Below are 72,089 nucleotides of genomic sequence, written 5' to 3'. Positions count from 1 at the left end.
TTTTGGAACAAAGCAGCATATTGTGGTTTAGTGTTCAAACTGGCACAGAGAACAGAGAGCCTATGGGTAAAGTGGTCTTGGGAACAAAATATTAAGCACAACCAGTTCTGGACTATGAAAATACCTAAGGACTGCTCCTGGGTTTGGCGAGGGATATTGAAACAGTGGGAACTCTCATGGACGTTTGTGAGGTATAGCATTGCAACTGGAAACGAAACGAGCTTTTGGCATGATCCCTAGTGCTCAGGACCTCTCTTTTTAAATTCTCAAGCCAGAAGTCTGCTAGCCCAATCTGTACCTCAAGAAGCAAAAGTGGCCGAAGTGATAACGAATGGGTGTTGGTCGCGAACCATTTTTGACTTACCAGAGTCTGAAGTGAAGAAGTGGATCTTGGATACTAAGATAAATTCTTATCTTGCTGAAGATAGAGTTATTTGGACTCCGACGAGTTTAGGAGAATTCACTATTTCATCGGCCTATGCTGCTATTAGAAATGTGCGAAGTAAGGTAAAGTGGTTCAAACTTGTTTGGGGAAAGCTCTATGTTCCCAAGCACTCCTTCATAATGTGGCAATTATTCTCTAGAGCTCTGCCTACACAAAATCGGTTAATGGCAAAAAAGGCGATCAGCCAATCTCACTGTTGTCTCTGTGATTCCTTTGAGGAAAGTTCGGCACATCTTTTTTTTACTGCTCCTATTCGAAGATAGTGTGGCAAGGTGTAAAAAAAAGCTATCGGACTATCAGAACAGGTTCGTGCATCCCATGATGAATGGTATAGGCTTATGCGCATGTGCAAACCAAATTTTATGGCGTCTGAAGTAATGAGGGCTCTTATATGTGTGGATGTTCAAGCCATCTGGAATGAACAAAACTAGAGGATTAAAAACAAACGATTCACACTTGCTGAAGTGGTAAGCCCCCAAGCCCTCAATAGAATGAAACTCTATCTAGGTAAGATGCTGGAAACAGTACACGAGGATGTGGGGTTGCGTCTGCTTCTGGAAAAGTTTGGAATAAGAGCAAGGTTCAAGCAAAGGGTGGAACAATGGGTTCGGTGGCAGGCAGCACCACCTAACACCTTTACTCTAAATGTGGATGGGTCAATGAAAGATGAGAGCACTGGTTTCGGTGGCGTTTTAAGAGATAGTAACAGTGAGGTTATTCTCGTGTATAGTGGATCTTCTCCTAGACGATCTGTACTGCACCAGGAGCTGCTAGGGGTAAAAAAAGGGTTGGAAGGTGGCATAGCAGTGTGCATACGGAAACTACAAGTTCAATCAGATTCTATGAGACTGGTCCGGATTATGAATAACAATGAAGATCTACCGTGGCACTGCCGAAACTTAGTCTCCCAGATTAAAAGTTTGGCTACACAGTTTGAAGATATCGAGTTTAAGCATGTGTATCGAGAAGGTAACCAAGTGGCAGATTACCTTTCTAAAGTCAATAGCTCCTTATGTAATGAGTCTATGTTCTATATCCCCCCTATGGATCAAAAACTTGATAAGTTGATTAAAGGGGATAAGGATGGAAAAATGTACTTGCGTCTTTTGGCTTAATAAAGGTTGGGGTATCCTTAACCCCTAGTTACTTCAAAAAAAAAAAAAATAATGGGAAAGAATCTAAGAAATAAAAAATAAGTATATAGAGTTATGCCTTAGTCCTTTTTATATAGGAGATGGCTAGGTTTACAATTTCATGCATGGGCTTTGGAGCTATGTTTTGGGCTATTAAATCAAGCCTAAAACCTAATTACTTAAGTCCAAAAAGGGTTTCTCTGCTGAAAATAACTGCAATAGCCTTTTCGTCTACTTTTACTCCTCTGATTGGCTCAGGGATTAGACCATTAGAAAGCTCTTTCCGTGCCGGTCGTTTTGACATATAGTAGGTCTAATTCCGAGGTCTGAGTCCAAAGATACGATTTGCGGAAGTTCTGTTGACTTTTCTGCTCTATTTCTGCACGCGTTGACTTTGACTTTTCAACTTTGACTGAGATTTAAAAGGGCTTTTTCTCCTTGAAACTTGGGCTTTAACCATAGAACTTCTTAGTAACCAACATTTGCTCCTTTCTCTTGCAAAAGTGAAATATTTCTTCACATATTTGACTCCAATACCTGAAATACACAAAAACACGTAAACAGTACTAACTCTTATTTATTATACACATAATTAGTCTAAATGTAATATTATTAAGGGGTTAAAACTACAGTTTTGGGCTCTTATTAGTAAGTACCAGAGAGACTCTTTATTGTTCCCTTTTTCACTAAAACTTTAGTTCTAGATTGTGAGACTCCTCTTGATAAAGCAACTTAGAGTTGGTTGTGGGAGAAAACATGATCGGACAAATATACCCCAACATTTGGAATGGTTTGACCCTGTGATTTGTTTATCATAAGAGCAAAACTTAGCTTGACAAGAAAAAATTTCCTAGTCATTTTGAATGGCAACCTTGCATCCTGAGAAGGACATAATTGAATGCGTGGATGGAAAACTCGATCACCAAAGGAATTTCCAGTTACAATTTCTACATCAATTACATGCATGTTAAATCCTCTACATATTAGTCTTGTTCCATTACATAGGACATTTATAGGATTTAAATTTCTCGTTAGTGTAACGGGAGCTCCCAACTTTAGTTTCAATTTGTGAGGAGGTATACCACTGACAAGCTTCTTTCTGTGTATATGAGATGGTATATGGATGATGTAGATAGATGGTGGTCGTTTAACAAAATAGAAGCGTATCAAAACCTAATTATCCCTCAATAAATAAATGATGAGTAGGATATTGTTCCACTTTTAAGTGGAATTCAAGAGATTAGAATCCACCAAAACTTTTGATTCAATGACTTTTTGCTTTATGGTTGTTCTCACAAATAAACTACAATTAGGCAATCGAGCAAGTGTCAGTGCCCTCTTGGATGAAACATCGTTAACAAATAACTCTACTTAAGGCTGTTCCTATGTTTATGTTATTAATATCTTCTTTCCTTTTATGTGAGCTTGGGCAGCTATTCAATGAATCACCATCTAAGGCAAACACAATGAATACTTTCCTTACTCTAAAATACTACACAACTAGAAGAAAAGTAGAGAATAATAGTATAATATTCAATTACAATAAATAAAACCCTATTCTAGCATTATATTCAATTACAATAAATCAAAGCGTGTCACTAGCAAATATTCAATTGCAATAAATAAAACCCTAAACTAGCATGACATTTGATTGCAATAAATAAAAACCTTAATCTATACTTATATCCCCTGGTCTGGGCAATGGAACTAATAACTAAAAACATAAAGAACTAACCTGATAGGAAAACACCATGAACCAGAAGAATCATCAAACCCTAAGCACCGGCTTCATCTCCTCCCTTGAAGGAGAAGATTAGCCTTCCATAAAGAAGGAAGAACACGAAGAACGAGAAGAAGAAGAGTCGAAGAACATAAGACTAGAAAGACTAATTTATTAAGACTCGACTAGTTAAAACCAAATATTTTATTATTAATCTCTCTCTGCCTCAAGTTCTGGAGACAACAGTATAAGTCAATTGGCAATTTAAATAAGGCACTTAGATCCTCTATTTATATGGGTTACAATGAGTTCTAGAAGCATTCCAAATTGCCATTTGTTTTCTAATACAAATCAACTTTTTTCAGAGTCCAACTTCGTCTCCAAAATTGAGAAGGAAGTGGTTACAATGTCGTTTCATGCGTCTGGACGCACGATCCTTGCGTCTCAGACACGAGCATTGCGTCTAGATGCATGATCCTTGCGTTCCAGACGCGAAAGTCTATTTTCCCTCTTTTGCTCTATCCTTCTATCCTCTTTTGCGGGCTTTGGTCCAAGCAATGAATCCTTTGTCCTTGAGCTTCCAAATAGGCTTTAAAATAGGTCCAAGTCGCATCTTTAATAGCTTCAATTCCTTGGCCTTCTCCATGATTGTCCATGGGCCTCCCATGTGATCTTTAATGCTCTGAATTGCTCCATTTTACCCCTTTTTCTCTAATATTCCACAAAACTCTCTCTTTCACCTGTAGAATCATAAAATATAACTTACAAATACTATTAGTCTACTAAGATGGCTAAACAAGATGCATAATTGATGGTTAAATTGCACTTTTTGAGCACTTATCACAACTCCCAACTAGCCTTTTGCTAGTCTCTTAGCAAATAAGATAAAAAAAAATAGATAAGTGATATCACATAAAATGAATAAGCTTACCTACGAAATGAACGATGAAACTCAAAACGTAAGTAAACTAAAACTAGCTTATGATGCTTATATGCTTATCAAAGATTTCTACTCTCAATCCTATGAGATATAGTGGAGTAGAGTGATTCATTCCACTCCTAGTCCTTCCGCATGTTGTGTTATCACGTGTAATTACTCTACTTAAGGTCTAATGAGAGATTTACGAAAAGGCAACTAGACTACGATGCAACTACCCACAAGATGCAACTAGCCGGTTATCAAAATAACTAAGGGAATGCTACGTTTATTCGATGATAAGGAGTTAGAGGGGGATTGATTCCACCTTAACTCGACGTAATCCTATTAACGACGAATCGTCGTAATCCGAATTAAACGCTTGAAACAATTGGTTCTTCCTAATCCCTAATTACACATGGCATTCCTACAAATTCATAACTAGCATGTGAACGATTAAACCCATTCTCATGGTGAACTAATCGTTTCTAGAGTGGAAAGGAAATTACGACGATTCTACGATAGTCGGAATCAAGCTTTCATCAAGGCTTCTCAACCCCCTCTAATGGAGGTTTAGCCGATAATCATTACGCAATCATTTCCGATTAAAGTTAAACTAAACATGATATAAAGAATTGAAATTTACTAATCTAAATTAAACAATAATTAAAATCTAATTAATAACTAAGAATTGAATAACAAGTAGTAAATGAATCAGATCTAACACAAATATAAATGACAAGAATCAAAATTTAACAACTATCTATTTTATTAATCAAACTAATTAAGAGTAATGATTCTAATAGTTTAATCTAAAACAAGAATTGGATTTGAAATTAAACTTAATTAAAACAATTAAATCTAGATCTAGAAGCTATTCTAATGGCTACTTTCTATTCTAAGCTATCTACCATTAACTATCTACCATTAACAAAGAGCTAAGCTTTTGTTTTTATACTTTCAGATCCAAAAATCGTGCATGGGCTTGGAGCCATGTTTTGGGCCAGAGAATCAGGCCCAAAACCAAATTCTTTCAGTCCAAAAAGGCCTCTTCAGCTGCAGTTGGCTTCAATAGACTTTTCGTCCACTTCTGCTCCTCTAATTGGATCACGGCTTAGACCATTGGAAAGCTCTTTCTGAGCCGGTCGTTTTGACATAAGGTAGGCCCCATTCCGAGGTCTGAGTCCAAAGATATGGTCTTGGGAAGTTCTCACGACTTTGTGTCTTTTTTTTACGCCCAGCGTCGACTTTTCAGCTTTTGGACGGGCTTTAGAAAGGCTTTGTCTTCTTGAATCTTGGCCTTTAATCACGGAACTCCTTAGTAACCGACCTTTGCTCCTTTATCTCACTAAAGTGGCACATTTCTGCACATAATGGACTTTGAAGCCCTGAAATGCATAAAACACGTGTCGTGTTAACTCTTAATTATTACTCACATAATTGGTCTAAAAAGTATATGCATTCTGAGGGTTAAAATTACAGTTTTGGGCTCTTATCAAACCACCCCCAAACAGCATTTTGCTTGTCCTCAAGCAAAGATGAGAAATTAGAATAAGTGACCAAAAATGGAGTTCTAACTACTCTCGTTTCGCTGAGTGCGATTGCATTGACCATATCTGACAAGGCGCTTTAAACCACTAGGAATTCCCTAGTGGATGAGTTATAGCCTCATGAGATTTTTCCAGTGAAGGTACTCACAAACTTCATCTATACTACAACGACTAAGAAATAAAACTATTGTTTCCTTATTCATGCTCCAAATTATCTATACCTCTCATTAGCAATGTATATAGAGTAATCAAGTCGAAACCTAAGCTAATATATGCATAATAATCAATCATCTACAACAAACATATATACAATGAGTAATACTATGAAATGCAATAGCAGGTCCATTTCTGAAACTCGGAATAGCGTCCTTAAGTAGGTTCTCACAATAATAGTCAAGATACAACACTCTGATTTTTCCACTCAAGTTTATTTACTCTAGTCTTGTGATGGGCACACTTTACCTTACAATCTCAATCTCAATGACAACAAGGAAGCGGTCGATCAAACACATCTGCCACTTACTATCACACTAACCTATTCCTAATTGAGCTAGAAGTCTTTATTAGGTGTTGCGGGGATTAGGAGATGTTTTAAGAAGGAAGGAAATGGATATTCAAAAGGACAAGTCTGAGATAATAGAGTCTTCATATTATGTAACTTAGAGAAAACCTTGTTATTTTCTTTTGCTTCTATACTTTGTTTCCATCCTTAGCCATATTTTTTTTTTTCTTTTTTTTTTTTTTTTTTTTTTCTTTGGGTTTTGACTCCTTTTATTCTATATATTTTTTTTTTTTTGGTCTTTATTTATTTCTATTTTTATTTTTCTTTTCTTTGGATGGAAACTTCTTTTCTTTATTTCTTGAAGCAACTAACTAATTTTTGTTTACACAGGTTTTTCTCTTCTTCTTTCTTCCTCATTCTATTTTCAGACTTATCTAAATTGGGTAGGTTGAATTTTTTATTTTGTTTTGTTTTGTAATAGGGTAAAGGATTTGTGGTTTATGAAAGGCTAAAGAAAGGCTCAGAGGGGCGACTAGCGGAAAATAATTCATAGGTTTGAATTTCTGGCTATATCGATCCAAAGAGGGCCTAAATTCTCGCTTAGGATATGGTTTAGTGATCAAGCAAGTGGACGTGTGATATCTCTATCCGGATTTTACTTCTCCCTTGTGTCATTTCTCAAATGTTTCGCTCATATAAGGCTTTAGGCTATATTCTCACAGGATTTGTAGAATAAGTACTCTAGCCTAGATTTCGAAAACTTCTTGCTAACAATCATCGATACTCATGTAATATATTTATAAATAGATGCAAAGATTATTACCTACATATTAACCTATATTTCTAAAAATTATTACGATGCAAAAGCTACATTGAGATTTCTAGATTGTTAAGAGCATAGAGAAGGAAAACAATACCACTATTCCTAAGTGTATAGCATGAACTTATTTATTTATATTTTTGAATTTTTAAAATTTTAACTAGAAAACAAATGCATATTAACTCTATCTATATCCTATCAGATGCCTTAATTACACGTGTTTCTATGCCCCCAAACAAGAAGCATGTGTTGTCCTCAAAGCATTTAAATAAAGAGGGTAGGAAAATACCATTGAAACGCGTGAAATTCAGGGATATCTGCAAGACAAAGTTAGAACGTACTAATATAGGAAATAAAAATTGACACAACTCTATACGAGTTCTACCCATTATGGGGTTAACAAGAATGAAATTGCTTGGGACATAAGCAGACACTAACTAGAATGAAAACTTACCTTATCTCCCGCATTACTCATCATCTTACTCATCCTCTTCTTCCATAAAGAAGTGAGGTTCCTTTGCGTCCTGCCATGCCATGATAATTTGCCAGGCTTCCCGCCATTTATCATCTATTATTGCTAACCTATTAAGAGCCACTTGGTCTGATGGGGTGTAGGGTGCAACCTGATGAGGTTGTATCCTCCACCCTTGCCAAGTCATTGCACGGAAAGATCGAATAATACTATTGGTGGGTCGTACCGTGTCGACCATAATCCAATCCGTGAAACGTGTACAAAAAATAGGAAAGAAACATAGCATAATATGGGAAACTAGAACGGGCATAAGAAGGAACTTATGCCTCATGTTATGGGATCGAGCTAAACTAGACATCAAGGTTCGGGGAAGGTCATGACACATACGTCCCGTGGCTAAAGCAAGGAAAACGCTGCAAGTGGCATCATTCACAGAAGAAAAACGTCATTCCCCTAAAATGTTTAGCATGATCCAAAACATAACAGTTCCTATGTTCATGGACAGGCTACCAAAAGCGACGTTATAGTCCCCTTGGTCCTCGATACGGAAAATGCCCTCGCCGCATGCGACTCATGCAAGAACTTCGTAAGTGTAGACATACATATTATCTACCCAATAGCACCATGGGTCTTGTATTTCAGCGGGCATAGCAAGTCTAAGAACAAATGCTAGCAAGAACACGGTAATTTCCATTGGTTCATTATCAATGTTGATGGAGAACACTTGTTCTCCATCCGGTCTTTCAAAGAAAATGCGGTTATCGTAAAAAATAAGATGCTAGTGTTGGAGAATAAAGTGCATCGGTCTTACCATAAAAGCGGCTCCCACCAACGTATGTGATCGCTCATGAAACCAAGCACCATAAGTAGTGCTTTGGAATAAATCTTCGAAAGACTGTTCGGTATCAATGTTGGAGATGTCATCTCAAACTTACGCTCTGGAATAGCTGCGAATGATCCCGATACTTCCCGCAGAAAACCGGAAATTTTTCGTCCCGCGGAAGTCGGTCGCCGAAAGTCGCTCTGAATAGTTGGAATTTCCGGTGTTTGGCGCCGGTCGTCGCTCGGCTTGCTGCGAAGTCGCTCTCGACAAAAATTCAGAAAAAAATATCAGCGGAGCGAGTGTGCTCATGTAGAAGCCTTGAGTCTTTCGAGTTCTTGAAACTTCGGAAAATGAGCGAAACGTGGGAATCGTGGGAGTGAAAGGTGAGTGATGGAGTTTAGGTGTAGTGTGAGTTGTGAGTGTAGAATGTATGAAGTTTATATAGGTTTTAAGTTGCTAAAAGGATCGGAAGTTGCCAAAACTAATTCACGGCAATTTCAGGAAATCCTAAAATTTCCAAACCCAAAACGGAAACAACTCATTATCTTGATTCTAATTCAAACCTAGTATCTTTTAGGTTGAATTTATGATAGAATCTACCTATTTAATCTAGATTTCATCCTACCCTTATACTTATTCTGGATATGCCTAAACGGCCATATTTTCACCTTGACTCATGATAAATTCTAACACGAGGGTTATATAAAAATCATCTTTGGAATAGATAAAACCACCCCCAAAATAATTTGGGAAGGTGGGATCAATATGAGACAACCAGGCATAATAAAAATAACCGCATTATATTAAAATTTTCATTCGGAGTACATTTCACTACAAAATTCAAATTACGGAAATAAAACTTACATTAAAATAAATAACAATAATGAAACTACAAATAAACATAAAAACATCAAACGATGTTATCCCTAACTACTCCGGTACTGGTGGCGGAGGGCACACGGTCCGAAGACTGCTCCTGGGCTCCTGATGGGCCAACACCATTAGATCCTTCCGGCGACGGCGCTCGTGCCTCGATGGTGTGTCCTCGGAAGAGAGTCCCGTGAGGTGGGAATCGTGTAAGCATCTCTTCCGGGCCGGCCGAGCTTCTAGCTCGCCCTCATTGTTCCCACCTCTCATCCTCTCTCTGTGTACGGATCTCGAAGTTATGATGCATCGTTGCCTGTCGAGTCCGGAGGTCTTCGCAGATGGTGTTGAGCGAACGCATGCCACGATGAATCACAGCCATGCATTCTACGTCTGACCAACACCTCTCCAAGGCATCCGCATCAAAACAAGTCAAATCCTCCTCATCCTCCGAGGCATTCTGATTTCCCCCAGCCTCCTCGGCATTCCCATCTCCACCATCCTCTTCTTCTTCTTCTCTTTCCTCAGCCAACCTCCACACTCGTTGGACACATTCCTTATAGATGCGAGGGTTTCGGTGTAGGGTGATGTGAGTCCTATCAGTCGCCTGAGCTGCTCTCAACTTCAGCATGATCTTGGTTATCAACACAGGGAGAGGTGCAACAGACTTCCCTACTCCCCTAATCATGCTAAGTAAAAACTCCAAGATGCAGAACTCATACTTCCGCTCCTGGAGTATCCATAAGATGTGGAGGCAGTTCGGTGATGATGTTTTTGACCTTCTCCTTCCCGGGGCGTTCCGACCAATCCACCGAAATGCGGCCGGTTGGTTGGTCCTAAGGAAGCTTGTCGACACAATGCGACCTCGCATTGTAGTCCCCTCCAATAACTCGTCTCGTTCATCAATGGCTCTACCCCATTATGTTGGGACTCCTGCAACGCGTGACATCCGATGGATTCTAGGTGGAATGCCTAGAATCTCAGCCAACAACCCAGTCGTCACTTCCTTCCTCCTCTTCGCCACCACAACAAAAATCCTAGTCCCTTCCAACTCCCTCGTATTGTAGAACAGTCGGACTAAGTCCTCGTGGTAATAGGCTTCAGTCGAGTACCACAAGCTATTCCAGTCTCGACTGCTCATTTCGTCACCATAAAATGGCGCGAAGTGGTCGCCAGTAAAAGCTTGCTCCGACAAAATTCGGCGTTGTTGAGCCATTGGTGTTTGGAATGTAGTGGGGGCTTAAATGGGATGTGGTGGTGGGATTTTAATCGACCGACTGAAGCAAACAGTGGTGGTGGTGGAGTGGTGGCGCAGCAGCACCGAAATTCAGAATTTTTGGTGGTTTTTGGTGATGTAAATCGGTGGAGGTTGTGGGGCGGTGCAGTTGGAGTCGATTTGGGTTGGGTATTGATTGTGGGCGTGGGTAAATTTAGTTTTCTTTTTAATTTGATTTTGTTTTAGGTTTTTGGAGCTTTTAGGCATTAATGGCGGTTTGTGGAAGATGAAGTACTGTTGGGTTAAGGTAAGGGCGCGGGTGCGCTGCCTGTAGGCGCGGGTTGGGCCCAAGCCCAAATCGAAATTTTTGATTTTTTTCGATTTTTTGCGAAACTTCTAATCAAAATTGCCGCTTCGTTACCGGTCCGATTTTTGCGAATGAGATATGAAAATGATCAGGAGCGAATTTCCAATCCAATGATCTATAAAACACTCTATTCCGACCGTGGATGACATATAAGATATTGTAAAATGCCTCAAAGTGCGTGCATGACATACGTTATGCGAACAATTGGACTCTAAAATTATGGATTATGTCAACCCAAATCGTAATACAATTAAACGCCCTAAGCAACTATAATGGGACATAAACGTTCCAGGACGGAAACACGAACACCCCACCCCCAAACAATTTTTTTACAACGGAGCTTAGAAAATTTGTTTTTAGCAGTGGGTCTTTTAAAGTCAGATTCCCGAGACTTCCTAAATTACTATGTTTATTCTTTAATATATATATCTATATATATTTTTTGACTTTTAAAAAGAAAAACAATAAACAAGAAAGACATAATTCACCGCATAGAGAAACATGACTCAAAAATCCGAGAAAACATGCAAGAGTGGAAAACGTGAATTATGTCAAACGTGGACTTAGGATCCAATACTTACATCCACACACTCCATAGGGAGGGCCCAGTTACCTTAATGGTGTACTCACTAATATATGGAAATGAAAGGAAATGCACCAAAAACAAAAGTTGAGTCGTTTATAGTCAGATACTCGAGACTTTATCTAAACATATGTATGAACATGCAGTTTATCATATATCAACAACCGAAATAGTTGTGGATCATTCCATAAATAAATATCACAGAAAACATATCCAAACACAATTAAGCACCAAGATTTCCTATGACTCAACCTAGTGAAATAAAAGCGAAAGTCGGATAACCCTATTACTTAACCTAGCACCGTGCACCTTTTTTTTTTTTCATTTGAACGAGAGGGTGTCCTAGTGAATAAGTGTGGAAAGAGTGAATGGTTGTGGAGAATATGGTGGATATGGGTAAGTTGTAGAAGGAAAGCATGGAAAAATGAGGATGTGGGTTTAGCACAAAACTCATTCATAGTGTAGGTAGGGGGCTGTCTCAAGTCTGAAAATGAAGGTGTCACACGCTTTTGTCTTACGAAGTATTTGTTTACTAGGTGAATTTAAAAATTATGAAGCCTGAAGAAACAACGGGATCGAGTGCAAACTTCGAGATTCCTTTGAAAAAGTGGAAGGAGGGAGATGAGGTGGATGTTGTGGAAAGTAGTTCTTGATAGGGTGAATTATCACCTGCTTTAAGAAACTCATCAAATTGCTCATCTAGATTGGTCATATCCTCGTTACTATAATAGTCCTCTACATCTTTGAGAAAGTCATCTATCTCATCCTCATCCGTAATATGTGTATCGACTAGTGTAAGGATGGAAATGTTGGAGTCTGAACTTCCAAAGGAAAGAAATTTAGGCATATGATTATTCGGGAACGTGTTGTTGAAATAATCTCGAGCAAAGCTCTCGATCATGCTAACCTCTCCATCCATAGGCGAATCGGATGGGTAACCGTGTCTTTGTTTTAAAACATTGACTTCAACAACAAGATGGCCAAAAGACATGGACATTGAACCATCGCGGCAATTAATGAGCGCGTTGGCGGTTGCCGGGAAGGGCATAAAGATGATCGGGGACCAGTGGTTAATCGACTTCCGTGGTCGAGGATGACAAAATCAATGGGATAGTAAAAATCCTGAATTTTTACAAGAACATTTTCGACGACACCCTTAGGATACTTAGTAGACCGATCGACTAATTGCAACGTCATTTTAGTGGGTTGCATCTCGTCTAGACCTATTTGTCTATACAAATAAAAAAGCGGGGAGTAAGTTACGCTAGCCCCCAAGTCTAATAACGCCGATTAGTCGTATAAGAATCTCCTAAGGTGCATTGTCTGCGATGGGGACGACTAGGGTCCTTGTACTTAACAATTCCATTATGTTCGATAGAGTTGGGAATTGTTACGTTAAAAAGGCGTCTTTTGGTATATTGGTCTTACGCCTAGTAGTACACAATTCCTTAAAAACTTAGCATGGTGTGGTAGCTTTTTATAGCTTCAAGGAAGGGAAGGTTTATAGTTAGATTCTTGAAAACATCCCTAATCTCCTCATAATTTGTATCCCTAGTTAACACGGCTAATTTTTGTAGAAACGGCGGTTTCTGTTTATATTTAGCAATGTTATCACCGGATGTTTAACCGTGGCTTTCTGTTTCTTAGGTTGTGTTAACCGGCAATACCTCTACGGTGGTAGGCTCTTGGGTTTCTATTTCGTATCTAGTAAAATAGCGGGTGTAGGGGTGGTAGGGTAACTATAGGCATAGTTACTTTGTTATCAACCACTCTGCCAGAACGGAGAGTGGTGATGGCCTTTAGCTCACCTACATTTTCATATTCATTACTAGTATTATCGGTTACCTCAAAGGCTGTATTTGTTGTTTTAGTATTAGGTATTGCGTGACATGGAAACACACCTTTGGGTTGGGCTTTATCTTAAGCCAACTGTTGGGTTAAATTATTAACGGATTGTAGAAGCTGTTGGTTAGATTGAGCCATGGTTTGGAAAAGTTTTTTGCTCACTTGTATGAAGGTGTCAAGGCGATCCGTTGTGTGGGTGTAGTAGTCACGGGTGGTGTATTTGGAACTATTTCCGTGAATTATTTATGGGTGGATTTTGATAGTTATTATTTACCGGAACGATACCTCTATTAGCATTATAATTATTATAACTACCTTGACTTTGTGCTTGACCTTGTCGAGGTTGCACTTGGTTGTTATAATTATTGAAATTCCCCGACCACATCCTTGTCGTAGTGGGGCTTGGTTAAAGCCGTATGTAGGCCTAACATATTGATTATTGTACCCTTGAGGTGTGGCGTGTTGGTTATTTCTCCAACCGAAGTTGGGATTTTGTCTCAAGGGGCGTTAGGTTCACTATTAATAGAACAAGCTGTTCATAGGCTATAGGGCCGATGGGAGTCGGGATGCTTTCGGGGCTCTAACAGAAACTACATGGATTTGAATTTACATTCATGACGGGATAGGCTTTTGTTGAGCGAAATGGCCTCTACCTTTTTAGTGAGTGATTCGATTAGAGTTTTAAGCTCGAGAATCGTGTTTAATTTCAAACATACCGGGCGCCTTAATCGTATTAGAAGAACTAGCGGGCGGTGGATATCATCACTACCCCCGTTGTTATTTAAGCTTAGTTTGATCCTCTAAAATTTATAAGCCTCAGGGCTCCTTTGCTTAAGAAACTACCCCATTCATTATGTCTAGGACTTCTTTATGGTGGTGTAGAAGTCCTTTGAAAAAGGCCGCGAGCCAACGGTGTCTTTAAGCTAAGTTATGATGTGGACACTCTATAAGGAGATCGGTGAAACGATTCCAAGCCTCTGAAAATGATTCAAGAGGGATTTTGTCGAAAAGAAATGAATCTTGGAAAGCATCTCTAGCGTCCGTCTTTAGGGGTGGGTAAAAATGTTCCATAAACAAATTTGAACAAGTTTAGCCCACGAGTCCACAGAATTAGGGCGTTTGGGCAGTTAACCAAGGCGCGCCTTATCGGCTAAGGTGAAAGGGAATACCACGAGTTTAATTTGTTCCGCACCAACCATAGGATGGTGGAATGTTGTTAGGACTTGTTCAATCCCTACGCGTGTCTTGATAAGGTTTTCATGGTCTAATCCATGAAAAACAAAAACAAATTAAAATATTTGGGGGATTCGAAATCCCCAACCGGTCCGCTGCTAGAGCGATGCAAGATTTGGGGCTATCGCTCAAGGCTTTGTAGAAGTCGAGAGAGGAGTCTCTTCTTCATCGGGCATTGTGTCGGTGATGTGTGTGAAATAGTAGCTAGAGGTGTAGTGGGTGGTATACTAGATAGACTTGTTTGTTGGCGTTGTTGTGTAATTACGTTACGTGTTTTGTTCGGCCGGACCTTAATCTCATACAAGGCTAAAACCAAATTTAGCTAAACACATCAACACTCCAAACAATTACGATATACTAGTATAAACCTCTAACGGAGATCGCGAGGTGTGGAAGAAAGGAATACCTGATTGCGTCCTTGCCTTAAACTTATGAATAAGCGTCTTGTTTACGGCGTGTTCGGTGTATATAACGAGTTTAAAACACTGAAAATTTTGAAAAATCAAAGTTCGAGTCAAAACTGTAGAATTCCGGAAAAATTAACAAAGGCTGCGGGCGCCAAGCGCCAGAAGCGCGATGGTCGCTCGGGTAATTTTCAAATTACGGTGTTTTTAGGGTGGTCTTCGCTCGATTGTTCGGAGCTATAGAGCGCGAGCTATGCGCTTCGGTTAATTTCTCGCTGAAATTTTTCAACGATGAAACGGAAAGCCACAGTATGAATCAAACACGGGTGGGTGGGTGAAATGGGACTTTTAAGAAAAGTACTTACACTACGAAAACAATGTGAAAGTGCAACTAAGATGGCAGCGGTGCCATTTGATATCAGGTAAAATAAATAAGCTTACCTCCGAAATAAAGCGATGAAACTCAAAACGTAAGTAAACTAAAACTAGCTTATGATGCTTATATGCTTATCAAAGATTTCTACTCTCAATCCTATGAGATATAGTGGAGTAGAGTGATTCGTTCCACTCCTATCCTTTCGCATGCTGTGTTATCACGTGTAATTACTCTACTTAAGGTTTAATGAGAGATTTACGAAAAGGCAACTAGACTACGATGCAACTACCCACAAGATACAACTAGCCGGTTATCAAAATAACTAAGGGAATGCTACGTTTATTCGATGATAAGGAGTTAGAGGGGGATTGATTCCACCTTAACTCGACGTAATCCTATTAACGACGAATCGTCATAATTCGAATTGAATCGCCGCCAGCGGAACAATTGGTTCTTCCTAATCCCTAATTACACATGGCATTCCTACCAATTCATAACTAGCATGTGAATGATTAAACCCATTCTCATGGTGAACTAATCGTTTCTAGAGTGGAAAGGAAATTACGACGATTCTACGATAATCGGAATCAAGCTTTCATCAAGGCTTCTCAACCCCTCTAATGGAGGTTTAGCCGAGAATCATTACGCTAATCATTTCGATTAAAGTTAAACTAAACATGATATAAAGAATTGAAATTTACTAATCTAAATTAAACAATAATTAAAATATAATTAATAACTAAGAATTGAATAACAAGTAGTAAATGAATTAGATCTAACACAAATGTAAATGACAAGAATCGAAATTTAACAACTAGCTATTTTATTAATCAAACTAATTAAGAGTAATGATTCTAATAGTTTAATCTAAAACAAGAATTGGATTTGAAATTAAACTTAATTAAAACAATTAAATCTAGATCTAGAAGCTATTCTAATGGCTACTTTCTATTCTAAGCTATCTACCATTAACTATCTACCATTAACAAAGAGCTAAGCTTTTGTTTTTATACTTTCAGATCCAAAAATCGTGCATGGGCTTGGAGCCATGTTTTGGGCCAGAGAATCAGGCCCAAAACCCAATTCTTTAAGTCCAAAAAGGCCTCTTCAGCTGCAGTTGGCTTCAACAGACTTTTCGTCCACTTATGCTCCTCTGATTGGATCACGTCTTAGACTATTGGAAATCTCTTTCCGAGTCGGTCGTTTTGACTTAAGGTAGGCCCCATTCCGAGGTCTGAGTCCAAAGATATGGCCTTCCCGGAGTTCTGACTTTTTGTGTCTTTGTTTACGCCGCGTCGACTTTTCACTTTTTGACGGGCTTTAGAAAACTTTGTCTTCTTGAATCTTGGCCTTTAATCACGGAACTCCTTAGTAACCGACCTTTGCTCTTTTATCTTGCTAAAGTGGCACATTTCTGCACATAATGGACTTTGAAGCCTGAAATGCATAAAAACACGTAATCAGTGTTAACTCTTAATTATTACTCACATAATTGGTCTAAAAGTATGTCTGTTACAGGGTTAAAACTACAGTTTTAGGCTCTTATCAATAAGTGGTCAAAATCACATCCTAATAACAAAAATAAAATCCTAACTCACTTTCGCAGGCATCGCGATTGCATTTACCATATGGGACAAGGCTTTAAACCTTTAAGTTCCCCAAAAAGGATGAGTTATAGTCTCGTGAGGGTTTTCGGTGATATACCCACAAAATCAATCAATAGCATGTTCAAGAATGATAGTATTTTTTCAGAGAGAGAAATTCCTTACCCACTTAGTGCTTACTCCAACAGACGGTCTCCATTGCTAACTACATTACTGCAAAGACTCATAGATTATGATGGGAGATAGTAAAAATTGACAAAATTCTCAATCAAGGCTTATGTGTGTACTTAGTCAATCTCTTATACTCTCCTATCCAATAAACGAAATCCCTAGTTTACCTTTAGACAGATAATCTCGACTTTCAATCCTCAGTGGTCATACCCTCAGAAAAGAATCTCTCGGAAGATGGTCTACTATTTTACCTTATGTATGTGGGGAAAAGAATAATGAATACGAACATCCCACATACTACCTTGAAAAATGGACTTCTAGATGACAGTAGTCTCATGAAAAGAATGTCAATCACATATGAAGTGTCAGGTCCTTCACTTTAGCATTCTCTCACCTATTCTAGACTTTATACCATACTGTATTGATAAGTCATGGGTTGTAACTTGTCTTAGTATTGGTTTATGAAGGAAAGGTAAAAAGGATTCAAAGGTTGAATCTGAAACACTAAGGGTTTTGCTTCATTCTTTGGAAGATTTCTTCAAATTCTGTATTGTAGAGAAAATTCTTCCTTTGTCTTAGCTTTTCCATCCATTCTGTTTAATTTCTTCTTTTTTTTTTTTTTTTTTTTTTTTTTTTTTTAGCACAGCGGTATATCCTTGATTAGTACTGGATATGCTTGTTTTCCACTAGCTTCTTTCACTTAGAACAGAATGATGGTCTTCATTGTATCTCTCTGATATTTCCTTGTAATATTCCTTTTGTGCTCTTTCTTCCTCCTTGTGCCCCTCGTATACTCAGAAACATATGGGTATGGTTGATAAAGATTTTGGGTTCTACTCCTTGTCTAGAGTTGGGTAAAGGATAAAGGGTTTTTGGAAGAAATGACTTGATGTAAGGCTCAAAAAGATTTAACATGATGGTCCTACTAGGTGGGATAAAGGCTGAATGGGTTCACTACTTGACTTATCAGTATGATACTCTGTTTCGAATAGACTACAAGACCTAATAGCTATCTCCCCAGTTGATGTCACTTCGTGATTAACCAAATCAATGAATAATGAGACTATATTACAATGACATAAAGAACTGAAAGATGTTGAGTCACTAAGACTCGGATTTTTCGTAAGAACTCTTCAAAGAATGGGTATAAATCTCAAGTCTCATGGACTAAGTCTAACAAAAATCTGCTTCCAGTTTACTAGGGATTAAATCTCTCTTCTAACAAACGTACACAAAACTGACCAAGTACTATGGTGGTGCCTTGATAATGAATTCTATCAACAAGAACTATGTCCGAGCATAATAAATAGTCTAAGCGGTAATGAAATCAATAATATCAACTATCTATCAAACTCAACACTAAGCATCATTTAAATTTATTTTTCTCATGCTGCTGATATAGAAACAAAAATATTTTTATTTTTGAAAACTAATTTTCAAAATTCATTTCTCAAGTACACCCTCCCCCAACTTAACATATGCATTGTCCTCAATGTATAGAAATTAAGTAAATAAAATGAATGAGAAAAAGGGAAGATGTCACCATTGATGCCGAATATCAAAATTAATCTAAAACATAAGAACATTTCATTTTACCAAGATTTTTTTTTTGTTAGGTCTTTTTAAGTCAGATCCTTAAAACTATATATCATGCATTATCAATTTGGAGTGAGGAGATCAGATTTTTCTTATCCAAATCTGACGAATGTTTGGAGGACGAGGAGGTCTTACCTTGTGGGTTGTCAAAAATACTCTTTGATATGCTAGAAAGATTGCTGGTGAAGTTGCTTCTCTACCTTGAACTATTTCAGGTCTGATGATTGTGTGATAGGCCTTGTGGTTCCTCTGTGTAAAAGATTGACGAAAATCTTTCTTTCTAACAGGACAATAGTATCTGATATGCCCTTTACCACCACAGTAATGATAATGGATGTCTAGCTGACTGCACTCAAGTTGGGCGGTAGGCTGGTTCACATACTTCTCTCGTTCAGACAATGATGGTGTCAAGAAGTTTCAACATTGCAATTCTTCTTATCAATATGGTCCACTTTCTGTTTCAGAAGACTCATTTCAGTTTCTAGATTCTGTTGTTTTTCCAAAACTTCTTTAAGCTGATTCTCTAGCAACTGATTTTTCTGGGCAGAAGTCTGTTGTCCATCCTGAAATGTGAGTTCATCTTCTCAAGGTATGATACTCTCTCTGCCAATTTTCCATTATGCTCACTTAAATCCTAAATTTTCTGTAGAGATTCCAAGAACATGGCTAGCAATGCCTCTGTGGTGGGGTTCTCAGGTTCATCACAATTTTCTATAGATTAAGCACTCTCAATTGTATCTTCGAATGGGAAGGATTCTTGTATCATGCTATCAAGGAAGTACACCTCTTCACCTTCGGTGTCATCACAATCCTTATGCAACAGGTGAAAGATATTTATGTCCATGGACATCTTACATACCAAAGTTGATCTTCATTTCACCGTTGTGACAATTTATCAAAGCTTTTGCGGTAGCGAGGAAAGGTCAGCCTAGAATAATTGGAATTTTATCAAAGGCCTCCTTGGTGTCTATTGATAAAATGCTCTTTACACACGTTTGTTTATTGGTTTTCAGTTACTTATTTTCTTAAGTCTGAGGTCCACAGTCCAAAGTCCGAAGTCCACAGTCCAAAGTCCAAATTCCAACGTCCGTATAGTCGTACGTTTTAGTCAAGTTACCTTACTCACGTGGGTTTTGGTAGGATAGGTCGAGTAAGGGATCGTCCAACCTTAGGGCTCGGATAGGTTCACAACCGGAAATTACAACTTTAAGTGAGTAGGATTTTTAGGTTTCTTTTTAGTTGGTTTTTAATTAAAATAACGGTAATGCAAATAAAATAAATTACTACGGCGATTATATATAGGTAAACAAAATGTAGAGAAACAGGGAGAGAGTTAATCATGCTCATGCAAGAATCATTTTTCAACGGTTTTATTACTAAATCACTACATCTCTAATTCATCTCGTTTCGGAGACGACGTCGAGTATTGATCCCTAGTGCATGCCCACATCTCTAGGTCGCATTTCACTAGCATAAGGAGTTTCGATAATACCTCATCTCTGGTATATTATTTCAGCTCCTGGCACAAGTTCACATCACCGGGGCCGAATTGGAGAGTCAGAGACACTCGACACCGTAGAACATTTTGGCAGCGACCGTTTCGGAGCATCGGCCTCCAACTTTGTATGCGATCGGTCATTTTTTGGGACCGGATGTTAATTCTATGCCTACTTCCTAAGTAGTGATTCTAGAATATTAACGAGTCAATCCGGATTTTCACACGAGCAGCATAACCCTCCCCGGGGGGATTAGCTCATCATCATAGAAGGAATAATAAAACTTCTTTGTATATACATTAAGTAAATAAATGCGGGGAATGAAATTAAACAAGAAAAGAAATAACCGTTATTAAGGGTAAAATAACTACTACGTATTAAAGGCTTTGAAATAAAAATGGCGGAAGGTAAGTCTTGAAGAAAGAAAACTAAATGTAGCTAAAGCATTAATATCTTTGAAGGCCTCATAATGAAGGCGACCCCTTCATATTTATAGGCATCATGGGATGACCATCCGTGAATGATTTTAATTTGCTTTTGGCCTAGTAGCTGATTTATTTGTTCAAAACTTTGAGAATCAAAGTTTTGTTTTGATATGTTTATCTTTTAGTCTTTTAGCTGTTTTTAAGTTTAGTTTGTTAGCTAATTTCAATTCAAACCACGGTTTGAATTGATGCGATCTTCTTTCTTTCTTGCCGGTGGTATCAATTTGAAACCTTCATTTGCCACCTGCCTATCTTTGACTCATCATGCCTTACGGGCCCGGAGGTGTCCACCATTATAGTGTGTCGATTAATATGCGGCGCCGATTTTGGCGTTTTTACGACTTTTGTCCTTATACTTGAGTTAAATTAAGCAAATTACTATGGCGACTTCACTAGCCAACGTCGGCACCTAGATTTATCGATTTGAGCTTCGGAAGTTTCTGCTTCTTTATATGTGGGCCGTTTCGCTTGGTTACGTTCTTTTGGGAACTTTCCGCTCTAGTCGGGCTTTGTTGGGCTTCCGCGGAGATTGAGTGGGAATTCCAAATATTCCGTATTCCTGTACTTGGCAACTTCACTAGCCAACGTCGGCATCTAGATTTATCCGATTTGAGCTTCGGAAATTTGTTGCTTCTTCATATGTGGGCCGTTCCGCGACTGGTTCTATTCTTTTGGAAACTTGACTTCCGCGAGGTCGAGTGGGAAACTCAAATATTCCCCGTATTCACGTACTTGATGCATGTTTTATCACTATATTCATTTTAATTGCGAAACCTGCAAAAATGCGAAAATATAATTATTACATGATTATTAAACACATAATCAACCAAAATGCTATGTCTCGGGGTTTAATATTACAGTTTTTGGGTGCTTATCACACCACCCCCAAACGACACTTTGCTTGTCCTCGAGCAAAGAAGAGACATTAAAGCGATAAGTGATCAAAAATGTGTTGTCTAAGCTAAATCTCATTTTAGCGAGTCGCGGTTGCATTGACCAGTATGCAACAAGGCCTTGAACCACTAGGAATTCCCTAGTGGGCCGAGTTATAACCTCGTGAGAGTTTTCGGAAGAAGATACTCACAAACTTCATTTATACTACTGACGACTTCGATAAACAAAGGCTTGTTTCCTTAATTAATCTCGGTATCTAGACATCTCACTAGCAAGGGAAACAAGGATTTTATTCTTTTCAAATTCAAGTTAATATACATACAATAATCGAAACATCTACGTATGAGCATGCATGTAGTGATCTAATAATAAAATGTCTGAAAGGGGGGCCGTTTGGATCCTTTGGATAACGCCCCTTAAAGTAGGTTCTCCGCGGTATGTGTCGAAACACAATTTCTCTCTTATTTTTCCACTCGAAGCTTTGCTATCTCGGTTAATGCGGTGGGCACCGCGTTTCCTCACATACTCAATGACGGTCGGAGGGCGAGTTAGAAGTCCTGACTACTACTTATTATCACACTATCCTATCCCTAATTGAGCTAGAGGTCTTTATTAGGTGTTATGGGGCTTAGGTGGTAGTGTAGAAGAAAATGGAATGGAAAATTCAAAAAAAAAACGATAAGTATGAGAGAATAAGGTCTTCGAGATATTTATACTAGAGAATCCTTATTTTTCTTCCTGCTTTTAACATGGTTTCCACACTTGGATTTTTCAAGCTTTTGTATTCCCTTTTGATTTGATCTTTGGGGGGAATTCTAACCTTGATATTTCTTTTGATTTTTGGAAACATATTTCTATTTTCTTTTTCTTTTCTTCTAGCACAGGTAACTGATTTTGATTTGTGACAAGGTTTTTCTCTTCATTTTTCTGCACTTCATCCTATTTCTCATACTCATAATCTAGGTAGGCTTATTTAATTGTGGTTACTAGATGGGTAATGATTTTTTTTGTGAAGTAGAAAGGATTAATGAAAGGTTCAGTGGGGTGACTAGCGGTAAAAAAAAAATTTACAAATGCGAATTGTTGGCTATATCGATCCAAAGAAGGCCTAAATTCTCGCCTAGGATTTGGGTAGTGATCAAGTAAGTAGACGTGTGAACTTCTCTATTCGGAAGAACTACTCCTCTGTGTCATTACTCATATATCATACATTTTGAGGCTTTTGGTTAGATTCTTACAGGATATGGAAACTAAGTTGTCTAACCGTGGGTCCCAGAAACTTACTCTTTGTGTACATTTAATGATAGTCGGTTGCATGAATGCTCATGAAAAGATGTAAAAACTATTGCATACGTTATTAAATTAAGTTTCTAAGGACAAATCCACCTTCTGATGCTAGGGGAGATTTCTAAATATTTTTCATCATAGAAAGGGAAAGCGAGAATTTGTCACTAAATCGTTTATTTAGACATTAAGTAAACTATATACAACTATGCATGCCTAATTTTTTGCAAAAGGTTCTCTCCACCCCAAACAATCGGGACCTTTGTGTCCTCAAAGTGTTAAGAGGAAGAAAGAGTATACGAGAGGCTTTGAGCAAAATAAAGTGGCATCTTCCATAGAAATTTATTGTAACACACTATATATTATACATCATAAAAGTAGAAGCACTGCTTGTTAGAGTAGCACACTTTGTTAGGTCATTTATTTATTTCACATCAAAACATAAAACAAATATGTACATGCATCAACTCACATTGCCCCAACCTTGAATTGGGGGATAGTCCTTCCTTGCCTCGTCCCTATAGAAATGTCATTCCTTCGCATCCCGCCAATCTATCATAGCTTTCCAGACTTCACTCCACTTCCTTTTCTTTGCATTGTCTAGATGAGCTATCATTTTATCATCATTAGGGAAAGAACGAACTTTCTTAAGATACCTTGCGGGGCGTGTCCATGTCGAAATCGCAAGGAACGAATTATCTTGTTTGTTGGACACATAGAGTCGACCTTTACCCGTCTTTGAAAGGTGGCTGCAAACTCATGGAAATATGTCCTCACTATTCTGCATCTTTATGGCGGCGGTGATATAGTCTTGCGAAAAGACCGAGCCTTCTTAAGATTCTCAATTACTAGTTACGTAATGTCGAAGGTGAATGCGTTCTTTGGGCCATGCATGGAATGTCTTACACGCTGCCTTTGATGCGTGGAAAAATGCCAATCTCCCATGATGTTGAAAGAATAAATAACATGGCGGTTCCAACATTCATGGTCATCTTGGCTAGTGGAATAGTGAATTCGGCCATCGGCCCGGCCGACACGTTCTTCTTTGGCGTGGGCAAGGCCATCGCCATAGCGGGCGACAAAATCTTCCCTAGAGTAGTCATTAAGGTCATTCTCTATCATGTATTGGATGGGGAGATCTGGCTGAAGAGGAGGAAGGTCTAGAGCCATAGCCACTTTTTAGCTCATAAAAGGCGTGTCGGGTGTTACCAATACGTAGTGTAAACCCATTCAAAGGGAAACCACGGGCCGGTTGTAGATCTTCCATGTTATTATAAAAATAAGTTGCCAAACCTAGGGGTATGTCTGCTCTCGGGTGTAGAATGAGAGAGTTCCATCCAACTTGAGTGATGTAGTCTCTAAAAAGATGTCCATATCTTGGGAGAATTCAGCAAAGAATGGAAAGATTGTTGGGAATCATCTTTGGAGCTTCCATTGTGTGAAAAAAAATGTGACTGTTTAGACAAGGATAAACAAATATTAGAGCATGATGAGAATAATTAAGTAAAAACAAATTACCATCGAAAAAATTAAAAACTAGAAAGAAGATGATAAATAATATAAAATTGCAAAATTTAAATGGTTTTATTGGCCCAAGTAACGGTGAGGATCCTTTTGTGGGAGGGATCCGTTTATAAGATTTTCTATGCCGTCAATCCTTGCAACAGCCTGTTGCAATATTTTGCTTTCTGTCTGGTAAATCTCAGCGTGGTTCTCCATTATGAGAGTGTGATTTGCCAAAAATTGGTTGTGGTATGCAAGAATTGTGCTTGTTCCTCTTAGTTTATTGTCCCGGTCCACGAAAATTCAAGAAGGCTGGTGATAATAATGTTACGGCGTTTGAATAATGTCATCGAGTCCTTGTTGAATTAAGCGAAGCCCTTCCATGGGATTAAATACGTTGCATAATGCATTTTCATGAAAGATGTTGTCGGTGGAACAATCTTCGTTGGTTCCTGCACCGACATGGTTCTTTGCAACGTCGGGGTTCCAGAATCCGTTCCTACATACTGAGTGAATGGTAAGAATGTTAGCTGTTCGAATAGGTGTATGAGGAGAAGTACTAGAAAAACCCCAATGTATCATGATAAGTGTCACAATGGTTGGTAAAGGGGCTGCCTTTTTCCTGGCACGTGCGATCGCATTCAAAGAAATTTTATAATGCAAAAATCATTGCGGTTAGTCTGCAATACCGAGTAAATGGAGGAGTGGTTTGGTTATTTGGAAGTCTTAGATGTGCCTAGGACATTATGAGCTACCCATTGGATCCGCAGATAATTGGTTCTTTTGTAAAGATCGGCTGATAAACAATACGGTTTTCGGTTGTATTAAGTCAAGGATAGTTGCAAACATCGGATGCGGACATTATCGAAAAGGTGAATCTGAAGGTGTACTCCTTGGTTTGTAATAGGAATTTGAAGTACCTCGAGAGATGATTTCCATAGTCAATTCATGCTCGCTTCCGTTAGCCGCGGACAAAAGAATTGTCCGTTTTGGAAATAACCGCTTTTATAAAATAACAAGACCAATTCTCTAGAATAAAATGTTTGCTTATGGTGTAAAAGAGGGTACCATCCTCGGCGTAATATTTCATTAATAAAAAAAAGGATGAAAAAGACCATTTTGAAAATTTTCCATAAAATTTTGCTCGAAATGAAAACTTCGAAAGTGAGGGCCATTAAAGATGGAGTGGTGAAAAATTATTTTGGAAAAAGGGAAGTTAAATTTTTGAGGTGTCTATCCTTGGTATAAATAGGCACCCATCCGAAAATGTAAAGATCGTTTGAGGTGTCCGCGGGGTAGTTTAGACCACGTGTATCTTCTAAGATATCGCAAAAAGTGGATGAAGTGTGGATGAGAAGAATAGGGCATGTGACAAAGGAGTGCCCTTTTTGTTTTGTTTTTTTTTTTTTTTTTTTTTTTTTTTTTTTTTAAGTAGAAGGACAAGGAAAATGTAGATATACTATCACAATAGGATGTAAGAACGTACAATGGTATGGAAACACAACATAATGATACGATGACTTAACTACAAACCTAAATATTAGATAGAATTATATGCCACATTAACAACATGACTATAATAAAACAACCGAGCATGAAAACTTGAGTAGCATATTCAAGCTGCTGCTGCTCAAACTTTTCTAGTGCATCCATGAGTCTTGAACTTGGAGTGATCTAAAAACGTTTTTTAGAATAAGAAATGTAGAGGGAAGAATATGAAATGAGTGAATATGGAGGAAGAGTTTAACTTATTTATAGAAAGAAAATTGCCGTTTTCTGACCGTTTCCTGACCGTTTTCTAGATGTGGTCATGATCGTTTTCTGACCGTTTTTTAGTTGTGGTTCCGACGATTTTCGACCGTTTTTGATCGTTACCATTATCGGTTTCTGAGCGTGTTAGTTCGTTAAAATTTGTTGTTTAAGTATGACATATGAAATATATTTATATATATATATATATATATATATATATATATATATATGTATATAATATAATTTATTATTAGCAATATATGTTCCTACCTATATACTATAATATTAGATATAGCTAATATAAAACTATTTAGGAACCATCTACTATTAAACTAGAAAGTGAAAACAAGTAAATAAAATGTCGATATAATATTATACAAGACCGGAAAAAATAAATCTAGCTCTTGATGATCCTCCTGCAGTCTTTGTAGCGAGAATCCTCGGGGCTGCGAGAAGAAGAACCGGGGAGTCTGCGCGACGTCGTGCGATCTGAGCTCCCGTGGAGGCTAACTGCTCTGGATATCACCAAGAGTATCCATCACGAGCTGGCCCGATCTTTGGCTCGCCATGAACATTATTTGGCCGGTTACGGCGAGTAAGCATCTTGTCTGAAAATCACGATCATGGAGGCTCTCATTTCTGCTGGAATTCACCCATCTTTGTCACATCATTGACTTCGTGGCGAGTGGTCATATCTGTCCTTAACTTCGCCCAAAGTGCGTCTCATCGATACCGGGCGAGTGTACATGTCTCTCGGACCAACGTTCACTTCCGCGTAGGGCCTCTATGGGTTGGGTGATCTTACTCATGGCGGTCTCATCAAAGTATGGTAGGTGAGAGGATCCTACGCTAAGCGTGCTTTCGGCAGCCCTACAGGTCTTTGTGGGTTCCCAAGGGTCTTGTATGCATTTCTTAAACACCGGCATATTCTCATATTGTGGTATAGGGAGTAGAGGGGGGCGGACGAAAGCCAGTTAATCATGACTTGCGTTACTAGAGCGGCAAGGGGGCTGACCTAAGAGTGGCATGTGTGATAATATCAAAAAGAAAGGTAACGATGCGAGAGTTACCCTTTAAGCCCTAGAGGATCAAAGAAGGTGGAGGAAGGTCTTGTTGATGTCGGAAGGGAAGGCTTGAGGTGCCAATGGCGTTCATCCGACCATTGAGTTCTTGCTAGCTGGTTCCGTCCGCAATACCGATACGCCAGCGCATTTCCGTCGATGTTGTACTCTCCCTCGATAAAGCGTGTCGAGCATTGGGTCGTAAGTCCGTGGGTACCGCGGACTGCTGCTGAAATCGATCGCGTGGTCGACCCGATGGAATGCCCGTGATCGGGAGAGCAACACGGTGTGACTTAAAATTCGCACACCCTCGGCGGTGACCCAAAATGGTGGCCATTAAAGCTTCCATTGTCGTAGAATTTCATCACCAAATCCTTAGAATAAAGCCCTCCATTGGCATATAACAAACTCTCCCATCCTCTAGACTGAATTTAAGTGATCAAAGAATGGAGCAAACATCCGTTTTCAAACAAATTCCCAAAAAATTTTCCACACAAATCCGTCTGTTTCCGACCATTCTTTGATCTAAGAGGGAGGATGGCTATAGATTATTGATGAGGGGAGAATTGGGATGATCGTGAAAGAAAATTTTGATCGGACTGTGAGGGTCTCGCGCGAGACCTGGTTTTAGTGTGGGCTGTCTCGCGAGGCGAGGTCGATTCGAGGGGCAAGATCCGGTTTTAGGAAGGCGAATCGTGTAATAGTGGCCGCGTGTTATCGGGTTGTTTGGGTTTAAATGGGCCGAGAAATCGATATTTGGGTTGGGCCAAAAAATTTCTCGAAGCCCAAATCAAGCCTAAAGCCTGATTTAAACCTAAAAATCTAAATGCGTACCCATGACTCGTTTGGACTCGAATTGGACCGAATGAGATATCGAAGCGATCGGCACAAAAAATTCTATCAATTGTATGAGTCATTCTTGAAAGTCACAATTTTTTTTTTTAAAGGGTTTTATTTACATACAAAGGAGATATCGTGAAAAACACTTGGATGTCGAGGAGTCACCATCTTAAATCATAGACAACCTGTCATGTCGGCTCTGGAGCGAACCCAATCCAGCCCGGTTGTGGCTTCACCTCTATGTATTATGGGGTTAGGGCGGGGCCGGTACCATCTGGACCGTCGCGGCGCTCTGGTCTAATAAAATTGCCCTTTTTTATCACGGCTATCCTCAAACCGCCCCAGGGACTCAAAGTAACCAATTATAGGGTTGGTCCGGTGGAATCCATTGCCCGTTTGTGTTCCAAGTATGCAACATCTGAGGTTTGACCACGAATCCCTTGTGCAAAACTTAATGCAAAGGGAAAAGGTAACAAAATAAACATATTTACAAGGTGAGTCTTTTAACGTCGGATCCCAGGCGAATCGAGTCTTTTAACGTCGATTCTCAAGGCGAATCCCATCCCGTGGGAAACGGTAGCGACAACGAAGATTATCTGCGGCGGTGGTGTTAGACAAAAGTATACCTTAAAAGCGGCTAGTATCGGATAGGAAGTCGGGCCTAGGCGAAAGGGTGTTTGGCAATGCATACACCAGCCCATCATTCACGCGCCGTCGTTTCACGAGCAAAAAGAACTACGACCATTTCCTATTAAGTGATGAGTGAGACTTACACCAAATGATTAGCTGAAGTTCGCGAGGTAGAGAGTAGAAAAGGGAAGAGAAGGAAGGAGGTGAAATTTTAGGTACCCATCGTTTACCGAAAAACACGTTTGCTGGATGTTCTGAGAATACATTTATACTCCGTTTACGTAAAAAGAGTTTTCGTGGACTAAGGTTTAATAACTTGCAACCACACACTTCAAAGAACTTTGGAGATCATAAGATAGAAGATGGCCGGCTACCAAAATGGCATACCCTCTATAGAAACAGGGATCGAAAGCACGCCAAACTAAACATCTAGTCGGTGTATCTTGGATTCACGAAGAAGAGTCCGTTCAACATCGGTGGCGTAATTAGTGGTAATGTTTTAGAAGCGTTGTCTATTGACTTGAAATTATTTGTTATCTTTTGGATTAAGCAAAGAGATTGCCCCATAATGTTTCACAAATGACCTGATGAAAGGACCGGACCATCGTGTTTTCAATTTACCGGGGAAAGATGTGTAATCTAGAGTTGTGCAATAAAACTTTTGGCCAATTTTGAAATCCTTCACGCATAAAATGTGCTTGTCGTGCACTCTTTCCATATTAGCTTTGTAGGATTTCGAGATCATAAGCATCACTCGAATCTCCTCCATTTCATTTAATTGCGGTTTTGCTTCACCGCCTCGATGATATTGTAATTGAGGCTTTTGATGGCCCAAAAGGCACGATGCTCAAGTTCAACCGGCGGATGACAAGGTTTTCCAAAAACAATGCGGTAAGGAGACGTCCCTATAGGTGTCTTAAATCTTTGTTCGGTATGCCCACAAGGCATCCGATATAAGCGGAGAGACCGATCCTTTCTTGATGGGTTGACGGTTTTCTCGAATAGACTTTATCTCTCATTGGAGACTTCCACTTGGCCACTCGTTTGTGGGTGGTATGGAGTAGCAACCTTGTGAGTAACTCCATATTTCTTCATTAAAACCCAAAAATTTTGTTACAAAAATGTGTACCCCCCATCATCGATGATAGCTTTGGGAACACCAAAGCGAGAAAAATGTTTTCTCATTACAAATCTTACGGCAGTCTTATGGTCATTTGAGCGACATCGCGAGTGCCTCAATCCATTTGGACACATAGTCTACAAAGAACTAAAATGTATAGAAAACCTTGAGAAATAGGGAAGGGTCCCATAAAATCAATGCCCCAAACATAAAAATTTCCACAATCAATATAGGATGTAGGGGCATCATATTTCGTTTGGTAATTGACCTAGGTGTTGACAAACGAATGCAAGCTACGCAATGTTAGGTGTGCATCGCGCGAAAAATGGTAGGCCAATAAAACCACATTGTAACACCTTGGCAGAGTTTTCTTTCCACTGAAATGACCTCCGCAAAGATTGTTCATGGCAAAAGGATAATACGTCGGTGTGTTCCCAGTCGGGAATGCAGCGACGAATGAGTTGGTCGGAACAATACTTAAAGAGGTAGGGTTCATCCCAGAAATAATATTTTACAGTGGATAAGAACTTTTTATGATCAGGGCGTGACCATAAGATGTATACGATGCGGCGTTGTGGTTCTCGTGATGTCTTTGTGCCGTCATCAAGATGTATACGATGCGTGCATATGCTAGGGTCTATTCCCTTGATATCATCTAAGGACCATCCGATAGCGAAGCGGTGTTCATGAATGACATGAATCAAACGTGTCTCTTCGTCTGTAGTCAAGTGAGCAGAAATTATTATAGGGTGACTACCATCGGGATCGAGATGTACGTACTTCAAATCGGGGGGTAGAGGTTTTAAATCCGAGTTGGAGGATTGGGGATCAAGGATTCGTGAGGGATCATATCTTCAATGGAAAGAGCGAATCCGGCTCTTACGAATCGGTTTGCACGAAGCATTAGGGTCAAATAGTGGTGCCGACTCTAATAACGCATGGACATCCCTTATGTAATGAGTCATCGTCAAACTCCGGATTATCAAAAGAAAGAAATTGGTGTATCTCGTGCGGGGAAAAGAGTTTGTGAAATAATCATGTTCCGGACTATCAACCAAGCTAATCTAGCCCTCCATTATAGGATCGGAACCTGTTTCATTAATTTGAACCGTTAAGTTCGAGAAAAAGGTTCGAAAAACAATGTCATTGAACCGAATCCCGGCAATTTATGAGAAGCGTTGGCAATTGCAAGGAAAGGGCGTCCCAAGATGATAGGGATGGAGTCACGGGCCACTTCCGATATCTAGAATGACAAAATCAATTGGATAGTAAAAATCTTGGACTTTTACTATAACGTTCTCTACTATGCCTTTTGGGTACTTAATGGAGCGATCCGCGAGTTGCAAAGTCATATTGGTAGGTTTCAATTCATGAAGACCTAACTGCTTAAATAAGTAGTAAGGAAGTAGGTTAACACTAGCACCTAGGTCTAAAAGTGCAAGATGGCGGTATATTTTGTTAAGCCCTAACGTGCATGGTACAGGTTAATCGACACAGGTCCTTGTACTTTACCACACCATTGGTAGTGGTAATCGAAAAAACTACCGATGAGGAACGCTTGTTGAGGTACATTCGTGCGTCGTTTGGTGGTGCACATGTCTTTCAAAAACTTGGCATGCTTGGGCAAATGCTTTAGCGCATCTAGGAAAGGTAAGTTTATGGTCAAATTTTTGAAGGTTTCCGCGGATCTCATCAAAATGTTAAGTCATGTTTGTTCTTTACCAAGCGGGCGGGGAACGGAGCTTTTGGACCGAATCGCGCGTACAAGGATCAATGGTATCTTTTCTAGGGGCGTAGGTGTAGATTTTGGTGGCACCACTTCATCCGTTATAGGTTGTGAGGTAGGAGTTGGAAGGACGTTAGTCGTGGCTTCGTCGATTCCTCGTCGGCATCGTATATTATTGTCGATGGTTCGGCCGAGCGAATAGTGGTAATGGCATTTACCTCACCCCGGCTTGGATTACTAGGTCACGGTGCATTGTTGAGTTCAAAGGCGGTGTTTGTAGGCTTAGGGTTTGGAACTGCTTGGCGGGGAACCGCCCTTTTGACTTTATCTGAGCTAACAGTGAAGAGACTGTTGGATAGAAGCTAGGATTTGATTACGTGATTCATGTATGTCGGGGAAAGTTTCACCGTTTTATCGGTATGGATTATACCAAGGGAGCGGCGGGAACTAGTTCCACGGTTATTATTCACGGGTTGATTTTGGTAGCCATATCCTTGGTTAAGCGGGAACAAGGTTCGCGGTTGTTTTGGTATCCCATATTTGCGTTATTGGGAAAATTACTTTGCCCTTGCTGAAATTGTGGAGGATTTCCTTGGCGATAGGAATTGTAGTTCGCGGGTGGTCGTGCGAGAACGTTGTTGCCACCGAGGGAGCTTGTTGTTGGGCGGGGGTGCCCAAGCTAAATTCGGATGTTGTCGCCAAGGTGCATTAGGGATGTTGAAAGCACAAACCTCTTGGAAGGTTGGGGAGCACACTTTCGTATACCAAAGGACAATAAGAATCGGCGTGCTTTCGGGACTTAAGCAAAGAGGGCATGGGGAAGCATTGGCGACCCATGACTGTTTTGGGTTTTGTTCATTTACTTGTCTTGAAAGAGCATCAACCTTTTGTTTAGGGACTCGATTAAAGTTTTTAATTCGGATCGGGTTTGACCTCAAACATAGGCGTAACTTTGGTAGGAGTGTCTTTAGAAGATCTAGAAGAATCGGTGTTTCCCCGATGGGTGCCGTGAGGCCTGTTTCTCAAGAAAAGTGTATGCTTCGATGGCGCCCTTGTCCATGAAACAACCGCCGTTCATGATATCTAATGTTTCCTTTTGATGGTCGGAGAGACCATTAAAGAATGAAACGGACTAATACTGCGATGTCGAGTTGATGATGGGGACATTCGAGAAGTAGATCGATAAAATCTGCTCCACGCTTCCGAAAAGGATTCACAGGGGTCTTTGGCGAAAAGAATTGAATCTTTTGAAGCATTTCTGTAGTTTTTCTTACGAGTATAGAACTTTATCATGAATGCTTGAACAAGTTTGGCCCATGTGTCAATGGATTGCGGCGCTTGTCCGTGAACCAAACCGAAGCTTTATCGGCTAAAGTGAAGGGAAACAACCTAAGCAAGACTTGTTAGTTGGTAACGGTCCGGATGGCGGAAAGTGGTGACTACTTGTTGCATCCGGCGAAGATGATTGTCACGGTTTTCATGGTCTAAACCATGGTAAGCAGTAACAAATCGAAAATGTTTGGCGGAATCTGAAAATCACCTACAATCGCGATCGAGTTTAATGCGAGGGAAGCGGAGTCCTTCCCGTAGGGCGATATAGAAATCGAAAGGGTTTCTCCATTTGTGATTTTCTTCAGCCATAATTAAAGGAGATAATGGAAACGGAGATGTTTGTGAGGTTGATTTCTGAGGAGGAGGAACTATGCCTAGGAGATAACATAAGCAGTTGTTTCTTGTATTTTCGGCGATGATATGTAAGTTCTAATTCCTTATGTTTACGGACCGTAGTCTCATACAAATATGAATTTTAATTTAGTGCTCATAAGGAGCGAATAATGACCGAGTTTTTAGAAGTTAGGAAGGAGGGAGTTGAAGCCGCGTCTTCTGGTATTGCTAACTTCGGCGGGGAAGCTAGGATAGCGTGTGAATATTCCGGCAGCCGGGTTACGAGAGAATTGAGGGAGGTTGTTACGTGCTAGCGTTCCTTTAATTAGGCAACCTCAATTTTTTTCTCAAAGTTTCCTAGGCAGCGATGGAATAGGATGATGATTTATGATGGTGTATTATGCGGGGTGTTATTAAGATGATTTAGATGAAATTTTTAATTACTATGATTTTTTTTTTTTTTTATTTATGTAATTAGTGTATTATGGAGGCGTGATTACGAAATATGCAATTAAAAGCGATAGATGTTAAAATAGAAACTAACTAACATATACTAGTTCATTAGAAAGTCTACCCATGCAAATCTATATTACCTATCGTGCAAACTATGTGTAAGTTATCGTGAGCTAGGGAATGTCGAGAACGAACTCATGCAATTGAATACCGCGTCGTGAATTGATGTAACATACACATACAAAAATATTCTAAGCGGTGGTTTGGCCGCCACGTATATCAAAATATATTCAATCATATTAATTGTGTTACGTGAATATGTGATGACGAACCACCTTTACATGCCGAGAGTTCTCATGCCAACATACAAATATCACGAGGTAAAACGGGTTATAGCAAATAATATCCTCGACAAAGTTTGAGGAGTTTAAGAGTTTGAAACACAGGCCCCCAGCGATTCCTCGTATAGCGATCGACTACTCCCAAGCTTATGCTTACTAGAAAAAAACGGGACTAAAGTGCCCAAAAGAGTCTTGAAAAGGAAAGTGGCACAGTACACGAAAACCGGAGTGTTGATACTCGAGGTTAGTTTCTCTTGATTACTAATTCAGGTCGTCGAGACTCTTTTGTCTGTTTAGTACTTCAAATTCCTCACGAGTACTTAGACTGTGCTAATGAAAATAAACAAACTTGGCTCCACGGTTATTTGTTAGTAGAAAAATTACGGTAAAGAGTTAGTATTATAATGAAATGAAAATTAAAAATGATGAGATAAAGGGAGGGTTTTATGGATGTATTCCAGTTATTACGTTAAGTCGAGTCCTTCCCGGCGGCGGCGCCATTTGATAAAACGCTCTTTACACACGTTTGTTTATTGGTTTTGATTACTTATTTTCTTAAGTCCGAGGTCCACAAATCAAAGTCCGAAGTCCACATCAAAGTCCAAATTCCAACGTCCGTATATAGTCGTGCGTTTTAGTCAAGTTACCTTACTCCGTGGGTTTTGGTAGGATAGGTCGAGTAAGGGATCGTCCAAACCTTAGGGCTCGGATAGGTTCACAACCGAAATTACAACTTTAAGTGAGTAGGATTTTTAGGTTTCTTTTTAGTTGGTTTTAATTAAAATAACGGTAATGCAAATAAAATAAATTACTCTGGCGATTATATATAGGTAAACAAAATGTAGAAACGAGGAGAGAGTTAATCATGCTCATGCAAGAATCATTTTTCAACAGTTTTATTACTAAATCACTACATCTCTCTAATTAGCCTCGTTTAGGAGACGGCGTCGAAATATTGATCCTAGTGCATGCCCACATCTCTAGGTCGCATTTCACTAGCATAAGGAGTTTCGATAATACCTCCTCTCTCGGTATATTATTTCAGCTCCCGGTACAAGTTCACATCACCGATGACCCGAATTGGAGGTCGGGCGACACACTGGAGAGTCGTCTTGCGAGACATTTTTTTGATCGCGAAGCTGATTCTTCGAGCATCGGCCTCAACTTTGTACAATCTCGATCATTTTGGGGACGGATGTTAATTTTATGCCTACTTCCTAAGTAGTGATTCTAGAATATTAATGAGTCAATCCGTTTTCACACGAAAGCAAAGATAACCACCCCCGAGGGGGATAACTTCATCATCATAGAAGGAATAATAAAACTTGCTATATACATTAAGTAAATAAATGCGGGGACATAAATTAAACAAGAAAAGAAATAAGCTGTTATTAAGGGTAAAATAACTTACGTATTAAAATTGCTTTGAAATAAAAATGGTGGAAGGTAAGTCTTGAAGAAAGAAAACTAAACGTAGCTAAAGCATTAATATGCTGAAGGCCTCATAATGAAGGCGACCCCTTCATATTTATAGGCATCATAGGATGACCATCCGTGAATGATTTTAATTTGCTTTTGGCCGGTAGCTGATTTATTTGTTCAAAACTTTGAGAATCAAAGTTTTGTTTTGATATGTTTATCTTTTAGCCTTTTAGCTGTTTTAAGTTTCGTTTGTTAGCTAATTTCAATTCAAATCCACGGTTTGAATTAGTGCGTATCTTCTTTCTTGCCAGGTGGTATCAATTTGAAACCATCATTTGCCACCTGCCAACGCTGACTCATCATGCCTTCTGGGCCTGCAGGGTGTGTCCACTTAGTGTGTCCAGTGGCGGCGCCGATTTTGGCGTTTTTACGACTTTTTGTCCTTTTGCGAGTTAAGTTCGCCGAATTATTTATGGCAGCTTCACTAGCCAACGTCGGCACCTAGATTTATCCGATTTGAGCTTCGAAGTTTCCTTCTTTATATATATGTGGGGCCCGTTACGCGACCGGTTCTCGTTCTTTTGGGAACTTCGCTCTAGTCGGGCTTTGTTGGGCTTCACGGGGATTGAGTGGGAATTCCAAATATTCCCGTATTTCTGTGATTAGCAGCTTTCACTAGCCAACGTCGGCATCTAGATTTATCCGATTTGAGCTTGGAAATTTCTTTGCTTCTTCATATATGTGGGCCCGTTCCGCGACCGGTTCTCATTCTTTTGGAAACTTCGACTTCACGGGTCGAGTGGGAAACTCAAATATTCCCGTATTCACGTGCCGATGCATGTTTTATCACTATATTCATTTTAATTGCGGAAACCTGCAAAAGTACGAAAATATAATTATTACATGATTATTAAACACATAATCGACCAAAATGCTATGTCTCTCGGGGTTTAATATTACAGTTTTGGATGCTTATCATCTATCACAATGAAATCCACTGGATAGTAGAAATCGGCTACTTGAACAAGAACATCCTCAACTATGTCTCTGGGAATTTTGGTAGAACGGTCAGCTAACTTCAATTTGACTTTTGTAGGCTTTAGGTTCTCCAGGCCCAACGCTTGGTACACATGATATGGCAAGAGATTAACACTAGCACCAAGGTCTAAAAGAGTATTATCTGTGAATTTTTCTCTTATCTTGCATGATATTGTAGGACTTCCTGGATCTTTGAGCTTGACTGGAGCTTGCTGATGGATAACAGATGTTGTTTGTCCAGCTAGAATTGCTCGCTTTGGAACATGAGTAATGTTGCATGCTTCCTTCAAGAATTTGGCATATGATGGCAACTGCTTGATCGCTTTGAGAAAGGGGATATTGATGTTATCTTTCTCAAATGCCTCCTTCATCTCTAAAAATTGCTTGTCCTTTTTGCTTTGAGCAAAAAACATAGGAAAATGTGTCTTTGGTACAAACACATCAGCATGTGTTTGCTCTTCTTTCTCTTTGGCATTCTTGCATATCTTGTCTTGGTTATCTTGACAAATGGGAGTTGAAAGGATTTCTCCCACTTCCTTTTGAACTTCATTTGAAATCTTGACCGATTGCTCTGTAGCAATGTCATCATGAGAAGGTAAGTCAACCTTGTTGTTTATCTTCAATCCTGATCTGAGAGTAGTAACTGAGCTGACATGATCATGGAGATGATCAGTACTAGAAGTTGTCCTAATGTGGCACACATCTTCACTCCTCAATATTGGTTCTAATAAGCTAGGTTGAGTGGCTTGTGTCTTTACAGACAAGCAGTGGTGAGTTGGTCGACCTTAGCTTCTAGAGACTCCATTCTAGAATATTGACTTGCCTGAGATTGTTGGAGATTGAGCTAAGACTGTGCAATAAGCTCTAGAACACATTCAAACTTCTGATTTTTCTATGATAGCAAAGTAATAGCATTCTCCAGGTTGGCAGGTGTGGCATAATTTCTCCTAGGATCAGTCACTAACTCTTCATTTGTATTGAAATTTTGTTGAGAGTATAATTATTGTTGAGGAACCAACTGTGAAGCTTAACTTGTCTGTGGAATATAACTTTGATCTTGGGAACCTGGGGGTCCAGTATTCTGTCTCCAATAATTGCCTTGAAAGTTATTACCACCTTGGTTGGGCCTCTGAAATGAGTTTATATTGTACTCTCCAACTGATGCATGTTGATAGTAACCAGGACAGTCTAGAGTTACATGGGAAGTGTCCGAACAGACTTCGTAGTATCGGCTAGCTTGCATGATTGGGAGAGATTTAGCTTGAGACTATCTTGGAGGGATTCATGGAGAACTAGTTGAATTCCTTACTCAGAGTTTCAATGTTGGTGGCTAGACTTGCCAATGTAGACTTCCGTTCTTGATCTGATTGTTCATGTGCTTGGTAATGAAATTGCTTTGGCTCCCCCTCCATTCTAGCTACATCCTTGTTGCTAGTAGTCCATTATTGTGTTTCTTCAGCTAAATTCTTGAGAAAGTTGTAAGCTTCCTCTCCATCTATTGATGTAAACTTGCCTTTGTGCATTGACTGTATCATCTGCTTGTTCATCATCGAGAGTCCTTGATAGAAAAAATGGGCCAGTGTGCTCTTGTCGTATCCATGATGTGGACATGAGACTAGCAGATTGTTGAATCGGTCCCAACTACAATGATATTCTTCAGTCGCCTTTCCTTTGAAATTGATGATAGCTTCCTGCATGGCATCAGTCTTCTGGGGTGGGTAAAACTTGTTCATAAAATTCATTCTCAACTTCTCTCAGTTGTCTATTGAATTGATCGGATGTGCAGTTAACCATTCGGAGGCTTTACCTTCGAGTGAGAGAGGAAAAATAATCAACTTGATACTCTTATCTTTGATATTCTGGTTCTTGAAAGTTCTGAAGACTGATAGAAATATGTTCATGTGATTATATGGTTGAACATTGTCTGAACCATTGAACTTTGGAAGCATAGAGATTACTGATGCTCTAAGTTCAAACTGGTTAGGTTCTGTCTCTGGAAAAACAATACTGTTGGGTGGGTCTCCAATGATTGGCCAATAGAAATCGCACAGCTTCTTCCTTTGTTGTGCTTGTATGGTGGGATTGCTTCAGGATTATTCAGGTCCACAACACCTCCATCATTGCATGCGGCCATTGTATCAATCTCGTCTAGTATTCTTGTGAGTCGGTTGTTAAACCTTGTCCACTGTTGTGTTCTTACTAGACGACGATTGGGACAACGGGGCATACACTAGAAAATGCTATGCAAAGATGACGAAATACTATCCTACTATGCTTGAATGCAATTAAACTAATATGCAACTATTCTAAGTTATACTAAAATGCAATTATACTAATTTTTTGGATTTTTAAAAATAAAAATAAAACTACTTTCCTTCAACTAGGTTGGGTTTTGCAGCTAGTATCTCGCCCGTTGTCTAAAGCTGTCTCTTCTAGGATTATGGTGAATCACTTGGATTGCTTAAACACCACGGCCCACAGACGATAGTCCATTTGTCAAGATTCAGACAAGAAACACTAGAGTTTGATGTTTTGTTGTGTTGGCTTACAACTTCAATTGTTGAAAAGGTCCTAAATGCAATTATACTATAAAGCAATAAAACTAAACTATGATGCAACTACACTAAGAATGAAATAAAAAGAATGAAGATTCGACTAATCTGGATGGTAGATCTTGTCTTCGAGATGTCCTTCAAGTTTCTTTCTTTCTTAAAAGGATGGATGATGCGGCTAAAATTACCTCAAGATCCAAAATTCTAATATTGAAAGAAAACGTTAAACACAAACAACTTAAAATGGCAGCGGTGCCATTTGACAAGCTTCTTTCTGTGTATATGAGATGGTATATGGATGATGTAGATAGACGATGGTCGCTGAACAAAATAGAAGCGTATCAAAACCTAATTATCCCTCAATAAGTCAAGGATAAGTAGGATATTGTTCCACATTTAAGTGCATGTTTATATGAAGGACAGGACTGGAAAGGGGGTTTAAGGGATTAAAAACTATGATTATAGATATTGTAGATTCTAATGCTAAACTAAAATAAACTAACTAAACTATTGAGAATTTATAAGAGAGGGAATTCAAGAGATTAGAATCCGCCAATACTTTTGATTCAATGACCTTTTGCTTTATGGTTGTTCTCACAAGTAAACTACAATTATGCAATCGAGCGAGTGCCGATGCCCTCTTGGACGAAACATCGTTAACGAATAACTCTACTTAAGGTTGTTCCTATGTTTATGCTATTAATATCTTCTTTCCTTTTATGTGAGCTTGGGCAGCTATTCAATGAATCATCATCTAAGGCAAACACAATGAATACTTCCCTTACTCTAAAACACTACACAACTAGAAGAAAAGTATAGAATAATAGTATAATATTCAATTACAATAAATAAAACGCTATTCTAGCATTATATTCAATTATAATAAATAAAAGCATGTCATTAGCAAATTTTCAATTGCAATAAATAAAACCCTAAACTAGCATGATATTCGATTGCAATAAACAAAAACCTTAATCTATACTTCCATCCCCTGGTCTGGGCAATGGAACTAATAACTAAAAACATAAAGAACTAACCTAATTAGAGAACACCATGATCCAGAAGAATCATCAAACCCTAAGCACCGGCTTCATCTCCTTCCTTGAAGGAGAAGATTAGTCTTCCATAAAGAAGGAAGAACACGAAGAACGAGAAGAAGAAGAGTCAAAAAACATAAGACTAGATAGACTAATTTATTAAGACTCGACTAGTTAAAACCGAATATTTTATTATTAATCTCTCTCTGCCTCAAGTTCCAGAGACAAGAGTATAAGTGAATTGGCAATTTACATGAGGCACTTAGGTCCTCTATTTATAGGGGTTACAATGAGTTCTAGAAGCATTCCAAACCGCCATTTGTTTCCTAATACAAATCAACTTCTTTCAGAGTCCAACTTTGTCTCCAAAACTGAGAAGGAAGTGGCTACAGTGTCGTTTCATGCATCTAGATGCACGATCCTTAAGGTCTCGGGCGTGAGCATTAAGGTCTGGATGCACAATCCTTCGTCTCGGCCTCGAGACGCATTCATCAAGGTCTGGATGCACGATCCTTGCGACCCGCACGCCGAAGTCTATTTTCCCTCTTTTGCTCTATCCTTCTATCCTCTTTTGCGGGCTTTGGTCCAAGCAATGAATCATTTGGCCTTGGGCTTCCAAATAGGCTTTAAAATAGGTCAAAGTCGCATCTTTAATAGCTTCAATTCCTTGGCCTTCTCCATGATTGTCCACGGGCTTCCCATGTGATCCTTAATGCTCTGAATTGCTCCGTTTTACCCCTTTTTCTCTAATATTCCACAAAACTCTCTCTTTCACCTGTAGAATCATAAAACATAACTTACAAACACTATTAGTCCACTAAGATGGCTAAACAAGAGGCATAATCGGGGGTTAAATTGCACTTTTTGAGCACTTATCAACCACTGGGATAGGGCCCTTATCAAGAACGAAGTGACTAAAGCTGCTCAAGCCTCAAGCAGGATAGCTTCTGGGTATATGTTTAACTCTTTAGAAGACTTGGAAGTGCTTCACTCATTCAACATCAGGGGTAGAGCACGAGATAGAAGCATACAAGAAGTCAGATGGACCTCACCTGAAGCTGGTGTAATCAAAGCCAATACTGATGGTTCTTCTGCTGGAAATCTAGGGAATGGAGGTTCTGGGGTCATCTTTAGAGACCACTTGACCCAGGTTATTGGTGCCAAGGCCTATGGGCTTGGGATTACCACAAACTTCAAAGCGGAGTGATACACCATTGTTTTGGCAGTGGAACTAGCAGTGTTAAATGGATGGTATCATTTATGGATAGAAAATGACTCACTGGCTGCTATCATAACTCTTAGTAGGGACAATGCTCCTTGGGTGCTCAAAGCAAGATGGCTTCGAGCAACACAAAAACTCACCACATGGAGACTGTCACATACCTACCGAGAAGCAAATTTTGGCACTGATGTAGTAGCCAAGATGGGATCAACTATGAACCAAGGTGAGGAGCAGTGGAGCTCTACCAGACCAAGTTATGTCACTAGCCTAGAAAGCCCCTATATGACTTACTACTGATTTAACTAAACTTGGAAGTACTACTATTTTCACCTTATTTTGGATGTAAGCTTTCTACTCTCAATGTAACATTCTTTATTAGATTAATAAAATATCCCTACTTGTGTGCAAAAAAAAATACCACTGGGATAGATAGAATTCAAGTATTCTTGCTGGTACAGACCACGAGAATCATTCTACACTGAATCAAAAGAGTAATATGTGACTTCTTCACTTGGAAATCGATCAATTATTTCATCATTCAATAAATGCACAGTATCATTCTTAGGAGTTATTATTGCCCTCCTAATCATGTAGTATATGTTACCAGCATTTCCATCTAATCCTGGAAAGATCCCATTTATAAGCTTCAGACGTGAATGCCCATTCTCCCATGGAATGACAATATCTTTCGGCAGTTCAATGATGTCTTCCTCATAAATAATTGGCTGAATCCCATCTCCAATGTCCATCAGTAACTTTGCAAAAGCGGATCATTTTTAGCTCGCATGTTTTCCTTTAGACATAAAACATGAACTTTTTCCTAAAGTGGTGAGCTTCTAATACGTGCATCAATAGTTTGTTCCCTTGTACCATGAGGAACAACAGGTAGCACATGATGGAAATATCAACCCATAACAAAAATTGTCCCTCCAAAAGGTAATTCACTGCCTGTGATGTCCTTTAAAGTTGTCTTGAGTGCCTCAAATGCATAACGATGTGCCATCATAACCTCATCCCATATCAGTATGCTCGCCTGCCGTAACAAACTTCCTAAATTGCCATCTTTGCTTATTTTGCAAGTGGAAATGGATGTAATTGGAATTGGAATCTTGAATCTTGAATGGGTCGTATGACCTCCAGACATCATTATAGCAGCAATTCCCGATGTAGCTATTACAATAGCAATTTGTCCGTCGGCACAGAGTTTTGCTAAAATGGACTTATATAAGTATGTTTTACCTGTCCCACCAGGCCCATCAACAAAGTATACACCACCATCCCTCTGCTGAACAGATCTAATAATCTTTTCAAAAGCAATTTTATGTTCATTATTAAGTTTACTTATAGAAGAAAGATCCGCTGAAGTAACAGGAATAGGAAGTTCCTCTGTGACCAAACTTGATATATTATCTTGGTAAACTTGCTTCGTTGTCATTTTAGGCAAATCGTAAGCTGAATTTTTTTGCCCATGTTATTCCAACAACACCTTAAGTTCGCTTATCTAACGATCTGTCACATATGTTGTGTTCAAACTCGTTGAAGGCGTAATCTTCGGCCATATAGCTATGAAATTCATTCCAAAAATCACGCACTCTGATAGGATTACAATATACTAGAATTGTAACAAATAATTTTCGTAGAGAAGATGGCATACTTTTTCTTGATGCTTCAATCAAACATTGGTGAGCATCATTATCCCTTTCTAGCAACCCCAATTCTTCAGCAGCTTCTTTGAATGTAGGGCATATATTAGATCCAACAGTTTGCAGATGCTCATATGATGTTGGTCCTCTAACATGATTCAGTAGCACCCTCAAGTAAAATCTCTCACCTTCTATACACACAAAAAAGTGTACCTAGGTCTAAGTAGTTGATTTTAGAGTCGCCACTAACTTTATGAAGGAAAAGTTGAGTAAAACCTATGTGTAGGACTAGTCCCTCGAACTAGATGATTATTGGGTTCGGGAGTCAAGGTACGATATGGGAAGGTGTTAGGCACCCACACTCGCCTGGTAAAACTAGTCTTACTTCTATTAAGGTGTAATGTTTTGAGATAGGTGAATGAAGAAATTAGCTTGAAATTTTATTACCATGTTGGATGATCTTCACTAAATTATTTAAAAGCTAATAACTATATGCTATAATAAGACTGAAAAATAATCCTAATATGCAATGCTAAATGAAGAAAAAAAGAAAGATGTCACCTTGTTTGGAATGTTGCCTCATACTTGATTGTAGATTGATTGATTGATTGTTGATGAATGATGATGATGAAATTGATCTTGAATTGACAACTTTGATGATTGAAACAGGTAATTTAGGGGAAGAAACAACTTTTGGTGAAATGGAGCTTCTACTCAAGATTGAACTAGGAGAAAAGATGGCTAAAATAAAGAACTAGAAAGAAAAATAAAGAACACTGAAGAAAAGAAAACTACTAGGCTATTAGGTCTGAATAACTAACTGAAGATATTTTTTGTGGGAGAAGGATTTATAGTGTTTAGGCATGGATTCCAATATGGTATTGAGTTTGATCTAATGGTTGAGTATTGATTAAGAAAAATTCAATAGCATGATATCTTTCTGGATGCACCTCCTAAATCTGGCCCTTGATTCAAGAGGTGGGATAAAGGGTGCAATCTTGGCCTTCGATTTTAGGTTTTTGTAGATGTATTAGGTAAAAAAACAAACCCTGGACTTCCTCATTATGCCAACAATCTAAGGTTTCCAAACATAGCTCCAAAATAGCATATTCTCTAGAATATTCTTGATTTTAAGGATCAAATCAAATCAAACAATTAAGGAAGGTTTTCTAGGGTTTTAGAGGATTGAGAATAGTTTAGAAACCCTAATAAAAAGGTTCAACACGAGCTAGATCCACAGCCCACGAGCACGGGTCCAAAATCCACAAAATGGCCCATTTTGACTATTTTTTCAATACTGCAAATTTTCTTTGACCGGGTCAAACTTAGGCAAACTCTTCTTCACAAAATTTGTTCACTAATCTATTAGGAAAGCCCATGAACTCTTAAAAATACCCTTGGGTCGAAATTGTACTCCAAAAATGTATTGTACTGAACAGCGCGCACAACGGGCTGAAATAGGATAAGGCAAGATTAGGGTTTCTGAAATCCAAAAGAAACCTAGGCAAGTTTGTACTCATTTTGAAGGATTTTTTAGGAGAATTTAAATATGAAATAATCTCATCCAAATAAAGAGTGGAAAATTCAAATTTTGGACTCCAAAGGGTTATAGGGGCATTTTGGTCATTTCTAGTTTAAAATTCATAAAGCAACAAAACTTCAACCATAGCTAGAACATGATGAGGGGAGTCTAAATACACTAATAAAATATGAAAAGAAAGAAGTTTGATGTAGAAATGAAGACTCTAAAATGTAAATCATCTTATATGATCAAATTTATTTCAAGGAAAAATCGTGAATAAATTATGCCTGGGGTGCAAAAATGGGATGTCTACACCTTCTAGAGGAGAAACTGCAAAAATTCTTCTATTGACCCAATTTTGTCTAGCTCTTGGTTGCCAATGCTTATTCGACTTATCCCACATATAATGTTCAGGGATTTCATGATAAAAATATTGTTTAACAGCAACATCAATGCTATTCAGATTGAAAATTCAGTTAACATCGTACGAGAGTTCCTATCATCAACCAAAACATCCTCAATGAGTCAGTTGCCTTGATAGGTTACCTAATGCATATTTTTCATGTGGACTTGCAAAAAATATACTAATGGGTATATTTGACTAAGTGGAAATTCAAAAATTCTCCACAAGGCTTCTTGCTGGCAAATCCAACGGCCATCTACATACTACTTTATTTCATCTTGTTCGTCTTTATTTGTCGACGTCACTTCCATTGCCACTCGATCTGAACCCTTGTAAATATACTTGACACTTTTAATGCTCGAGCATATTTTGACATTGATATGGCAGTTGTACTTTTTCAATAACCATGGATTTTAAGGAACAACCCAACGATTATCGACACGGTAACGCCAACCATGATTCTTAACAATAGCAAAAGCGTTGTTGTCCTACCTCATATATGCAACATAAGAATCGCTTCCTTGATTAGTTACCGGAGCGAATTACTTTGGGAAATTTTTAGTACGCTTTTGATCTCTCATGTAGAGACATTTAGGATTAACATTACCGCATGGTCCATGGATCATGTGTTTAACAACAATCTCATATAGTTCCGATTCAATATTTGGATCTGGAATTTCTGCTCTAACAATCTTGTTGTAAGCATCTGCAGTTGTTAACTTGTCGTCATCACCAAGAATTAGAAGGATGTGTGCATGAGGCAACCCTCTTTTTTGGAATTCTACTACATGAACATGTGCTACTACTTTTCCAAGAATTCCTTTAGTGAATAGATCATTCTTCAACTCTTCGAGCTTGGCACGGAAAATCCTTACTATCAAATCTGGTCTGTCATTTAGAACTTGGCCTTCTAACAACTCATCTATGATCTCTGGCACGATGGATTGCAAGTCATTGTGAGAAACAAATCTGGTCTCCCAAACTTTTGAACTAATGTCATAGCATCATGATATCGATGATGCATGCAACGGGGACATCCCACCAAAGTTGCAAGCAAAATTGTTCTGCGTCCCACATTACCTTAAATTTAAATAAAAAATGAATGTAAGGTTTTCCATTTGACTCAATTTTAATAAGTTTGAAAACTCAATGCGTACCTGAATGATGTTCCCCCGAACTTAAAAAGTCTTGCAATCCTTGATAAAGTTCGGCCCTTATTTCTTGTTGGTGATCATGTATCCACCTCAATCTTAAAGTTGATATTTTAACATAGTTGTCGACTATGTATTGTTGTAAAAGACGACCACTACGGAGAAGAACGAATGGATTATCTGGTCGAATCTAATAAAAGGATCAGGTATTAGTGTTTTTTTAATTGGTGAAAAAAATATATATAACAAAATATTAGAAAATGCTATTCAATAAAAAAATGCTTTGTGAAGAAAATATAAAAAAAATCGTCACGATAATATCATCAAGAAAGCAATCGATTATCATCAATAATGCTATTCAGAAATATATAGAATATAAAAGGTTAAGTCGATAGTGTCTACAGATGTTTAAGGTGGATTTGACAGTCCTAGAATTCTCTCCACTTAACAAAACCCAATTATTTACTTTATTTTTTACTTAGACCGTAGTTAAATTAAATAGCGTTTGTTAATAGTTAATTCAAAATATTCATCCAAAAATACCATTGTTCGGATTAGGTTAAGTAGTATATTAAAACTCGATTGTCCTAAATAGCATTCCCTGTGGGATCGATTTCATTCTTGCTTGTCTACTACATTAGACCTTGTCCTAAATAGTATTACAATTAGGGTTAAATTAGTCTATTTATTTAGGCGAGTATTATCCCACAGGGAATGCTATTTAGGACAATCGAGTTTTAATATACTACTTAACCTAATCCGAACAATGGTATTTTGGATGAATTTTTCGTATTTGCTATTTACTAAACCAAAATAGGGGAGCCATGATGCATTTCATACAAGATACAAAAAATTTAAGGTCCGCTTTGCATAAAATTCTATTTCATTGATTGGGGGTGCCTCTCACAAACATGTTTTCATGGCAATGACAAACTTGTAATATATATATACTGGTATATACCCCCTGCCCAAGGCATTGTTTCAAATTAAGCCCAACCCCAACCAACAAAATGATAAAAGTCTAGCCCACAAAGCATCCATTGTTGACCAAATCAACAATGATCCAGTACTCTTTCAAATTAACATTGTAAACTGTACATACCTTATAAGACTTTGGATCTGCCATGTCACAACTTGTGAAATACAATGGTAACCGCCGAATGGAGTCCCACTCTCAAATGGATGTACGTATACGGACTTAATTTTTTTTTTTTTAAATATCACGTGAGAAAGAAAAAAAAATACCCCCACCACACGACAACTTAAAACCCCAAATATGAAAAGAGACAAAAAATGAAATAACCAAAAAGATAATAATATATCCTATATTTCCTCCACTCCTTCGTGACTCTCTTTCCCACTCTTTTCTCTCCCTCCAATATTCTCTCTTTTCCCTCACGTCCTCTCCTGATTCTCTCACGTCCATTTTATTTATTTTTTTCTTCACAACCTTAAAAAATAAAAATAATAAAACTTGACTGTTACTTGCCGAATACCTTGAAGACTTGCCGAAGAACTTGGCATGTTACTACCGCTTTACAGCCTTTACTAAATTAGTTTTAAGGACTTATTTCAATTGTAAGTATCTATAAACTTTCTAGTTATTTTCTTTTGTGTTCTCTTTACACGTAATATTTGGCGCTACATTGTGCCAAGTTCAAATAACATAATCATTAACTGTTAATTTTCTTTTGACCCATGAACACCGTGACATACAACTGATTTCACACAACTAATATCACAGTCATATCATATTCCGTCATATAAATTTCACGTAAAAACGGACTATGTGTAGTTCTATTTTGTGCTTTAATTGTTTGTATGCTTTTGATGTTGATGTTGGTAGAATTTTGTCAGACGATATTGAAATGGAGAATGAAGATTTTGATATGGAGACTATTAGTGTGCTTGCGGAATGTGTTGAGATTTACTGTCCTGAAGTCCCACATGATCTTAATCCTAAAAAGGGTCAAGAGTTTGAATCACTTGATGTTGTTAAGAACTTTTACAATGCATATGTTAAAGTAGCTGGGTTTAGTATTCGAAGTTGGTCTCAGAGAAAAACGAGTGATGAAATCGTAAGGAAGGAGTATGTCTGTTTTAAAGAAGGGAAAAGTATAGTGATAGAAGACACTGCGGCAAAAAGGCATCGGGGCATTATAAAAGAAGACTGTAAAGCAAGAATTGCAGTGGTGAAGTTAAATTCTGGTCTATTTGTAGTTACTGTATTCTTTGAGGGGCATACTCACTCGTTGTCAACCCCTAGTAGAGTACAGTTTCTAAGATCTCATCGTGGTGTTTCTGATGCCCAAAAGTGCTTAACACAACAGTTTGACATGGTAAATATACCGCAGCATCAACAATTTAGCCTTCTTGGAGTGCAATCTGGAGGGATAGAACATATCGGTTTCACGCAAAAAGATTTAAACAATAAGAAAAGGGATAGGCGCAAGAAGAAGAAGGGCCATGATGGAGATATGTTTCATGAGTATATGAAATTGGAGTATGGAAAGAATCCTTCTTTCACTTATAAAATTGAGGCAGATGATGAACAGAGAATTACTAATTGTTTTTGGGCAGATGCGACCCCTCGATGAGCATACCAGTTTTATGGTGATGTTGTCATCTTTGATACTACATACAATACCAATCGATATGGGTTCATACTTGCACCATTATTCGGGGTTAATAATCACGGTCAGACTGTTCTTTTTGCTTGCTATTTTCTCTACGATGAGACTACAGAATCTTTTGTTTGGTTATTCAACAAATTTTTAGAAGCTATGCCCTGTGAAGCCTCGAAGATGATTATAACATATCAGGATCCAGCAATGACAAAAGCAATTTCTCAGACGCTTCAAACTACTTTTCACAGGTATTATAAAGTTATGTTGTTAGCAAGTTTAAATTGGTATTTTGAATGATATGAAGTCATTGGATTCATGTTATAGGGTTTTGATTTTCAGAATTTCATAACTGTACTGGTACATGCTTATAATTATTCACTTGTTAAAGCATGTCCATCAATGGCATTGAAGATGGTAACTTGTTGATTTTTCAATGGCATTGAAGTCATGTTCTAAACCAAAGCTCTCGAAGATCATGCTCTTCACCATCAGCTCCAACTCAGATACTTGTCTTACGTAGGAACAAGGAATATCACTGAACCAAGAAACATATGACCAAGTTGAATCACAAGTAATAACACACTATGAGTACTGTTATGCTACTACTGTACCAGTAAATAACTATGTATATGTGGCATTGTGACTGTGAGTGTGGGACTCTAGCCAATTGGAACAAACCCATTTGCATTTTGAGGTAACTTGTTTGTATTTTGCGCCACACGATTTGAGTATTTGTCGGGCTTGCTGTGCGGATGACGAGTTACTCACTCAATGAAGGTGGACTGAATGCCCGGAAGGTTGCCTTGCACATTTTCTTTAAATTTTATTATTATATTGCAATTCGTCTCGATAAAGTTTGAGTTGGGTATCTTGCAACTCGTCTTGAAAATACAGCAGTGAGTACTATCAAGTATCAAGAGGTTCTTAGAAAGAATCATGAAAAGATATAAAAAGGCAAAAAATGTGAGGATTAAAATTGTGACTGTACAAGAAATTAGAATTGCCCTCAGGTCATCAGAAACATATCTATATTTTTTCATTGTTAGTTTGAACCATTTTGTAAGAATTGTCGATATTGTGATATTTGAATCTTGTGGAGAGTATATATAAACTATGCATGCATTTTGTTTAAATATCTGAATGCCTTCGAAATGTGCATATTAAAGCCTTTGTATATTCTATCACAAGTATTGTAGTTGGCACATACTAATGATGTTTTCAGAGAAATTAGATACAGCTAAATACAGTGAGTACTATGGGGAGTTCTCAAACTGCATATGGGGATCCGAGACGAAGGAAGTGTTTCATTTGAAGTGGACGGATTTGGTTAAGAGGAGTGGCTTACATGAAAATAAGTGGCTAATTTCAATGTATGATATCCGATCCAAATGGGTGCCTGCATATGTGAATCATATTTTTTCTACTGGCATGTCCAGTAGCCAACGAGTAGAAAGTGCCCATTCATTCTTCAAAAGGTATGTTTCAAAAAAAAAATCATTAGTAGATTTTATGGTTCAGTTTGGTAGGGGACTTGTGCACCAACGCCACGAAGAGCTAATGGCGGATAATAAAGATATGGTTGAAAAACCAAAAATGAAAATGCTCCACAGTTTTTTGGTACATATGGTTGAAGTTTATACACATAAGATGTTTTTAAAATTTTAAGACGAGTTGTGGAGAGTTTGAGTTATAGATTTGAGCTTCTTAGTGAGAATGAAAGTTGTCAAGTTTATAAAGTTCAAAGAAAAATGGCAGAAAAGTCTACGGCGCGGGAAATTATGTATAAAAAGGATTTGGATTTTGCTTCATGTACTTGCAAAAAATTTGAGAACTCAGGGATCCCTTGTAGGCACATTTTGTCATATTTGAACTGGATGCATGATTTTGATAAGTTGCCAGACCATTACATTTTAACGCGTTGGTGTAAAACAACAAAGACAGGGATAGTCATTGATGATGATGGAACTGGGATAACAGACCATAAATCCTATCTTATGAAGCGGAGTGAATTAATTCACATGTCTACACTTGTAGTTGATAAAGCCCTTAGAAGTAAGGAAGCAACTAAAGTATTTACTGATACTTTAAGTAGTGCACTTAAAAATATTAACAGCTTGGTTAGTTGTGATACAAATGTAACAGCACCGCTGGATAAAGGTAGTCAAAATTTTTGGGTTCCGTACATGTTTAGAGTACCGAAAAAATAATTACTGTGAACCAAGTCAAGCGAGGGCAAAAGGGTGCGGAAAAAGGCTTAAGCGGGGAAAAAAGAAAGCACTCAGGAAGGGGAAACAAAATAAAGCCAGACAATGCAATGGTTGTAACCAGGTTGGAGTGACTCATGATAAAAGAAATTGTCCAGAGTTCATAAATTAGTAAGAAACTCGCATTATTTGTTTGTTTTTTTAGTAAAGTAACCAAATATATATATATATATACTTATAATTATAGTGGTAATTGACTTGTAGTGCACAGTCTTCCTTATGCAACAAAGAGTGCATGGATCTTCTTTTAAGTATTTTGTTTCTTTTTATTGTGCTTGTTGCTTGGACATCGCAAGCTGGAATAACCATATTCAGGAAGAAAGGTTGACTCGTTACAAGGGCTTCAAGGAGGGTCATAAACAAATGCTCATTGCAATAGATTTGGTTGGAAAAGGAATAGACATTGAACGCGTTAACATTGTGCTCAATTATGACATGCCTGATTCAGCTGATACGTATTTGCACAGGGTTGGTAAGGCTGGTCGTTTTGGCACCAAAGGACTTGTAGTCCCTTTTGTTTCATCTAATAGCGACTCGGAAGTTCGTAATCAGGTTCAAGAGAGGTTTGAAGTGGATATCAAATAGCTTCCTGAAGATGTCGATTCCTCTCTATATATGTCCACATGATGCCTCTACTGTATCATCTGGGAAGGTGGCAACACGTCAATTGCTAATGGTTCTTTTTTTTGGGGGAAGATTACTCCTAAATTCCTAATCATATAAGGTTGTACCACCTTCAGCTCCTGGAGTAAAACTTTACACTTGTTTTAGGTGTAGCTATTTTTTCGTTTCAGATGTACCAAGAAATGACATTGAAACTTTTGATTAATGGATTGGGATTCATCATATTTTGTTCTAATTGTTTGTTTTTAAAAAAGTGCAAGTGCTGATTTACTTTTGGTGGTTAGCTTTGGTCGTTTTTTTTTTTTGAAGAAAAGTTTTGACTTTTGCAAGATACTTTGAACTAAAAAAAATTCCGACACGTTGGGGATCTTTACGTATGGTATTCACTAATGCAGAAAAAAGGTAGAGTAAAGCTTACAAAAAATGTATGGGTCAAGACTAAATAACAAAAGGGTGTTGCAATATCAGGAAGAAGATGTGCATACCCATACACACAAGGTATTATCGCAGCTCACACTGCATAAACTAAATCTTGACATCGGATGACTCTTCTTTTTCTTCGGCCTTTTTGTCCTTGGCAACCTGAAAACCCTCAATCTTCTGTGTCACCTCATCCACAACAATCTTTAATTTCCCAGCTGACCCATTTGCTGGAACCTCGCCATCATCATGGTTCGTAGGACCTGTCTGCCATATTCTAATGGTACCATCTTCTGATCCTGAAGCATAAGATTCCTTTCTAGGCGAGAAATGCACGCAATTGACCCAGGAGAATAATTGACTTCTCTTAGAGGTGCATCTGGACGATTCAAATCAAAGATGCGAAGAACTTTTTCTATCCCACCGGTGAGTAGAAGATGTGTATCCTCTGAAAAAGTACAGGCACGAACAATGTTCTTGTGCTCAAATGAATGCAACTCATCACCATTCAATGCATCCCATATTTTCACAGTAAAATCCAATCTCCCGTCTCTCCATTCCTCAACATCGAACTTGAATCTTTGTTGGCACTGATAAGAAAGAATCTATCAGGAGTAACAGGACTATAGAACAAATCAACGACTGGTCTCGAATTGTTCATTTGTTTTTTAAACTAAAGAGAGAGAGACGAGAGAGAAAACAGGGTGGAAGAAAAAATAACAGAAGAGAGAGTGGGAGAGAATCACTAAGGAGAGATAATATTAAGTGGGTTATTTGGTTATTTCCTTTTTTGTCTCTTTTCATATTTGGGGTTTTAAGTTGTAGTGCGGTGGAGTTTTTTTTTCTTTTCCGATATGATATATTTTTCTTTTAAATTAAGTCCGTATACATTTGAGAGCGGGACTATATATAAAAATATATATATATGTGCATATGTTTGAGAGGTATATATATATATATATATATATATATATATATATATATATATATATATATATATATATATATATATATATATATACATGCATACGTTTGAGAGCGAGACTATATATATATGGGGTGGGATAGAGGCACAGTCACTGTAGCCACATTCTAGGCACAGTGACCCTAATCCACCGATCTTTTCCAATCCTACGGATATGGGTAGTCTCAATTAGCCAAATATAAAATACAAAATTTCGGGAAAAACAAAATTTCAAAACAAAAAAACGAAAAATCTCCGAAACATAAAAAAACAAAAGATCAATCTATTTCTCTATTTCTCTCTTAAACCTTCTTCTCCAAAATTAGATCAATCTTCGAAAGTGAAACACTCTTCTCTTCTTCTTACTCCAAACTTTGAAGGTAAGTTTGAATCCACTGTTTGTGTTATTTTTATACATTGCATTCAATTTAGCTAATATATGGTTTTAATTGTTTGCGGTGCAAGGTTTGGTGAACATAAAAGAATCTCGATAGATCCTAGAAATGTTCTTGGAAAATGGGATAGAGACTTCGGTTGATCCATGTAGTTGGGCTATGGTTACTTGTTCACCGAGAATCTAGTAATTGACTTTTAAGCTCGAAGTGCATAAGAATAGCTATTCTTCTAATGGTTTCTTTCAAACTCTCGGACTAAAATTGCTTTTAATGGTCTACTTTGTAGAACAACTCCAAGCCAGAACTTCTCTGGAACTCTTTCTCCAGCATTGGCAACTTGACAAATCTCCAAATTTTGTAAGCATTAAAAATTAGCTGACCGTGAGTTTTTAAGTATATGGTTAATTTCCTTACTTGGTTTTGATGAATTTTTTTCCAGGTTATTACAGAACAATAACATTACAGGACCAATTCCAAAAGAGATCGGAAGGCTTGCAAATCTGCATACTTTTGATATCTCTAATATTGTTCTAACTGGAGAAGTTCCCAGTTCTCTAGGCCACTTGAAAAATCTACACTACTTGTAAGTATGAATGCATAGAAAAACTAATGTTATCTTATTTGAAGTTTTAATGTTCTGGTTTTTAGTTTGGATTATTACTTAACGTACTATTTTTCATGTTTTTTTAATTGGAAACAAGAGGCTTAACAATAATAGTATGCCTGGGACAGTCCCTTTGTCCTTAGTAAACATGTCACAGCTTGCTTTTTTGTAAGTGTTATGACCAGTTGACCTCCACCACGTGGTTTCGGGACCGTTGCTTTTCTGTAATTGTTATTTCTCTTATAGAAATTTGAATATATGTGAGGTTTGATTTGGTTATTTTATTTTTGTTTCAGGGACTTCTCTTACAATAATTTAAGTGGCCCTATACCAATATTTCCTGCCAGAATATTTAAGTGAGTTACACTTGAGAACGATTTTTCTGTTTTTTAAGCAAAATGTATTGAACATTTATCATTTTGTTTCTCTGTTGTTTAGCATTGTAGGAAATCCTATGATTTGTGCTACTGAGAAGGAGCAAGAGTGCTCTGGAACAACACCACTGCCACTTTCCTTCAACTTAAGTAGTTCACAAAGTATGGAATTTAATATTTTTATTTACTTATGTTTATTTTTTTTTCTCTGGAACTGTTTTCTATATGAATTGTGTGATCATAGTCCCTTGCCTTTGAAAACGTTATATAAGATTCGATGGTTTAGATTTTAGACCAAGTTGTAAGCTTAAAACTTGATATTAGTTGCCTTAGTGTTTGGAATGACATTTATGAGTAAGCATTGTACCACTCAAAGTGTTTGCTTGGCCAGTATGCCTAGTGAGGCATCTCATTCTTTTGGAAGGTTGCGAGATGAATCTTGTTGAAGGTACCTCCAAATGATAGATGTAAAAAACGACCAGCAATGGTGGTTTGTCGGACTGATTTGATTCTAGGAATTTTAAAGAGCCATGAGTTGGACATCTCAACTCTTGCCTCTGTCATCATTGGAGGTTGTGAGTGAGAATGATACAAGGCTAGCTGGATGTGTTAACGAAGTTGTGAGTTACAAAAAAATTGAGAAGAAGATGACTTCAGATGAAGACATTTCTACTTATCTTCACCTCAAGGAGAGAGATGAAGAAAATTAAAACTGTTCGTATTGTTCATTCACAAGCTTGAAGAGGGATTGAGAGTTAGTAAATGCCAACTTCTGGGAATTTTTTTCTAAAAAATGTGGCATGTACTCTGACATTTTGATGCTATTTTTGGTGTTTATTTGTGCATGTACTCTGACATTTTCCCCTCTGCCCTGTTTCAGGAACTTGACTATCTCGTTAGAGCTGTGTCCAATCCAAAAAGGTTGTTTGCTGCTATTGTAGGAGGCTCAAAAGTCTCATCCAAGATTGGTGTGATAGAATCATTGTTAGAGAAAGTTGATATTCTGCTATTGGGTGGAGGAATGATCTTCCCATTTTACAAGGCACAAGGAAACAAAGTTGGATCCTCCCTTAAAGGATTGGTTGGAAAGTGAAAGTTCGGTTTTAGTTTTCTTCCATGCCTTGTAACTAAATCTTCTTTAGAATGAAGAGTTATTTGTTTATGTTTCTTGAAGTTGTAGTTGTTGAACTGTACCATCTATTAATTTTTTTGAAGTCGGAGCAAAACTTGTTCGAACTATTGTAGGAAATTGAAGAAATGCTGAGCCTTTCTCAATGTTTGTTTTTATTTAGCTTAGTTCTCTGCCAAATTTTATTTATCTTAGCTCTCCTGACAGCTTTTATTTAGCTTAGTTCTCTGCAAAAGTGGAAACTTTTGGACTGGTAGATAAATCATATCCTTAACAATCCTAAACTTGAACACAACTTTTACAAAAGAGTACCACACCTACATTCAGAACAATTAGTCCATACTCCATAATGCACCAATCAAAAGCTTGACTGAAGAGCCAAAAAAATCTGACCATGTCATTCCTAGTAAGTTCCACACCTAAACTAGGCAATTAATGATGTTTCGAGCTTCAATGAGTTCCCCGCCCTTCATATAAAATGCTTCCTCCAATTCATCCAATGTTACTTTCATATAAGCTAACGAGCCCTTAGACATTTGCAGCAATCCTCTGTGACTCGTCAAAAACAATCTCCTACTACTTCCGATCAAAAAGGTCCCCTCCTTTGTCTTTCAAAGCAGCTGGCCATTTTCCCTCTCCACCTCTTACAAAAGAATGAAGCACGTTCTACTGCTCTTCCAAGTACCTGTCTCTACTACCAAACTTCTGAATGTAGCCATCCTGGCGTATAAAATAAATCAGGATCACCTGCAAATTATTAGATTCACTTCACCATGAAAAAAATGCTACCTCCTTGAAATTTATGTCCTTCTAAAAGGTTGGTAGGATAAGGAAAAAGTTTAATTTCAGTTTTTACCCAAATGTTTAAATTCAACTGTTTAAGGTTAACCTAAATCCTCAGAATTGGTTCCAACTGGATAGACAACTCTTGTTAACTCGCACTAAGGTCATCTGATGCTGCAGCAACAAGGTCATAAACCATTTGTCTTCCCTTGGTACACATTGAAAAGCTCAGGAACTTTGCCTTCAAATTTGGTGACATACTTCCTCAAAAAGTTCTTCTCAGAAATACGTAACAAAGTAGCCAATTTGTAATCTTCCACAACAATAGCATTTGAGATTAAAACTCGTACTACTGATAACCTCGGAATAGTCCTCTTCTCCAAACATATAATAGAACCACAAGGGTCTTAGAAATTAGTAGCGGTCTTAGAAACTGTATAACTGGAGAAGAAGGTTTAAGAGAGAAGTAGAGAAATCTTTTGTTTTTTTTGTTTTAGAGATTTTTCGTTTTTTTTGTTTCGAAATTTTGTATTTTATATTTGGCTAATTGAGACTACCCAATATCCGTAGGATTGGAAAACATCGGTGGATTGGAGTCACTGTGCCTAGAATGTGGCTACAGTGACTGTGCCTCTATCCCACCCCTATATATATTTTGTTTGAGTCCGCGTAACAGTATAACACACAAAATGGGAGTTTCCCGTAGCGGATACCATATAAAATTGCTGAAAAATTGGCATAATCTCGATATTTCGGCGGAATTGTTTTTCAACGGCGGCGTTGTTTAGCAGCACGAAAGATCGTTGTCAAATTTGTAGCTGTCACAATTCATTCAACACGTTTCTTCAATTCACTCATCCCACCCCTCGATCCACTTAACGCTTAATTAATTAGGTCAAATACGAATTGAATTCAATGGATTTCAAGCTGGGTCGAATCAATCTCAACGCTGTTGCTCAGGTAAGTCTATTTTTTTTATTTATTTAATTTGTCTATGCTTGTATGTTGTGGAAACTTTTATAAATTTATTGTTGTGTCACAGGGTGTTGGAGGGCTTGTTTTTGGTAATGACACTTCTGCTTCAAGTGAAGACAGTTATGTTGAACGTTTACTTGATCGTATAAGCAATGGTGTGTTAGCAGATGATAGACGTTCTGCTATGTCTCAACTTCAGTCTATAGTAGCTGAAAGTCGCGCTGCTCAGCTCGCATTTGGGGCAATGGGTAAACTACAGTCTATTAATATCTTGTTTATGACTGTTCAATGTATGTAATGCTTGCTTTTTTACTTCTGTTCACAGGCTTTCCTGTTCTTACGGCTGTCTTAAAGGAAGAGCGTGATGACATAGAAATGGTTTGTACCTTTTCTCTTCTAAGATATAAACAACTTTTAGTTTATAAACCATGCCTGTTATGTGTTTCAAGATCAATTGTAATGAGTTGTTGCTTTGGTGTGGAATCTAACTCAAATGCTTTCATGTTTGTTGGATTTAAAATGGGGATCTTCCTATTCACCTGAAATTAACAATGGGTAAATGGAGACGAGCTTCATTTACTCAGCTCAAGCTCTTAAATGACAAAGCAGATGCCCAATTCACAACTCTCAAGAAACCCTCATGTTAGGTGTCGAAAGTCACTCCACATGTCAGTTTTAACCATGAAGTGCTTGAAGTAGTCCAGATTCCTAATTTTGTTCCATCTCCTCTAGTCGACAAAAGCCAAAGTTGAGTACTATACTTGCTGATACTACTCCCTGAGTTTTGAGTGTTGTTGGCTCCATACTACAGTCTAAGTAAACATGAAAAGACAAATCTGGTTGCATTTATTCTGTACTCTGAACAATTGAGACAACTATGTATGGGAATTGGCAGATAAAGAGAAAAAAAAAAATGAAACAACTCTTAAACACATGTCAGTGTTTTTTTGTGTTTTGTGATTTACTAATTTTATTTATTCGTGGATTTATCTTGTGTTATACTTCATTCTTACCTTTCTATCAGAATTTACAGTTATATAATTATAATTTATTTTTTCACTTGAGGCACGCAGGTTCGTGGTGCCTTGGAAACTCTTGTGAGTGCCTTGACACCAACTGATGCTGCAGGAGGAAAAAAGAATGAGGTTCAACCAACTTTAATGAACTCTGACTTACTTTCTAGAGAAGCAGACAGCATTCCTCTTCTTTTAAGTTTGTTGGTGAGGTTCTTTCTTTCTTGTTTGTTTTTCAGATTTAAATAACAGTTATAGGTATGTGCATCTGGTGTTATATATAGTTCCTTTATTTTTGGGACAGGAGGAGGTGGACTTCTATGTTCGTTACTACACACTTCAACTTTTGACTGCTCTTCTTACACATTCTCCAAATAGGTAATTTATTCGTAACAATATGGATGTGCTCCTTTTTCTTTTCTGTTCTGTTCTATTTGGTGTCTTTTCATATTGCTTTTGCCTCAAAAACTCAATCAGTTTGAAGTAAAGCAGCCTTATCCTATTTCAGATTACAAGAAGCAATTCTCACCACTCCTCGTGGAATAACTAGGCTCATGGATATGCTTATGGAGCGTGAGGTATATAATAGACTGTGGTGTATGATCTCTCTCTCTCTCTCTCTCTCTCTCTCTCTCTCATTATAGGTTTCCTTGAAAATAAATTTGATTTAAGATCAAAAGTATTGGGAGATCTGTATTCTCTGCATTCTTTTCTCTCTTCCACATGCATGTCTCCTTCACCCATGCATGCATATTGTTTCATATTCTTTTTTGCTTTGTTATTGTCATACTTTTTGTTGATCATAATCTCAAAATCCATTGTCATACTTTATTTGAGAAGATCCTATTCCATGTTATTGTGTAATCTATAATACAATCTCACCTACTTTAAGTTTTACGCTTAATCTCCAAAACAACGCTAACTTGTTATGTCGATTTCTATTGTTACCTTAAGCAGTTATTTATGTAAAATGATATATTGCAGTGGAGTGGGCATCTCTAAACACCGTATTGGTAAAATCAGATTTATAGTTAACCACCAAGCTTGTGTTTCAAAGTTTGGATACTACTTTATTGAGGATGTACTGCACAAATCCTCTTAAGTCACTTTTGCTGAAATCATACAATATAGGGTCAAGTTTTCTCTTTAGACGTGTTGAGAGTGTCCTTGTATGGTAAACGAGATATTTGGGTTTGACCCTAGGTCCCTGCCTTTGGTCCCAACTTATGTAGCAAATAATATAAGATACAGTGTTACACCAATTTTCTATATCAGAGAAAAAATTGTTGGCTGGACTTCTTGTTGCTGAACCCTCTTGAAATTGATTGTGTTCTCTGCTTGCAGGTTATTAGAAATGAGGCATTGTTACTTCTTACGTATTTGACTCGTGAAGCTGAGGTGATTACCTTCTTGTCAATTCAATAGCGTACTTACTGTCTCCAAATGTTAGTTTTCCTAATAAAAAAGTGGTCATGGTCAATTCAGGAGATTCAAAAGATTGTGGTATTTGAGGGTGCATTTGAGAAAATATTTAGCATTATCAAAGAGGAAGGAGGGTCTGAAGGTGGTGTTGTTGTACAGGTAATTCCAAAAAATACAGTCTTATACTTTGGCCATTTCATCTCAAGGTTGTTTGCAATTGAGCTATATAAAACCTTTATCTGCCTTCCTGTTGGAGGTCTGTTTGTCTTGTATCTGTTTTTAGATAAGCCTCTTTTAAGTTAGAACCTAGGAATAGTGCTAGTTTTGCAACGATATTAGGTTATTCAATGATTACAATTGCTGTTAAAGTTATGGATTTTGAATAGCAATAGCCTTATCGATTGTCCAAGGCAGAGTTATAGGAGTATGACTGAGCTAATTGAAATTGTTTGCATTCAAATTAGGAATAAGAGGTGAATGATCTGGAACTCTGCCCTATGTGGACCACACAAATAATATTTTTCATCTTCACAAAAATGTACTTTGAAAAGAAAAATGAAAATAAATCAACTTTGGGTAGTCAAAATAATGCTGCGGCGATGCAATTTCTAATTTTGAGGATTTCATACTTGGCTCGAACTAGAGTTTGATGAAGTTTTTTGTCATTTGGTATTTCCAGCACAAAGTAGAAATTTTGTTTGTTCGTAATGATACCATGTGTTTCTTTCTCTTTTGATTAATATTTCATGTGTAATAAGATGGTTGTGTAAACTTCTCTGGTGTAAATGTGTTATGTCATTTGTTTTACTACTATGATGACAGTTCATGTTTGAAATTGACATTGCATTATCGACCAAGGTTTAACTGGCATTCCTTTGAGTCACTCTCTTAGGAAATTAGACATCCCTAGCACATTCTGTGTAGAAGTCTAGTAGATACAATGATTTTCTTGTAACAAAACGAGAGAGAAAATACAAGTTTGGGGAGAAGTTTTCATCTATGAATTAATAGTAAGGTGTTGCGGTGCTTCGCCTGAAGAAGATTAGATATTGGCTTCGAAGTCATTATAAAAAAAAAGGTGAAGGGAAAAAAATATCAAATATGAACAAGTCACGGGTATATTGTGGAGAAAAAAGAAAGAAATTAGTGAAATAATCTGCATCTGAGGTGTAAGGCCTAAGTATACAGTTTTTATAACAGTGAAGGTCAGAAGAGGGAAGCCAATGAAATATTTGCCAAGAAAAAAAATTAGTCCCAGATAGCTTAATTGCTAAAGTTTGTGGGATTTGTTACCACAAACCTGGATTAAATGCCCTCCAATGTCATAAACCACTTACCTGGCTTACAAAGAACTTGTAAGTAATGGAAGCAAAGAGAAATGAAACTGCTCAAAACCCCATATTCCTGCTTTAACTAAAACCAAACCAGCTGCATTTGATAAACAGCCCCAACCAAAAATAAAATAAAATGTGGTGTCTTTTTTCTCTTTATGGCTTTCATTTGCTGCAATACCTCTACATTACTTCACATGCTCTTTCTTTCCATTCTTCTCTTATTTTGAAATGTGAGGTAATAAATGCTTTTTTTATATATATATATTTTTTATGGTAATGAATTGGTTCTTGGCTCGTTCCGCCATCCTACTCAATGAATCATTAGTAAATGCTTTATTATGTAAGTCTCGGATCATCAAGTTCAAAATGAACCACATCTGTATGTCCATAATTCAAATATTCTCAGTTTTATCTCTCAGATGTTTAGAGCTCAAGCTCCATTCCAATATAGAAGGCACAATAGGGCCCAAGAGTTGAGAAACAGAGGATTAAAGTAAAAAGGATAGCATATAAAAACTTGGAAGGAAAGAAAGAGACTGAAATTTTGGAGTTACAGAAGGCTAAAATAGTGATGCATGAAAGCATAAAATTTATAATCCAATACAGCAATGAATCTGATGTTTGTGCTACTGTGCAGGATTGTCTTGAATTGCTGAACAATCTTCTTCGAAGAGGTGCATCCAATCAGGTCTGGTTTTTGTTACTGTGAGAAATCATTTTTATTATCTGTGGTGAGGGTAACCACTAACCAGCCTTCTTCTTTTATTCAGATATTACTGAGGGAAACCATAGGTTTTGAGCAGTTAGTGTCAATTTTGAAGCTCCGGGGTAGTGCTTACAATTTCACACAACAAAAGGTACGATCTATACGGAAAGGGTTGGAAATTTATTTCTCCATCCGATTTAACAGCACTGATGGTTTATATCCCTAATGGCACCCTAAAAGTATGCTGTTGCATGAGGCAATACAAGCAAAATCTGTCATGTTTAAAAACTAACATTGTGCCAGTAGACAGTAAATCTGCTTGGAGCGTTAGAAAGCATTGAGTTGCTGTTGATGGGAGGTCTGGATGCTGAACCTGGAAAAGATTTCAACAGACAGTCTAACCAAACAGCGTTTGCTCAGGTTTGTCATCTACTTTAGGCCATATTTCATATTTTAAACCTAAATGTTTCTTGACGTTTTGGACCGAATGCAGAGAAATGTTTTGGATCATCTTCTGCTGTTGGGAGTTGAGAGTCCATGGGCTGCAGTTTCTGTGCGTTGTGCGGTAAGATTCGCATCTGATGGAGGATTTAATTGGCTCATCCTTCTAATAGTAATTCTATAACAAGAACTTTTAGCAATTTTCAGTGGAAAACATTTTTAGAAAAAAACTTTTGTAGGAACTTGCCTTGGATAATTTATTGTTTTATTGTGTACTCCCATTGGCTGGTTATTTACATTTTTAACCTTTTTCCTCTGTTCCATTCTTAAAGCCGTCCAGAGGTTTCAAGAATGCATTAAATCTCTATAATTTGTTTTTTCAGGCACTCCGATGCATTGGTGTTTTAATTTCCAATCATCCTCTAAATCTGGATGCTCTTGCAAATAAAGTGCTTGGAGAGGAACCACATTTTGAACCAGCGCTGAATTCAATATTCAGAATAATTTTGCGGACTTCTAGTCTACAAGAATTCATAGCAGCTGATTATGTTTTCAAGTGTTTTTGTGAGGTTGGTCTCTGATTGAAAAACTTGAACCCTGTAACTGCTAGCTAGGATCCATACAGTAGATTTACGTAAATTCCCAACCTATTCCACGGTTCATTCTTCCTAGATGACAATAGGTTTTCTCAGTTTCCAACCACTTCCACCTTTTTACTCTCTAAACTGTATATGGTATAACTAGTAAAAAACTATGACCTAAGATGGTGTTATGTGATATTGGAATAATGTTGCTTATGTATCTCATGCACAGGATGAAGTTTTGTTATGCATAATTAACAGTTACCCTATTGGATAATTCACTCTGATACTCATTCTGGTCGTGATTTATATGTTAATGTTTCACTTTTTTCTTAATCAGAAAAATACCAACGGTCAAGCAATGTTAGCATCCACAATAATTCCTCAACCACATTCTGGAATTCGTGATCCCTTGGACGAGGACATAAAAATGCCATTTGGAAGGTTCGTTGCAGCACAGTTATCATAGTCGATTGGATATGATTATGTAATCTTGTTTGTGTTTTTATTTTTTCAATAGCATAATTGCTTATTTTTTTTGGGTATGCAAGCTGGGGTCCAGGCAGAACCTCCTAACAGAGTTTATTAGAGGAAATTATCTAATATAAAACATGCCTTCAGCATCATTTCTAAGAAGTTACAATTTCGTTTTTTTTCCGCTCATAATTCCAATATTAATTTGTGTCCAGTCAAGCAGTTGTGTCGCCATCAGTTTTTGTTTAGAATGGCAACTATTTTGATGAATAACCATCTTGCCCTTTTGAATATCTGCCAGCATGCTGTTACGTGGTCTTACTGTGAATGAGAACGATGAAGATCTTGAGGTAAACTTGAAAGCTCTGAGAAGTTTACTCTTAACATATATAAGACATTGAGAACATATTTGTTTAGAGACCTGAGTCCTGAGGCGATTATTTTTGGGAATGCTGACTTGGTCTAGTAAACTATTGGCATTTGGTTGATGACACTGAATGATTTTATGACTCCAACCAACTCATGCTTTAGAAAAAGAACTAATAAACTAGTATCCATTTATAAAGTGCTGGAGTGTAATGATAAAGACTAAAGAGGACCTTTCATCAGTTTACACATCTTTCGAATGCCCGTGAGAAGCATTACTGACAGCGCAGTTGTCAAGCTTTTGTAACAATATAATGCCTTAATAAGGATTTACATTTTTTTTATGCAGACTTGTTGGAGAGCTGCTAGTGTTCTGTCTCATATACTGAAGGGAAATATTCAGTCAAAGGAACGGGTATGAAAACTTAAATATGTTTTCTTCTGTCCCTTTATTTTTTAAAATGTATTATGTAGAATGCAGGATTCCTAGAATCATCACTACATAGAATATTGATAATTTCCAACGTCATGCAAAACATACTTGTTTCCTGCATTTAAATAACAAAAAAGTGCACCTCTAAAATTGTTTGATGGGGACTGTTATGTGCTATGGTTGTGTGGAGTGTTTCGAGTCAGAAGCATAGCTTTTCATCTATCCCTTCTCAGTATGTTCTAAATCCATGCAGGTCTTACAAGTAAAACTTGAGGCACCAATGACGTCTTTTGGTACCCCAGAACTGCTAATGCACCGGATAGTGAAGTACTTGGCTGTTGGTGCTTCTATGAGTCGTAACAATGGCGATTGCAAAACCTCAACTTCATCCAGCTGCTTGTACACACAACCTATTATTTTGCGACTGCTAGTTACTTGGCTTGCAGATTGCCCAAATGCTGTTCACTCTTTCCTAGGTTCACAGGATCACCTCACGTATTTGCTTGAGCTGGTGTCAAGCTTGTCAGAAACTGTGTTCATAAGGGGATTGTCAGCTGTTATTTTGGGTGAGTGTGTTCTCTACAACAAATCTGATGATAACGGGATGGATGCTTTTGAGGTGGTAGATGCCATTAGCCAGAAGATTGGACTTGCGTCATATTTTCTAAAGTTTGATGAGATGCAGAAGAGCTTTCCCTTTTTATCAGCAAAAGCATCCCAACACCGTAAACCGCTGGCAAGATCTAGTGCTGCTAGTATGTCAGAAGTTGAAAATGTTGAAGAGAGCACTGCGATTGACCCAAAACATGATGAAGATCCTGTTCTCATGTCTATTTTTGATGGTCCATTTGTCAGTATTATTAAAAGATTGGAGACTGATATTAGACAAAGCATTGTTGAGGTTTTTAGTCATCCAAAGAGCAAGGTGGCAGTGGTTCCGGCTGAAATGGAGCAAAAGGATGGGGAGAGCAATGAAGACTATATTAAACGGCTGAAGTCTTTTGTTGAGAAACAGTGCAAGGAGCTTCAGGTATACTTGTATCATTATGTACATGTTATTTTCTGTCTTTAATATACAATATCTTAACCACTGAAAAACTTGATTTTCAAGGACCTTCTCGGTCGGAATGCAACTCTGGCCGAGGACGTGGCAAAGACCGGTGGAGCCGGTGTTTCTGGGTCTGATCAAGCAAATGGGGGCAAGGAGAGAGTCCAGGCTGAGACCCTTCGCAGAGATCTTCAAGAAGCAAAGCAACGTGTAGAGGTGCTCAAGTCAGAGAAAACCAAAATTGAAGCCGAGGCATCCATTTACCGCAACTTAGCTGGCAAGATGGAATCTGATTTGAAGAGTTTATCAGATGCATACAATAGTCTTGAACAGGTTAATTTCCGGCTGGAATCAGATGTGAAGGCCTTGAGGGAAGGAAGAAGTGAACCTGGTCTGGACCTTGAGGCTATAAAGGCAGAGGGAAGGGAAGAAGTTCAGAAAGAGAGTGAGGCGGAACTGAATGATCTGCTAGTATGCCTAGGCCAAGAGCAGAGCAAGGTGGAGAGACTAAGCACAAGGTTGGTGGAGTTGGGGGAAGATGTGGATTCTCTTCTTGAAGGGATTGGAGATGACGTTGGACTGCCAGAAGATAGTGAAGATGAGGAAGACAGATAATGATACTTTTTTTTTTTTTGATAGTGAACATATGATATGATACTTGGTGTCTGTAACTTTGTACATTCGTAAGTCCAGACTAGTAGTTTACATAAACATTGGTGACGATACTCTCCATAATGCTCATTCCAAGTAGTGATAGATTCGAGTGAATACTCTCTCTCTCTCACACGCACACATTGGTTTTTCATTTTGTTTTCTCACGCACACATTGGTTTTTCATTTTTGTTTTCTCAATATATTATCATACAAAGGTGTACATCCGCCCTAGGATTGAGATTTGAGAGCACCCTGCTTCATGGTCATGTCTTCATAGACAACTCGCAGGTAGTTTCATATACAGACGGGCTTTAGAGCATCTTTAGGAGAGTTACCAAAAAAACACCAAAATTTTGAACCAAAAACACCCGACCAAAAAAACACTAAGCAATTTTATGAGCAATATTAAATTTTCGACAAGCAATTTTATGAGCAATATTAAATTTTCGACATCAAACTACGCGGTTTTGGATAAATCGCGTTATATAGCTCATGCCGCTTTTCCAAAATCGCGCCACTAAAGCCTAACTGACAGGCCCAAGCCTACGCAGTTTTGAGAAAACGCCATGTATCGCACATAAACTTTTTTCTTTTTTTTCTTTTCCAATCTCTGGTGCGGTTTTCACAAAACCGCGCCATATAAGCCCAATTACAAGCCCGGTGTCGGCAAAATTCCGTGAGTGATTTGATACAGCACCAAACCTGGAACCAAATATTAGCCGATTTGGTGTTTGGTTTGGTGTTTTCATCAACATGTGACTCTCCTGAAATTGAAAAAACACCAAATTGTTGAAAATTTGGTATTTGATGCTAGGTTGATATCACTCATAAAGATGCTCTTACCCTAGCCACATCAGCTAAAAAATGTCCCTAAACTCCACCCGACATTGGGAGAGCTGCATACAAAGTGCAAATTGCAAGCGTCTATCTTCCACTGTATAAAATTTAATCGTTTGGATAATCATTACATACTGTATGTGACCCGTATGTGATAAGGTTCTCTAATGGCCGCCATTACTCGATCTCTCTCAACTTGATGGAGTAGGGAAACCCTCTCCTGCGGGGAAAAGCAGTGTCCTTCCACCCTCTCCCTCACCCAAGCTCTCATTCTCTTACCTCCGCACTCAAATCACTCAATCATTCCCATCTTCCTTACTCTCTATAACCCCAATTTCTTTGTTTTGTCCCTAACTACAACTTCGGTGTGCTATGAAGAAGAAGAAACGAAAAAACTCTTTTTTCTCCTTCGTGATGGTAGTTAGTATTCGCCTAAGATCTATAGATCGACGGTAAATGAGAGTCTTAGTGAAGGGTTTTGTTCACCCAACCCTTCCCATTTTGGATCTCTCATTTGGTTTCAATATTTTTCGGTTTTGGTTTTGTTTTTTTTGCAGATCTAATATGCTTTACAGCCAGCTCAAGTCGATTTCTAAGAGTTTATTGCTTCAAATTCAACATTGGAAACATGTAGTGTTAAGGTTGTGTTCATTGAGTTATCCCCTTCATCATTTGCTGTTCAAGTCGAATGTTTCGTTTTCTTTTCTCCGAACGCCCTGGTGTATTGATGCCTTGGCAAGGATTAATGTCAGGCCACCACCGCGCCGTTGTAGTGCACTTGGTGGGGCGTTTTCTATGGAAAGCGTCAATCTGGCAATTAGGACCTTCGGGTCTTGGTTTTTGAAGATGCAGTTTGGAGATTTGAGCATTGAATGGATCGGAGTGGTGGTAGTAAGGTGGATACAGCTAAAACATCCCATGTTTGTTGGTGGCGGATTAGATGTGATGCGGTTAGGAGAAGTTTACATGGTTGTACAATTAATGTATTTTATGTTATTTGTTCCTTGTAACTTGTTTGGCTTGTGTGCTTGCTGTAATCGTTTTAGTTCATGAATGAAAAGTATTGGTTTATCGAAAAAAAAAAAAAAAATTCAATCGTTTGAAATCAGTAAATGAGGGCCGACTTTTAAGGGCTTCGTCAATCGCCAGGCCCATTATAGATGGGGATTTTTCTTTTACATTAAAACCTAAAGCAACAAAGCAAGGTTAGGGTTTCTTCGACCTTTTTTTTTCTTCATTCTAACATAATAAATATTATTATTTTTTACACCACTTCGAAATGACCTTATTTCTTCTTGACGTTAAAATTGTAGATTGCAAATTAAAATTTTAAGTTGGGTTTGTAAGTCAGCTTTTACATTTATGTTGGACATCTTGATAGCGTGAGAACAATATGGTTTCACATTGTTTAATAGAACTATGAGGTTTTCAGGTTGAAAATGAAGATAGTGATAAGACTCTTGAACAATTATATCTTCAAATGCTCAAAAGGTGAATTTCTAATTGTTGTGTTTTGGCTGTTACTTTTGAGTAGGGTTGTTATTTTGGCTTGAAAGGCAAAAGAATGAATGCTTTGAAGGCTTTCAAAGCATGTGTGCCAATTACATTACATGGAGTCCTCATAAATATTACCGCACTCAAGAGGCTTTGCGTTTGCGCAAATGCAACCGGACTGTCATGAGATGGAATACACCTACCTACACAGCTACACTACAGCAGGTTCGAAATCAATTGCGGTTGTTTTGTCAATATCTCATTTTAGCATTTTTCTTATAAAACATAAAAAGAACACACGGGTGTAATCAAATATTTTATTTCACAGGTTAAGAGATTAGTTGTGATTGAGACAGAAGAGATGTTCAAGGCCCACAAACAAAAACTGGCAACCCATCAGCATGTATGCATAGTACAAAATATCAGGTACGGTAAAATATCGACCACTGATTTATGGATATGTATTGTGTATATATCATTATATTAGGGCATCTGTAAATATCGTGAATATATTAAAATATATCGATAAATATCGCAAAATATCTTTTAACTATGGGTATTGCTAACTGTAAATATCATAGATATATCATAATATATCGACAAATATCGCAAAAAATATCCACAAATTATCTATATTTTCTTTGAATATGGTCATACTTTTAATATTTTCTTTGTACATATTTAAAATGATTATATGTCATTATAAAGTCATTCAAAATTTCAAATATTTAAAAAGTCACACAAATTACTACACTGGTTGTAACGCCTCAGGATTAAAGAAATATTACAAGGCGTTATTAGGACTACGTATTACAAATATTTAATCCAAGTTATGCTGTAAATAAAGGGAATACAGAAAATAATAAAAAATAAATACATAAATGAAAGAAAAATAAAACATACATCCTTTCGTTGTCACTACACACCTTGGAACAAAGTGCAAAAGCATTCCAGTAGTGAATTTAAGAAAAGGCAAGAAAGACAACAAAAGGTTACGCCCATCAGAGAAAACCTAAGATGCTATCATCAACTAAAATAATTCCAGCAAGTTTGTGTTTTTGACAAAATCCAATGAAAATCTAAGAAAGAATGGTGAAGATTATTGAACTCAGTAGTCATACAACAATTTCATTCTTCTCCAAAGAAGGCCAAAGAGAAAATATGTTTCATTCGGTAGTCATACATGCAACTTTTTGAAGTATACAAAATTATAAATACAAAGCCAATCCATTTTTTTCACACACAGTGTGAAGTTTATTAAACTGTTTCCTTGTGCAATAAGCCAATAACTAACCACTAGCAACTGGTACCTTCTCATAAGCTGTGGACTGTTTAAATTTCGACGGAAGAATGCAACAACCACCAAACCTCTGCTGCAAATAGATAAGAGTCGCAAACAGCAGACCACCACAGGGGATAATAACATCCCACTCAGTCGAGAAAAAATCCCCACCATTAGCATATATATAAGATGCATCAAGATGAGGTGCATATCTGTAAGACCTATAAAGGTCGTATGCATGAGGCAACAAGTGGGCGAAAGTTATTCCAACATAGAATGTAGGATGAAGAGCTTTGTCTTTTATGTTCAAAAATACATTAAGCAGTATTTGAGACAGCAGAAAACCGTCGCGAAGCAACCCCGCATATTATCTTAGATCCACCCAAATTGAATGCCCATGGTAAACAGAAATACTTCCATATTTCCAAGGAGCCTCGTTATGATTGATCCACCAGTGAAACCCCGAAGCTACAAAAGCACCAATTAGATACAATGGTAGCAAAACAAATAGAGCTTTCTTTTCAGCGAGCAACAAACCCTTTTGGTCTCCATCACCAACACCTCATTCACCTTGAGCCATCCACCACTACCCATCACGATATTTTGCCGGTTATGGTTTGTCTTGAACAAGGCCTCAAAGTTCAAAACCAAAGGGATCATCTGCCCTAGAGTAAGAATGGCAAGCATCACAAGAGAGATCGATGGAAACAGGATTCTTCTTCACATAAAAAACCTGTAACCCGACAAAGATGCAGATAAGTGTATTAGAGATCAGAACCATACTGATCTCTAGATCCACCCTCTAGACAGATTCCGCAGCTTGAATTGTGGACAAGGAAACTGCAAACAACTGCAGTTTCTCAAAGTAAAATGGGTCCAACCGCCTTCTTGTGCTTTCTACAGTTCCCTTGACATACGATGAGCTCTTTGAATTTAACAGCAGAAACTGTATGTTGATTTGAATCTCACAATCCATCGAATGAAGATTTGATGTTTACACAAGCTTCCCGTTTCAGGATTATAGACGCCTTCTGCAGAATATCAGTACGTGTACTTATCAAGGAGGTTTTTTTTTAAAAAGGTGCACCGCCGACATTGTAATCAGGTGCCAAGCTTAAGCTATAGCTGACATTCAGAAGGCCCTTCAGGTGTTTGTGAATCACTTGAACAGATGATTCGGGTGTCACTGCATCAAATTCGATGATAGGAACACCCTGCTCGTAAAACTGGTCACCCACGGACAGCGGTACTGAATAACCCCAAGACTGTGCGCCTTTACTGTTTCTTACTCTCATATCAAACTTCATGTCATATGAATACCCAGAAGGGTATATCACTCCCTTTTTTGCTGCTGTCTTCTTTGCACAAGACTTCACTACCCCGCCAGTCTTGGTGTACTCATACTTCAGACCTGGAGACGGATAAATTCTATTCACAGGACTCTGGAACACAATTTTATCAAAATAACCTGATTCATTAGAGGTTTTGTTACTCCATATTTGCTCCACAACACTACTCCTGTACCACACACTCAACCTGATCAAACAATCCCCACCAGAAATGTTGGCCAAAGAGTCCGTATAATTTAAGAATCGACAAGCAGCAATATGAAGTGGATTATAATCTCCATTCCAATGTCCTTCACCAACTAACATTGTGCTAGGAGCCAAGGCATCCCTATACACAGCATGGCTAGTGTTGGAAAATCGAATCAACAACCTCAACCTTTGCTCATTGGAACACTGAAGTTCACTAAAGGACATGAATTCAGGTAAATCCCCAATGCTACTAGCAACAGGACTACAATTCTTAGTAGCATCACAATTACTCCCATACTCCAATTCAAACACACGAGACCACCAATACAGTTCCGAACATATACTTATCCGAGGTCCCAAACTAAGCATCGAATCTTTCGCAACACCACCTCCTCCAGAAAACCCACTCTCACTATCATCCACAACAAGTGAATGCTCATAATTTCTAGGCGAAAACGTCAACACGGATATCGGTTCAAAATAATTCACACTATCACATACTCTTCCCCACAATAAAACCTGTTTAAAAAACCAAAAATGTACACTAAAACACACAATGCACAGTGCAAACAATTCCAAAATGAGAAAATAAACAGACCCTTTTTCTTAAAAACGGAAAAGATTGTACCTTGTTCATGTTTGAATCCAAACTGATGAGTTTGCTGAGAAACTCCATTACAAGAGGTGCAAACAAGTGAAAATATGAGTAGAAGAAGAAGACTTGGAAGTAAGAGAAGAGATATTGTTTTTGAACATAGCATAATTCCTTTCCATTAGAGTTTGTTCGTCGGTTTGCAATAACTCTCCACTTTCTTTCCCTCGCCACCAGCACCACCAATAATATCCCAAAATATCGTGATTAAAACAAAAACCTGTTATATCGTCGAAATATCGCGATATATATAAATATCGTTGATACTTGCACTGGTATTTATCCTAATTAATATCGCGATATTTATATACCCATCTCTAAAATCTCGATATTTATTGCGATATATCGCAATATTTTGTACTATGGATGTAGGTATTTTATATGCTCTTGTGGTACGAATACGTAAATGATGACTAGATAAGCCGTGTTTGAAATAAGCTCAAAATTTGGAGCTTCTTGGGAGTTTTCACTTATCTATGATTTTCCTATCGAATAGGATGTCAAGACACAGTGACGTGGTGTGTTGCAACATCAATGTTACAGTGGTGAAAACACTAATAAAAAAAAGAGGCCAGATCTTCTCCGCCCGGGTGTAAAAGTGGGCCTTTTACACCTTACAAAAATATAGTAACACCTGTTCACCTGTTTAACACCCATAACAAAGAGGTCTAATGGTGTTAGATAGAAGATACAAAAAAAATCAAAACAAAATCGCTACAAATAAGGAAAATGGGGAAAAAACTCTTCGACTTCTCGCTCTCTACTTCTACTCTCT

At 38.0% G+C, this 72,089-nt stretch overlaps 4 protein-coding genes and 1 pseudogene across 5 annotated transcripts; 4 read left to right on the top strand and 1 right to left on the bottom strand.

Annotated features, from left to right (window-relative positions):
• Positions 1–957: 957 nt before the first annotated feature.
• LOC147497002 (uncharacterized) lies at positions 958–1,560 on the top strand. Its single transcript, XM_086562726.1, has one exon. The coding sequence runs from the start codon at positions 958–960 to the stop codon at positions 1,558–1,560; it is 603 nt and encodes a 200-aa protein (XP_086418852.1).
• Positions 1,561–47,667: 46,107 nt separating this feature from the next.
• LOC147497001 (protein FAR1-RELATED SEQUENCE 5-like) lies at positions 47,668–48,477 on the top strand. The gene has a single exon (XM_086562725.1). It carries the CDS (start codon positions 47,668–47,670, stop codon positions 48,475–48,477), a length of 810 nt encoding a protein of 269 aa, XP_086418851.1.
• Positions 48,478–49,719: 1,242 nt separating this feature from the next.
• Positions 49,720–51,356, top strand: LOC147497000 (uncharacterized). The gene is made up of 2 exons (XM_086562724.1): positions 49,720–49,982; positions 51,068–51,356. Exons 1-2 carry the CDS (start codon positions 49,720–49,722, stop codon positions 51,354–51,356), a joined length of 552 nt encoding a protein of 183 aa, XP_086418850.1.
• Positions 51,357–56,741: 5,385 nt separating this feature from the next.
• Positions 56,742–65,625, top strand: GC6 (golgin Putative 6). The gene is made up of 18 exons (XM_086559788.1): positions 56,742–57,024; positions 57,107–57,287; positions 57,365–57,417; positions 58,113–58,259; positions 58,357–58,430; positions 58,561–58,630; positions 59,397–59,450; positions 59,538–59,633; positions 61,446–61,496; positions 61,579–61,665; positions 61,821–61,934; positions 62,008–62,079; positions 62,339–62,524; positions 62,877–62,980; positions 63,312–63,360; positions 63,726–63,791; positions 64,063–64,839; positions 64,921–65,625. The coding sequence occupies exons 1-18, from the start codon at positions 56,980–56,982 to the stop codon at positions 65,470–65,472; spliced, it is 2,778 nt and encodes a 925-aa protein (XP_086415914.1). The 5' UTR covers positions 56,742–56,979; the 3' UTR covers positions 65,473–65,625.
• Positions 65,626–68,922: 3,297 nt separating this feature from the next.
• On the bottom strand, positions 68,923–71,525 carry LOC147496998 (uncharacterized; annotated as a pseudogene). The gene is made up of 3 exons (XR_015196784.1): positions 71,291–71,525; positions 70,210–71,181; positions 68,923–70,173 (listed from the first exon to the last, which is right to left on the bottom strand). The product of XR_015196784.1 is annotated as an uncharacterized LOC147496998 (transcript).
• Between the last annotated feature and the right edge of the window lie 564 nt (positions 71,526–72,089).

This window comes from Coptis chinensis, chromosome 5 (assembly GCF_015680905.1).
Source record: "Coptis chinensis isolate HL-2020 chromosome 5, ASM1568090v1, whole genome shotgun sequence".
Taxonomy (NCBI): Eukaryota; Viridiplantae; Streptophyta; class Magnoliopsida; order Ranunculales; family Ranunculaceae; genus Coptis; species Coptis chinensis.
This window is presented reverse-complemented; position numbering and strand designations above follow the sequence as displayed.

Coding starts and splice junctions, on each gene's coding strand:
- LOC147497002 (XM_086562726.1), top strand. CDS start 958: ATGCTGGAAACAGTACACGAGGATGTGGGGTTGCGTCTGCTTCTGGAA.
- LOC147497000 (XM_086562724.1), top strand. CDS start 49,720: ATGTTTTCAGAGAAATTAGATACAGCTAAATACAGTGAGTACTATGGG. Junction 49,983..51,067: donor GCCCATTCATTCTTCAAAAG/GTATGTTTCAAA, acceptor GGACATCGCAAG/CTGGAATAACCATATTCAGG.
- LOC147497001 (XM_086562725.1), top strand. CDS start 47,668: ATGTGTAGTTCTATTTTGTGCTTTAATTGTTTGTATGCTTTTGATGTT.
- GC6 (XM_086559788.1), top strand. CDS start 56,980: ATGGATTTCAAGCTGGGTCGAATCAATCTCAACGCTGTTGCTCAG. Junction 61,497..61,578: donor GAAGAGGTGCATCCAATCAG/GTCTGGTTTTTG, acceptor TCTTTTATTCAG/ATATTACTGAGGGAAACCAT. Junction 61,935..62,007: donor ACCAAACAGCGTTTGCTCAG/GTTTGTCATCTA, acceptor GACCGAATGCAG/AGAAATGTTTTGGATCATCT.